We start from the raw sequence: 72,089 nt of genomic DNA, 5'->3' as shown, positions 1-72,089 counted from the left end.
CATCCTTTGATTCTCTATGTCCCCTATCCTCCAGGCCGGCTCGGTCCTCCCCTCCCGCTCCGTGGCTCGACGACTCACTGCGAGCTCACAGAACAGGGCTCCGGGCAGCCGAGCGGAAATGGAGGAAAACTCGCCTCCCTGCGGACCTGGCATCCTTTCACTCCCTCCTCTCTACATTTTCCTCTTCTGTCTCTGCTGCTAAAGCCACTTTCTACCACTCTAAATTCCAAGCATCTGCCTCTAACCCTAGGAAGCTCTTTGCCACCTTCTCCTCCCTCCTGAATCCTCCTCCCCCCCCCCCCCCCTCCTCCCTCTCTGCAGATGACTTCGTCAACCATTTTGAAAAGAAGGTCGACGACATCCGATCCTCGTTTGCTAAGTCAAACGACACCGCTGGTTCTGCTCACACTGCCCTACCCTGTGCTCTGACCTCTTTCTCCCCTCTCTCTCCAGATGAAATCTCGCGTCTTGTGACGGCCGGCCGCCCAACAACCTGCCCGCTTGACCCTATCCCCTCCTCTCTTCTCCAGACCATTTCCGGAGACCTTCTCCCTTACCTCACCTCGCTCATCAACTCATCCCTGACCGCTGGCTAGGTCCCTTCCGTCTTCAAGAGAGCGAGAGTTGCACCCCTTCTGAAAAAACCTACACTCGATCCCTCCGATGTCAACAACTACAGACCAGTATCCCTTCTTTCTTTTCTCTCCAAAACTCTTGAACGTGCCGTCCTTGGCCAGCTCTCCCGCTATCTCTCTCAGAATGACCTTCTTGATCCAAATCAGTCAGGTTTCAAGACTAGTCATTCAACTGAGACTGCTCTTCTCTGTATCACGGAGGCGCTCCGCACTGCTAAAGCTAACTCTCTCTCCTCTGCTCTCATCCTTCTAGACCTATCGGCTGCCTTCGATACTGTGAACCATCAGATCCTCCTCTCCACCCTCTCCGAGTTGGGCATCTCCGGCGCGGCCCACGCTTGGATTGCGTCCTACCTGACAGGTCGCTCCTACCAGGTGGCGTGGCGAGAATCTGTCTCCTCACCACGTGCTCTCACCACTGGTGTCCCCCAGGGCTCTGTTCTAGGCCCTCTCCTATTCTCGCTATACACCAAGTCACTTGGCTCTGTCATAACCTCACATGGTCTCTCCTATCATTGCTATGCAGACGACACACAACTAATCTTCTCCTTTCCCCCTTCTGATGACCAGGTGGCGAATCGCATCTCTGCATGTCTGGCAGACATATCAGTGTGGATGACGGATCACCACCTCAAGCTGAACCTCGGCAAGACGGAGCTGCTCTTCCTCCCGGGGAAGGACTGCCCGTTCCATGATCTCGCCATCACGGTTGACAACTCCATTGTGTCCTCCTCCCAGAGCGCTAAGAACCTTGGCGTGATCCTGGACAACACCCTGTCGTTCTCAACTAACATCAAGGCGGTGGCCCGTTCCTGTAGGTTCATGCTCTACAACATCCGCAGAGTACGACCCTGCCTCACACAGGAAGCGGCGCAGGTCCTAATCCAGGCACTTGTCATCTCCCGTCTGGATTACTGCAACTCGCTGTTGGCTGGGCTCCCTGCCTGTGCCATTAAACCCCTACAACTCATCCAGAACGCCGCAGCCCGTCTGGTGTTCAACCTTCCCAAGTTCTCTCACGTCACCCCGCTCCTCCGCTCTCTCCACTGGCTTCCAGTTGAAGCTCGCATCCGCTACAAGACCATGGTGCTTGCCTACGGAGCTGTGAGGGGAACGGCACCTCAGTACCTCCAGGCTCTGATCAGGCCCTACACCCAAACAAGGGCACTGCGTTCATCCACCTCTGGCCTGCTCGCCTCCCTACCACTGAGGAAGTACAGTTCCCGCTCAGCCCAGTCAAAACTGTTCGCTGCTCTGGCCCCCCAATGGTGGAACAAACTCCCTCACGACGCCAGGACAGCGGAGTCAATCACCACCTTCCGGAGACACCTGAAACCCCACCTCTTTAAGGAATACCTAGGATAGGATAAAGTAATCCTTCTCACCCCCCCCCCCCCCCCCCCCCTTAAAAGATTTAGATGCACTATTGTAAAGTGGCTGTTCCACTGGATGTCATAAGGTGAATGCACCAATTTGTAAGTCGCTCTGGATAAGAGCGTCTGCTAAATGACTTAAATGTAATGTAAATGAGGAGGGAGACAGGAGGAGGTAAAGAGGGAGCGTGGGAGGTGGAGGAGAGCGTTCTGCAGCAGTAGAGCCCCAGCCAGAGCCACAGCGGTGGAGAAACACACAAGAGTGCTCTCTCTGTCTACGACAACCTCCATGCAGTGACTCCCACCGAGGACGTTGCCATGGAAACTACGTGACCTTCCCAGAATCCCAGTGCTTCTCGAGAATCCTGGTGTCGTTCTCAGTGCTGATAGAGGACGGAGGGGTCAGAGGGGAGAGTAGTTCAGAGTTATCCTGTGAGATTTTCCTAACAGGGAGCAGCACCAGCAATGGACCAGACCAGTACCAAGACCAGGAAACAGAACCAGAACTGGACTTTAACCCGGGCCAGGAAGAGCCATGTTCCAACTCCAGCCAAAGATCCAACCACAGCCCCAACTCCCAGCAAACCTCTCCCATCTCCAGCCCTTGGTCCCACCTCTACAGGCTTCTGACATGCAGAGGAGCCTCTCCAGCAGGCTGGTCCTAACCCTATACCCCCTCTGGCTTGCTTTTGGTGTGACATGATTTCTTTGTGTTATTTCAGTGATAAGGATAATCTATTGTAGAGGTTTGGGCTAGGTGTCCCGCTACCGGAATAATTCCGACAACATCCGGTGAAATTGGAGAGCGCCAAATTCAAATGACAAAATCGTTATATTAAACATTCATTAACATACAAGTGTCTTACATCATTTAAAAGCTTAACTTCTTGTTAATCCAATCCAATTTCAAAAAGGCTTTATGGCGAAAGCATACCATGCGATTATCTGAGGACAGCGCTCCACATCAAAATACTTTTTCAACCAGCACTGGCTTCACAAAAATCACAAATAGCGATAAATGAAATCACTTACCTTTGAAGATCTTCCTCTGTTTGCAATCCCAAGGGTCCCAGCTACACAATGAATGTTTGTTTTGTTCGATAAAGTCCTTCTTTATGTCCAAAAAAGTCTGTTTAGTTGGTGGCATTGATTTCAGTAATCCACTCCTTCAACATGCATACAAAGGAATCCAAAAAGCTACCGGTAAACTTCGTCCAAAGAAGTGATTTTTTTTTTTTTTTTTTTACATTTTCCACCTTTATTTAACCAGGTAGGCTAGTTGAGAACAAGTTCTCATTTGCAACTGGGACCTGGCCAAGATAAAGCAAAGCAGTGCGACACAAACAACAACACAGAGTTACACATGGAATAAACAAACATGCAGTCAATAATACAGTAGAAAAAGTCTATATACAGTGTGTGGAAGTGAGGCAATAAATAGGGCATAGCGGCAAAATTATTACAGTATGGCAAATTAAACACTGGGGTGATAGATGTGCAGAAGATGAGTGTGCAAGTAGCGGTACTGGGGTGCAAAGGAGCAAAAATAAATAACAATATGGTGATGAGGTAGTTGGATGGGCTATTTACAGATTGGCTATGTATAGGTGCAGTGATCTGTGAGCTGCTTTGACAGCTGGTGCGTTTTAAGCTAGTGAGGGAGATATGAGTCTCCAGCTTCAGTGATTTTTGCAGTTCGTTCCAGTCATTGGCAGCAGAGAACTGGAAGGAAAGGCGGCCAAAGGAGGAATTGGCTTAGGGGGTGACCAGTGAAATATACCTGCTGGAGCGCGTGCTGCGGGTGGGTGCTGCTATGGTGACCAGTGAGCTGAGATAAGGCAGGGCTTTACCTAGCAGAGACTTATAGATGACCTGGAGCCAGTGGGTTTGGCGACAGATATGAAGGGAGGGCCAGCCAACGAGAGCATACAGATCGCAGTGGTGGGTAGTATATGGGGCTTTGGTGACAAAACGGATGGAACTGTGATAGACTGCATCCAATGTTTCTATTCAATACTCAGGTACTCTAATATGTAAATAAACGATAATATTTCAGACGGAAAGAACGGTGTTCAATAGAAAAGGAAAATAACGAAGAGCGCGCCCTCATTCAAGCAAACTACAACTACTCATTCGTTTTTCAAGAAACAAGCCTGAAACCCTATAGAAAGACTGTTGACATCATAGGTACTGCAATCTGGGAGGAATGTTGATATATAGACCCATAGACTTCAATTTGAATGGCCTGTGACCTAAAAAAAAAAAAGAATTCCGGATGGATTTTCCTCAGGTTTTTGCCTGCCATATCAGTTCTGTTATACTCACAGACATTATTTTAACAGTTTTAGAAACTTTAATGTGTTTTCGATCTAATTCTACCAATCATAGGCTTATCCTAGCCTCTGGGCCTGAGTAACAGGCAGTTTACTTTGGGCACGTCAGTCAGGCAGAAATTCAGTATACTGCCCCCTAGCCCGAAGAAGTTAAGAGTTACCAGCATGTGTCTTGGTCATAGAAAATGTAGTCAGTGGTTCCTTCGCCACATGCATTTGCTTTGGAGTTGTTGAATGTTTTGATATTTCTATATCAACCCATAAATAATCTAGCTACTTTTGAAAATTATTTCACATGAGCCCTATTCTACATGATATGCCTAAATACTAACAACCACATAGGCTAATAAATAATCACATATTTTTATTTTGGATATTGAATTAACCTAGACCTATATCATGCTATTTCAATGAATCCCTTTGGAGCGCAATAACACGTTGTAAAAAATATATGCGTATTTTGCGCATGCCTATAAATTGGGAAATTAAAGGCATCTAGGACCTATGTAAAACTTTGATTGTGTTCGATGAAAATTAAAACCTTTCAAATGTCTTTGCAACATTATCGGCAAGTGATTTGATGCATACCGTGCCAAAGTGATTTAGAGTTGATAAACGGGAGTGATGAGTGTGTTGATATAAAAATTCAGCTTTGACCAACCATCAAAATTGGTAAAATAATTATGCACACCAATATATTAGTAAATAATTCAGAGTATATAAAGTGATCGTGACAGGCAAAAACTATATCAAACATTTTATCATTGCAAGATTTGCCAGTCACATTCACAGTGGATGTCTGAATCGTGCACAGCTAGCGATGCCTCATTGCAAAATATACCCCATCATCAATGAGCTTCATCACCACCTTTCCTTTATGGTACCTCACACCGTTGTGATTACCAGCTGAGAAACTTTTATGAGTTGATTTTACTTCTGGATCCGACTTTATCTGGGCAGTGTCTTAACATCATCCTAAAACCTACTCTTAGCTGGGAGTTTTTTTGTCTTAAAACATGTTTTTAACAGGGTTCCTAGGACCTTTTCTGAGATGCTTTGTGGATACGTGCCCAGGGATCGCCAACTCTGTTCATGGAGAGCTCCCATCCTGTATGTTTTCGATCCAACCCTAATCTAGCTCTAATAATTAGCTGCTTGATAAGCTGAATCAGGGTAGTTCTCCAGGAACAAGGTTGGAGAGCCCTGCGCTCTGCTCTAGACACTAACACATACTGTACCTTACTACTACTGATAAAGACAGACAGTGTGAATCTGACCAGGCATGCCCAAACTGGCAATGCAACTAAAATGAGTATCAGCGGCAGGATAAAGTAAGTATAAAGTGAGGCAGCGATTTTTTCGGGGGGGTTCTTGATTTGGAATTACAGTTGAAGTCGGAAATTTACATACACTTAGGTTGGAGTCATTAAAACAAATGTTTCAACCACTCCACAAATGTCTTGTTAACAAACTATAGTTTTGGCAAGTCGGTTAGGACATCTACTTTGTGCATGACAAAAGTCATTTTTCCAACAATTGTTTACAGACAGATTCTTTCACTTAAAATCCACTGCATCACAATTCCAGTGGGTCAGAAGTTTACATACACTAAGTTGACTGTGCCTTTAAACAGCTTGGAAAATTACAGAAAATTATGTCATGGCTTTAGAAGCTTCTGATAGGCTAATTGACATCATTTGAGTCAATTGGAGGGGTACCTGTGGATGTATTTCAAGGTCTACCTTAAACTCAGTGTCGCTTTGCTTGACATCATGGGAAAATCAAAAGAAATCAGTCAAGACCTCAGAAAAAAATGGTATACCTTCACAAGTCTGGTTCATCCTTGGGAGCAAATTACAAACGCCTGAAGGTACCACGTTCATCTGTACAAACAATAGTAAGCATGTATAAACACCATGGGACCACGCAGCCGTCATACCGCTCTGTCTCCTAGAGATGAACGTACTTTGGTGTGAAAAGGGTAAATCAATCCCAGAACAACAGCAAAGCACCATGTTAAGATGTTGGAGGAAACAGGTACAAAAATATCTATATCCACAGTAAAACGAGTCCTATATCAACATAACCTGAAAGGCCGCTCAGCAAGGAAGAAACCACTGCTCCAAAACTGCCATAAAAAAGACAGACTACGGTTTGCAAATGCACATGGGGACAAAGATCGTACTTTTTGGATAAATGTCCTCTGGTCTGATGAAACAAAAATAGAACTGTTTGGTCATAATGACCATCGTTATGTTTGGAGGAAAAAGGGGGAGGCTTGCAAGCCGAAGAACACCATCCCAACCTTGAAGCACGGGGGTGGCAGCATCATGTTGTGGGGGTGCTTTGCTGCAGGAGGGACTGGTGCACTTCACAAAATAGATGGCGTCATGAGAATGGAAAATTATGTGGATATATTGAAGCAACTTCTCAAGACATCAGTCAGGAAGTTAAAGCTTGGTCACAAATGGGTCTTCCAAAAGGTTAATGACACCAAGCATACTTCCAAAGTTGTGGCAAAATGGCTTAAGGACAACAAAGTCAAGGTATTGGAGTGGCCATCACAAACCCCTGACCTCAATCCCATAGACAATTTGTGGGCAGAACTGAAAAAGCGTGTGCGAGCAAGAAGGCCTACAAACCTGACTTATTTACACCAGCTCTGTCAGGAGGAATGGGCCAAAATTCACCCAACTTTTTGTGGGAAGCTTGTGGAAGGCTACCCAAAACGTTTGACCCAAGTTATACAATTTAATGGCAATGCTACCACTTACTAATTGAGTGTATGTAAACTTCTGACCCACTGGGAATGTGATGAAAGAAATAAAACCTGAAATAAGTAATTCTCTCTACTATTATTCTGACATTTCACATTCTTAAAATGAAGTGGTGATCCTAACTGACCTAAAACAGGGATTTTTTTACTAGGATTAAATGTCAGGAATTGTGAAAAACTGAGTTTCAATGTATTTTGCTAAGATGTATGTAAACTTCCGACTTCAACTGTATATTGAATTCTGCTTATATCATAATATACCACAATAAACATAAAGTTCAAATGCCGAGACTCCGAGATCATTGAGTGCTTTTGACATCTGTAGCCTGTCTCTGTTGTGCTGTATCAGCATATTGGACAGCGCCCTACAGCTAGGCCGTTTTGGTAATGAATATAGGCTGCAAGATAGATAGGGCAATTCACTACAAACTGTGAATGCAGCCATACACACAATGATGAAATATACTGATATATAGCTATACCCAGGGGCTTCATTTGGGTTCTTGCATTGGAATTATATTTACTTCTGCTAATATCACGCTATACCACAAATAACCATGGGAAGTAGGAGTGCTTAGGGTGCTGCAGAACCCTCTGGAAAACCCCCCCAAAAAACATGCTTTTGACCAAGAAGTGTCAGGTTCAATGGCACGAAATCATGCTGTGCTATAATCAGCACCATGGACAGTGCCCTACATGCTAAAGCAAGATGTTCATAAAAAAACAACCAGCTACACTGTTTCAATCAAAATAGTTGCAGCTTCCTTGATGCTCTGTGGAACTTCCTCAGTAATCAAAAGGGTGAAGGAGTAATGGATTACATGTACAAAAAAATAATAAAAACTGGTAACTGTAATTGTAACGGTTTTCTAGATCTTCCTCCTCCTCAGACGAGGAGAGGAGAGAAGGATCGGAGGACCAATACGCAGCGAGGTATGATGCCATAATGAATTTATTAAATTAAAGACAAAACACGAAGAACACTTGAATAACTTACAAAATAACAAAACGAAGTCAACAGACCTGAACAAACGAACTTACATATACCCGAAGAACGCATGAACAAGAACAGACTACATAAAACGAACAAACCGAAAACAGTCCCGTGTGGTGCACAGACACAGACACGGAAGACAATCACCCACAAACAAACAGTGTGAACAGCCAACCTATATATGGTTCTCAATCAGAGGAAAACGTCAAACACCTGTCTCTGATTGAGAACCATATAAGGCTAATTACAAGTGACCTAAACATAGAAACACAAAACATAGAATGCCCACCCCAACTCACGCCCTGACCAACTAAACACATACAAAAATAACATAAAACAGGTCAGGAACGTGACAGAACCCCCCCCTCAAGGTGGGAACTCCGGACGCACCACCAAAAGTCTAGGGGAGGGTCTGGGTGGGCATCTGTCCATGGTGGCGGCTCAGGCTCTGGGCGTGGTTCCCACCCCACCATAGTCACTACCCGCTTTCGTAGCCTCCTCCAAATGGCCACCCTCCAAATTAACCCCACTGGATTAAGGGGCAGCACCGGACTAAGTGGCAGCACCGGACTAAGGGGCAGCACCGGACTAAGGGGCAGCACCAGGATAAGGGGCAGCACCAGGATAAGGGGCAGCTCCGGACTGAGGGACGGCAGCTCCGGACTGAGGGACAGCAGCTCCGGACTGAGGGACAGCGGATCCTGGCTGGCTGGCTCTGGCGGATCCTGGCTGGATGACGGCTCTGGCGGATCCTGGCTGGATGACGGCTCTGGCGGATCCTGGCTGGATGACGGCTCTGGCGGATCCTGGCTGGATGACGGCTCTGGCTGGTCATGGCTGGCGGAAGGCTCTGGCTGCTCCGGTCTGGCGGAAGGCTCTGGCTGCTCCGGTCTGGCGGAAGGCTCTGGCTGATCCGGTCTGGCGGAAGGCTCTGGCTGATCCGGTCTGGCGGAAGGCTCTGGCTGATCCGGTCTGGCGGAAGGCTCTGGCTGATCCGGTCTGGCGGAAGGCTCTGGCTGATCCGGTCTGGCGGAAGGCTCTGGCTGCTCCTGTCTGGCGGAAGGCTCTAGCGGCTCCTGTCTGACTATCGGCTCTGACGGCTCGGGACAGACGGGCGGTTCTAATGGCTCGGGGCAGACGGATGGCTCAGATGGCGCTGGGGAGACGGCTGGCTCAGATGGCGCTGGGGAGACGGATGGCTCAGATGGCGCTGGGGAGACGGATGGCTCAGATGGCGCTGGGGAGACGGATGGCTCAGATGGCGCTGGGGAGACGGATGGCTCAGATGGCGCTGGGGAGACGGATGGCTCAGATGGCGCTGGGGAGACGGATGGCTCTGGCCGGATAAGGCGCACTGTAGACCTGGTGCGTGGTGACGGAACTGGAGGCACCGGGCTAAGGACACGCACCTTCATGCTAGTACGGGGAGCAGGGACAGGGCACACTGGACTCTCAAAGCGTACTATTTGCCTGATGCGTGGTACCGGCACTGGTGGCACCGGGCTGAGGGCACGCACCTCAGGACGAGTACGGGGAGAAGGAACAGTGTGTACAGGGCTCTGGAGACGCACAGGTGGCTTAGTGCGTGGTGCCGGAACTGGAGGCACCGAACTGGATACACGCACCACAGGGATAGTGCGTGGAGGAGGAACAGGGCTCTGGAAACGCACTGGAAGCCTGGTGCGTAGTGTAGGCACTGTTGGTACTAGGCTGGGGCGGGAAGGTGGCTCCGGAAATACCGGACCGTGCAGGCGTACTGGCTCTCTTGAGCATTGAGCCTGCCCAACCTTACCTGGTTGAATGCTCCCCGTCGCCCGACCGGTGCGGGTTATTCCACCTCCCCGCACTGGTCGGGCGACGGGGAGCATTCAACCAGGTAAGGTTGGGCAAGGTTGGGCTATGCAGGCGAACCGGGGACACCATGCGTAAGGCTGGTGCCATGAATGCCGGCCCGAGAAGACGCACTGGAGACCAGACGCGTTGAGCCGGCCTCATGACACCTGGCTCAATGCCCAATCTAGCCCTACCAGTGCGGGGAGGTGGAATAACCCGCACCGGGCTATGCACACATACAGGAGACACCATGCGCTCTACTGCGTAACACGGTGTCTGCCCGTACTCCCGCTCTCCACGGTTAGCCTGGGAAGTGGGCGCAGGTCTCCTACCTGCCCTTGGCCCACTACCTCTTAGCCCCCCCCTCGGGCTTCCTTGCTAGCGTACCTTCATAATTGCGGTTCCTCTCTCCGGTTGCCTCCGCTCTCCTAATCGCCTCCAGCTGTTCCCATGGGAGGCGATCTCTTCCAGCTCGGATCTCCTCCCATGTGTAGCAACCTTTTCCATTTAACACATCCTCCCATGTCCACTGCTCGAAATTACGCTGCTTGGTTCTGGATTGGTGGGTGATTGTCTCCTGTGTCTGTGTCTATGTTGCACCATACGGGACTGTTTCGTTCGTTCGTCGTTTTGTGTAGTCATTTTCCTGTTCGTTCGTTCTGCGTTACATGTAAGTCCTTACGTTCAGGTTTGTCTACATCGTTTTGTTGTTTTGTTTAGTTTTAAGTGAAGTTCGTGTTTTCGTCTTTACTTTAATAAATATAATGTCAAATCACAAGTCTGCATTTTGGTTCGATCCCTGCTCCTCCTCTTCGTATGAAGAGGAGGAGGAACGCCGTTACAGTAATCCGTTGCGTCACCAGCAAAAATATTGCAATCAGATTACAGATACTTTTGAAAAACGTGATGATTACTTTGAGGATTACTTTTAAATTCAGAAAGGATGTTAGCGGAAAAAAATCTTTGACACGTCTCTGTTTCTCAATGTCATTCAATCAGCATTGGAAAAAGGCGTAATTTTAGGTTTGATCCACCTGAACAAGTCTGACCACAAGTCAGAGACCACTATGATGACACACCAAATGTGTTTGATGGATCGCTGGAAAAGAGCAGGAATTACCTTTTGTTGGCTACAGTCCAAGCTATGTCTTCCAATGGTGCGACTGCTGTCGGCATCCAAAGATGATCCAACTTGAATAAACGCTTGGAGGTAAGGATGCCAGCAGTGGTGTAGTCTACGGGGATATGGATATCACGTATTATTACTTAGGGCATTGATGTGAATCACCATGCTGCTCTCTCATTTAGCTGTTTGAGCCTTACAGATTGTGGTTGTTGTGGATGGCTGTTCACAAGTCTAAATGTGTATTTGAACCCAATAATGGTTGAATTCAAGAAGTTTAAGCTGCCTATCAATCACTGTTTTTGAAACCAGTGGACAGCCAGTGAAAAATGCGCTCTTGCAACAGCTGCACACTGGGGATCCAAACCTATGGAATAAAAGTGGGGCTTTTTTTCTTTCAGTAGTACTCAATGCATGACATTCCATGAGCAGCATTTCTTTTTCAACTCGAATCAATGAGGCCAATCAGTCCTCCATGACAGCAAAATCATAAACAACAGAGTAGGGCTGGCTAATAAGTGCTTAGTTTTGGGGTCATGTTCAGGTAAAACAATTTGGCTAATCAAGTCCCCTTGAAGATTAAGGGCGATAACATTTATTGGAATTTACTGGAATTCTGATGGACTTTGGTTTTTAATGTAAATTTAATCATATTATTATGTGTTGTAGAAAGCAATGGGTTAGAAGAAGCCTACATAACCAACCCATAAAGGAAAATGTAACATCCATTGATAGCCAGCTATGTAAACTCTAACATTAATTTATCCTGCAATAGATGTCGTTCAATTGGTAACATACGTTGTTGTCTTCTTCTAATGCCTCTTAAGGGGAAAGTAATCTAAAAGTAACCGAATGTAATCAGATTACGTTACTGAGTTTGGGTAATCCAAAAGTTACATGACTGATTACAATTTTGGACAGGTAACAAGTAACTGTAACAGATTACATTTAGAATGTAGCCTACCCAATCCTGGTAATCGATCATTCCATTCTCCCCAAAATCTTCTTGTAAGATCCCCCTCAAATGCCAGTTGGATTAGTTGAGCTTTCCTCGGGTGTAGCATGCTTCTTGACTAAAGACGTTTGTCAAAGTGGAAAATGAATTATTGCATGTAGCTGTGGACGCCCCAAAAGACAGTCCATGTTTCAGTGCAGTAAGCACGGTCGGCATTGAGGAGAGAGGCCCAGAGAATTGTTGCAAGATATCAAGTGTGGTCCATTTGTCCTCATTGGGGCACGAGCTGACTATTTCAGTCTGCAAAAACTGGACAGCGACACTAAACTCTGCTTCCACCAAAGATTTTTTTGCTTTCGATCCAGCAGTGATTTTCACATCTAGAAAGTCATGGTTCTCTGGGTCAAGAGCACACAAGGCCTCCACCATTTGGCTGTTTCGTTTCCTGAATCATTCTGACATTTCACCAATGACAGCATCCAACGTGCTGAAGAACAGTCTTTTACACTCAGTTTCCTATCCACTGTCCTGCTGGCCTACTGTACTGTCCACCAGGTATTGTTGGAGATTTGTACCTACATAACGTTGCTGTTTGCTTGGAGCTGACGATGCGTCAGTGCCCCTGCGCCCAAATGGCTTCAAACTCGCTGTTGCCACTCAGCTTCTTGATGAACTCCAATGCACTGCAGACCACTTTGACTCCAGCGTAAAGATCTGTTGCTTTTGCCTGGAGTCATTTGTTTGGAGGCTGGAGAAGACTAAGGATTCTGTGCACCATGGTGTCTGTAAACTTAAAGCTGGGGTCCATCACTGCCCTCAGCAGCCCTGTATCCTCCAGTCTTACTTCTGTGTTGTAGGAACGCGTGCATTTTCCCCTGCTTTTTATGGGAACCTCAAAGGAGGCATACCTAACCACCCAATGGCTTTCCATAGCCCCCCTAGACTCATCACGGTGCACCCTGTCCATTGTGCTGACACAGTGCATAGGAGATACAGATTTTTTTTGCATCAACCTGTTACTCAATCATTTTCACATTTTTGCTATTTTTATATAGGGACATACACATTTAACAGAGGGGGCTAAAGTTTGAACTGAGGGAGCCAAGCCCGCTTTAGCTACCTCGTGGAGCCGGACACGAATACAGCACACAGGGACAATGATATCCGACTGTCACATAGACTAATTCACCGAACTTAACCCTAACCTAAATCCTTCATGGATACTCTCAAAGAGGTCTCAGTGGAGGTGTTGCCTCAGGACCTTTCCCTTTTCCCTACCCTTCTACTCTCCTTCTCCTCACTCAAGTCCTCCTAATCCATTCTCTCCTCCTAACACAAACCATTTCTCTCCCAGTCTGGAACAGAGGAACGAGAGGTGTTTGACCTCAGGGCTAACCTAGCTAAGTAGAGGCGATGGTACTTTGTGATCGTGGAGTCGGAGAGGGGTTCCAGCAGACCTCCTCAACGCCGCCCTGCAGAGGGAGATGGTGCAGTTCTTTGACACCTTTAGAGAGCTCAACAACGAGGTCATTGAAAGGAAAACAAATATGCGGCATAGTCCTCATCTGACTCCACTGTGTCTGTTTTTAAAGCCATCATTCAACAGTTTGACCAACAGTCTGTTTAGTTCTGTGGTTATATCTGTGCTCGGAGAGTTCCGCGCCAGAACTTCAATGTCCAGAATTCCTCTAAAGATTCTACAGTCATATAATGAACCAAAAGCTGTAGTCCACTAGTTTGAGTGTCCTTCAGTCCATATAGGCATTCATCTACTGTCACGACTTCCGCCGAAGTCGGGTCCTCTCCTTGTTCGGGCGGTGCTCGGCACTCGGCGTCGCCGGTCTTCTAGCCATCATCGATCCACCTTTCATTTTCCATGTGTTTTGTCTTGTTTTTCCTCACACCTGGTTTCATTTGTTGTGTATTTAACCCTCTGTTCCCCCCATGTCTTTGTCTAGGATTGTTTATTGTAAGTGCTTGTGCATGTGTTGTTTTGTGCGCGATGGGTTTCGTACCCAACTATTCTTGTTATATTTATGCTGTGGGTTTTGGCTATTAAACTGCTCCGGCTATTACCAAGTTCTGCTCTCCTGCGTCTGACTTCCCTGCCACCGATTACACACCCCTTACATCTACTGGCGTGGCTGTCCTTATCTTGAAGAAGAAAAACTCAGGAGAGGAACGATGAGCGAGGACAGAATAGTACTTCATGACCGACATAGCACACACACAACAGAAAAGTACATCATTTCTGCAAAACAGGCTTTCAGAACCAAGACTACTAACAGAATGCAATTGACCTAAAATGAAGTCAAACTCAAGGAAGTGTCTGCGAGGCAGGAATATATGTGCCACCATGCAACTTAAACAGCACTTGTTGTGTTGTTATGTCTCCAGATGCCGAATTTCTATATGCTTTGTGTCAAAGGAATTACCGTACTGATGGAATGGTTTTGAGTAGGAGCCCATGCATTTTGTCATCATTGAGACGTTTGACAGGGGCCTTTACACATATGCCTAGCTATATACAGTTGAAGTCAGAAGTTTACATACACCTTAGCCAAATACATTTAAACTCAGTTTTTCACAATTCCTGACATTAATCCTAGTAAAATTCCCTGTTTTAGGTCAGTTAGGATCACCACTTCATTTTAAGAATGTGAAATGTCAGAATAATAGTAGAGAGAATTATTTCTTTCAGGTTTTATTTCTTTCATCACATTCCCAGTGGGTCAGAAGTTTACATACACCCAATTAGTATTTGGTAGCATTGCCATTAAATTGTTTAACTTGGGTCAAACAATCCGGGTAGCCTTCCACAAGCTTCCCACAAAAAGTTTTGGCCCATTCCTCCTGACAGAGCTGGTGTAAATGAGTCAGGTTTGTAGGCCTCCTTGCTCGCACATGCTTTTTCAGTTCTGCCCACAAATTGTCTATGGGATTGAGGTCAGGGCTTTGTGATGGCCACTCCAATACTTTGACTCTGTTGTCCTTAAGCCATTTTGACACAACTTTGGAAGTATGCTTGGTGTCATTGTCCATTTGGAAGACCCATTTGCGACCAAGTTTTAACTACCTGACTGGTGTCTTGAGATGTTGCTTCAATATATCCACGTAATTTTCCATTCTCATGATGCCATCTATTTTGTGAAATGCACCAGTCCCTCCTGCAGCAAAGCACCCCCGTGCGTCACGGTTGGGCTTGCAAGCCTCCCCCTTTTTCCTCCAAACATAACGATGTTCTATTTTTGTTTCATCAGTCCAGAGAACATTTCTCCAAAAAGTACGATCTTTGTCCCCATGTGCAGTTGCAAACCATAGTCTGGCTTTTTTATGGCGGCTTTGGAGCAGTGGCTTCTTCCTTGCTGAGCGCCCTTTCAGGTTATGTCGATATAGGACTCGTTTTACTGTGGATATAGATATTTTTGTACCTGTTTCCTCCAGCATCTTCACGAGGGCTTTTGCTGTTGCTCTGGGATTTGCACTTTTCGCACCAAAGTACGTTCACCTCTAGGAGACTCCTTCCTGAGCCGTATGATGGCTGCGTGGTCCCATGGTGTTTATACTTGCGTACTATTGTTTGTACAGATGAACGTGGTACCTTCAGGCGTTTGTTAATTGCTCCCAAGGATGAACCAGACTTGTGGGGGTCAACTTTTTTTTTCTGAGGTCTTGGCTGATTTCTTTTGATTTTCCCATGATGTCAAGCAAGTTTGAAGGTAGGCCTTGAAATACATCCACAGGTACACCTCCAATTGACTCAAATGATGTCAATTAGCCAGAAGCTTCTAAAGTCATGACATTATTTTCTGGAATTTTCCAAGCTGTTTGAAGGCACAGTCAACTTAGTGTATGTAAACTTCTGACCCACTGGAATTGTGATACAGTGAATTATAAGTGAAATAGTCTGTCTGTAAACAATTGTTGGAAAAATTACTTGTGTCATGCATAAAGTAGATGTCCTAACCGACTTGCCAAACCTATAGCTTGTTATCAAGAAATTTGTGGTGGTTGAAAAACACGTTTTAATGACTTCAACCTAAGTGTATGTAAACTTCCCACTTCAACTGTATGTTCATTAAAATCAAATCAAATGCAATTTTATTGGTCACATACACATATTTAGCAGATGTCATTGTGGGTGTAGGGAAATGCTTGTGTTCCTAGCTCCAACAGTACAGTTGTACCTAACAATTCACAACAATACACACAAATCTAAAAGTAAAAAAATTTGATTAAGAAATATATAAATATTATTACGAGCAATGTCAGAGTGGCATTGACTAAAATACAGTAGAATACAGTATTTACATATGAGATGAGTAAAGCAGTATGTAAACATTATTAAAGTGACTAGTGTTCCATTATTAAAGTGACCAGTGATTCCATGTCTATGTATATAGGGCAGCAGCCTCTAAGGTGCAGGGTTGAGTAACCCGTGGTAGCCGGCTAGTGAGGGCTATTGAACAGTCTGATGGCCTTGAGATAGAAGCTGTTTTTCAGTCTCTCGGTCCCAGCTTTGATGCACCTGTACTGGATGATAGCGGGGTGAACAGGCCGTGGCTCGGGTGGTTGATGTCCTTGATGATCTTTTTGACCTTCCTGTGACATTGGGTGCTGTATAGGACAGACACATTTTCAGATCTTTAGCATGAATCCTATTACATAGCAGTACATTTATAAGGAAATAAAACTAACTCTGCAACCACAGAGACCCCTGGAGGTCAGATGGAGTAAAGCGCAGTTTTCGCTTTTGGCTGAAAAGGCGTACCCATTTGAAACGGCCTATTTCTCAGCCCCCGAAACTAGAATATGCATGCATATTCAGATTATATATGCAGATTAGGATAGAAAACACTCTGAAGTTTCCAAAACTGTAAAAATTGTGTCTGTGAGTTAAACAGAACTGATATTGCAGGCAAAAACCTGAGGAAAATCCAACCAGGAAGTGGCCCTGTTTTTGAGTCCTCTCTGTTCCCATGCATTTCTATTGCCCATATAAAGGGATATCAATAAGACTTCTTTTTCTATGTCTTCCCTAAGGTGTCAACAGCCTTTAGACATAGTTTCAGGCTTTTATTTTGAAGAATGAGCGTGAAAGGGCACATTGCGTAAGTGGATAGGTGGGGGCTCTCTGAGTGATTTTTGCGCAAAAGTGAAAGGCAGCCATTGTTTCTCTCGGTCCTAGTGAAAAGCCAACTGTCCTGGTTGATATATTATCGAATAGATATTTGAAAAATACCCTGAAGTTGGATCATAAACAACGCTTGACATGTTTCTGTGGACATTATGGATATAATTTGGAATTTTTTCCGGCGTTGTCGCGAACGCTTTTTCCGGTGGATTCCTGGGCATAACACAGCAAACAAGCGGAGGTATTTGGATATAAAAAATATCTTTATGGAACAAAAGGAACATTTGCTGTCTAACTGGGAGTCTCGTGAGTGAAACCATCTGAAGATCATCAAAGGTAAACGATTAATTTGATTGCTTTTCTGATTTTCGTGACCAAGTTACCTGACGCTAAGTGTTCTTATTGTTTTGTCGAGCGATCGATAAATTTACACAAATGCAAGTATTGCTTGCGCTGTAAAGCATAATTTCAAAATCTGAGACGACAGATGGATTAACAAAAGGCTAAACTGTGTTTTGCAATATTGCACTTGTGATTTCATGAAATTATATTTTATTATATAACGTTCGCGCTAGGCTACGCTAGTCAGTGTTTCTGATGACAAATATCCCGGATCCGGGATGGGTGGTTCAGAAAGGTTAATTAAAACCCTTAAAAGTCTAAACCCGGGGGAGAAATATTTGATGAAATATTGAATTTGGCCTTTAATGCTATAGCCCATAGAAACGCATTGTATAACACATTCATAAATGGCAAAACAGACATTCAAAAAATGTATTATAAAGTTTTGACTTGTCTGTCCTATACCTAGGATAGAGATGGGCAACTTTGATGGGAAAATGAGCTGTTTTCAGAAAATGTCATGGAATTCTACATAGGGTGGAGAAATGTTTGCAGTTTTTAATATGACATCTCAGTGAGACTGACTAACTAAATCAACAGGGGCCCCCTGGCCAGTAATTTGACCATGATAAGAAGTTTACATAGCTGGCCTCTAATCTGATTTAGCAATCTAAAAAATTGTAGCTGACTGACTATCAGTAACTGCTATGAACAAAAAACTGCTGATGCAGAACAAAACTAAAAAATTGCACCTTTTACATTCTACATTTCTAACTCGCAACAGTAAATTGAGAACCTGACTGAGTTATACATTAAATTGATCCGAGGATCATCAGGAAATATAATAAAGCTCAGGAATTCCCACCCAAAAATAGACACATTTTTAACCCCAAAAAACTACATCCATACATTTTTTTAACCAGTACCGGGTTACCTTCAGACGAGTCTCGTGACACTCGTGGGAGGTGTAGAACAAATCGGAGAAGAGTATTGTGTCCGTGAGAGTCGCATCTTTCCATAGAGTGTTAGTCTGTAGCCCAAACGGTTCAGTCGCTACAGACAGAAGTTGGCACATCGGTGGCACCTACTTCAGACGAGTCCCGTGGGGCTTATGAACAGAACCGGTAACGGGTTACCTTCAGACGAGTCCCGTGACACTTGTGGGAGTTGTAGAATAAATCGGAGAACACCATCATGTTTGTGAGAACCTCATCTTTCCATAGATTGGTCACATTATTTGGGACGCTACAGACGTTTGTGAGAAGACCGATTTTCGGGGTGTCTCCTGGTCTGAAAAACAGGGCTGTAGCGCTGCCACTTTCCACTGCAGACGTGGAAGGTTGACATCGGCGGATGTGGTGCATTGAGACGCAGCCCATGCAAAACAAGTCCATTAGATTGACGCTAGGGCTTTATAACACTATGCGCTAGGGCTTTATAACACCATATCACTATGCTGCAGTTCATTGATTATTGACTGCCATAACTATTATTAGCTATTTATCCTGCTACTGGTCACTATAACTCCCGTGTACATGTATATATTACTATTAGTATCTATTTATCCTGTTACTGGTCACTATTACTCCTGTTTACATGTATATATTACCATTAGTATCTATTTATCCTGTTACTGGTCACTATTACTCCTGTGTACATGTATATATTACCATTAGTATCTATTTATCCTGTTACTGGTCACTATTACTCCTGTGTACATGTATATATTACCATTAGTATCTATTTATCCTGTTACTGGTCACTATTACTCCTGTTTACATGTATATATTACCATTAGTATCTATTTATCCTGTTAATGGTCACTATTACTCCTGTTTACATGTATATATTACCATTAGTATCTATTTATCCTGTTACTGGTCACTCTTACTCCTGTGTACATGTATATATTACCATTAGTATCTATTTATCCTGCTACTGGTCACTATTACTCCTGTTTACATGTATATATTACCATTAGTATCTATTTATCCTGTTACTGGTCACTATTACTCCTGTTTACATGTATATATTACCATTAGTATCTATTTATCCTGTTACTGGTCACTATTACTCCTGTTTACATGTATATATTACCATTAGTATCTATCTATTTATCCTGTTACTGGTCACTATTACTCCTGTTTACATGTATATATTACCATTAGTATCTATTTAGCCTGCTACTGGTCACTATTACTCCTGTTTACATGTGTATATACTACCATTAGTATCTATTTATCCTGTTACTGGTCACTATTATTCCTGTTTACATGTATATATTACCATTAGTATCTATTTATCCTGTTACTGGTCACTATTACTCCTGTTTACATGTATATATTACCATTAGTATCTATTTATCCTGTTGCTGGTCACTATTACTATACTATATATTACTATATATATGCACTGCAGAGCAATACCATCAACATTCAACAGTTGCCCTGTCCTTCCCATCCCATCTCAACTTGTCCCCCCCACTCCTGCATTTGAACCATTTCATAACAGTGTTGTGCGGCCAACAGACCACAGGGCAATACCATCAACATTCAACAACCATCATCAATATTAACATGATTAATACATGGGATTGATGAACTTGATCAATTAGCATGTTCAATAAGCATGATCATTAACTATGATCAATAAAAAGACTAATCCCACTTTGAGGTCCTTGCACACGCCAAATTGGACCAACAATTCTTCTGCTATTTGTTATCAAAGGTTTAACCAGGTTGCTCTGTGTGGCTAGTGACAGCTCTATGAGGAATTCCTCTAACACATCTGCACCTTTAGGAATGGGACAACTCTCTGTCCAGTGCTACACATAGAACCAAACACTTGTTAGTGGGTTAGTCATATTAGAAGCATGCAGATACAGAAACATGTACAGTCATAGGCTTAGTGTTTTAGTGGTTAGAGTGTGTGTTTTAGAGTGTGTGTTTTAGTGGTTAGAGTGTGTGTTTTAGAGTGTGTGTTTTAGTTTTTAGAGTGTGTGTTTTAGTGTGTGTTAGAGTGTGTGTTTTAGTGGTTAGAGTGTGTGTTTTAGTGGTTAGAGTGTGTGTTTTAGTGGTTAGAGTGTGTTTTAGTGGTTAGAGTGTGTTTTAGAGTGTGTATTTTAGAGTGTGTGTTTTAGTGGTTAGAGTGTGTGTTTTAGTGGTTAAAGTGTGTGTTTTAGTGGTTAGAGTGTGTTTTAGAGTGTGTTTTAGTGATTAGAGTGTGTGTTTTAGTGATTAGAGTGTGTGTTTTAGAGTGTGTGTTTTAGTGGTTAGAGTGTGTTTTAGAGTGTGTGTTTTAGTGGTTTGAGTGAATTTTAGTGGTTAGAGTGTGTGTTTTAGTGGTTAGAGTGTGTGTTTTAGTGGTTAGAGTGTGTTTTAGAGTGTGTATTTTAGAGTGTGTGTTTTAGTGGTTAGAGTGTGTGTGTTTTAGTGGTTAGAGTGTGTGTGTTTTAGTGGTTAGAGTGTGTGTGTTTTAGTGGTTAGAGTGTGTGTTTTAGTGGTTAGAGTGTGTGTTTTAGTGGTTAGAGTGTGTGTTTTAGTGGTTAGAGTGTGTGTTTTAGTGGTTAGAGTGTGTTTTAGAGTGTGTATTTTAGAGTGTGTGTTTTAGTGGTTAGAGTGTGTGGTTCAGTGGTTAGAGTGTGTGGTTCAGTGGTTAGAGTGTATGTTTTAGTGGTTAGAGTGTGTGTTTTAGTGGTTAGAGTGTGTGTTTTAGTGGTTATAGTGTGTGTGTTTTAGTGGTTAGAGTGTGTGTGTTTTAGTGGTTAGAGTGTGTGTGTTTTAGTGGTTAGAGTGTGTGTTTTAGTGGTTAGAGTGTGTGTGTTTTAGTGGTTAGAGTGTGTGTGTTTTAGTGGTTAGAGTGTGTGTGTTTTAGTGGTTAGAGTGTGTGTGTTTTAGTGGTTAGAGTGTGTGTGTTTTAGTGGTTAGAGTGTGTGTGTTTTAGTGGTTAGAGTGTGTGTGTTTTAGTGGTTAGAGTGTGTGTGTTTTAGTGGTTAGAGTGTGTGTGTTTTAGTGGTTAGAGTGTGTGTGTTTTAGTGGTTAGAGTGTGTGTGTTTTAGTGGTTAGAAGTGTGTGTGTTTTAGTGGTTAGAAGTGTGTGTGTTTTAGTGGTTAGAAGTGTGTGTGTTTTAGTGGTTAGAAGTGTGTGTGTTTTAGTGGTTAGAAGTGTGTGTGTTTTAGTGGTTAGAAGTGTGTGTGTTTTAGTGGTTAGAAGTGTGTGTGTTTTAGTGGTTAGAAGTGTGTTTTAGTGGTTAGAGTGTGTGTTTTAGTGGTTAGAGTGTGTGTTTTAGTGGTTAGAGTGTGTGTTTTTTAGTGGTTAGAAGTGTGTGTGTTTTAGTGGTTAGAAGTGTGTGTGTTTTAGTGGTTAGAAGTGTGTGTGTTTTAGTGGTTAGAGTGTGTGTTTTAGTTTGTGTTTTAGTGGTTAGAGTGTGTGTTTTAGTGGTTAGAGTGTGTGTTTTAGTGGTTAGAGTGTGTGTTTTAGTGGTTAGAGTGTGTGTTTTAGTGGTTAGAGTGTGTGTTTTAGTGGTTAGAGTGTGTTTTAGAGTGTGTATTTTAGAGTGTGTGTTTTAGTGGTTAGAGTGTGTGGTTCAGTGGTTAGAGTGTGTGGTTCAGTGGTTAGAGTGTATGTTTTAGTGGTTAGAGTGTGTGTTTTAGTGGTTAGAGTGTGTGTTTTAGTGGTTATAGTGTGTGTGTTTTAGTGGTTAGAGTGTGTGTGTTTTAGTGGTTAGAGTGTGTGTGTTTTAGTGGTTAGAGTGTGTGTTTTAGTGGTTAGAGTGTGTGTGTTTTAGTGGTTAGAGTGTGTGTGTTTTAGTGGTTAGAGTGTGTGTGTTTTAGTGGTTAGAGTGTGTGTGTTTTAGTGGTTAGAGTGTGTGTGTTTTAGTGGTTAGAGTGTGTGTGTTTTAGTGGTTAGAGTGTGTGTGTTTTAGTGGTTAGAGTGTGTGTGTTTTAGTGGTTAGAGTGTGTGTGTTTTAGTGGTTAGAGTGTGTGTGTTTTAGTGGTTAGAGTGTGTGTGTTTTAGTGGTTAGAGTGTGTGTGTTTTAGTGGTTAGAGTGTGTGTGTTTTAGTGGTTAGAGTGTGTGTGTTTTAGTGGTTAGAGTGTGTGTGTTTTAGTGGTTAGAGTGTGTGTGTTTTAGTGGTTAGAGTGTGTGTTTTTTAGTGGTTAGAAGTGTGTGTGTTTTAGTGGTTAGAAGTGTGTGTGTTTTAGTGGTTAGAAGTGTGTGTGTTTTAGTGGTTAGAAGTGTGTGTGTTTTAGTGGTTAGAAGTGTGTGTGTTTTAGTGGTTAGAAGTGTGTGTGTTTTAGTGGTTAGAAGTGTGTGTGTTTTAGTGGTTAGAAGTGTGTGTGTTTTAGTGGTTAGAAGTGTGTTTTAGTGGTTTGAGTGAATTTTAGTGGTTAGAGTGTGTGTTTTAGTGGTTAGAGTGTGTGTTTTAGTGGTTAGAGTGTGTTTTAGAGTGTGTATTTTAGAGTGTGTGTTTTAGTGGTTAGAGTGTGTGTGTTTTAGTGGTTAGAGTGTGTGTGTTTTAGTGGTTAGAGTGTGTGTGTTTTAGTGGTTAGAGTGTGTGTTTTAGTGGTTAGAGTGTGTGTTTTAGTGGTTAGAGTGTGTGTTTTAGTGGTTAGAGTGTGTGTTTTAGTGGTTAGAGTGTGTTTTAGAGTGTGTATTTTAGAGTGTGTGTTTTAGTGGTTAGAGTGTGTGGTTCAGTGGTTAGAGTGTGTGGTTCAGTGGTTAGAGTGTATGTTTTAGTGGTTAGAGTGTGTGTTTTAGTGGTTAGAGTGTGTGTTTTAGTGGTTATAGTGTGTGTGTTTTAGTGGTTAGAGTGTGTGTGTTTTAGTGGTTAGAGTGTGTGTGTTTTAGTGGTTAGAGTGTGTGTTTTAGTGGTTAGAGTGTGTGTGTTTTAGTGGTTAGAGTGTGTGTGTTTTAGTGGTTAGAGTGTGTGTGTTTTAGTGGTTAGAGTGTGTGTGTTTTAGTGGTTAGAGTGTGTGTGTTTTAGTGGTTAGAGTGTGTGTGTTTTAGTGGTTAGAGTGTGTGTGTTTTAGTGGTTAGAGTGTGTGTGTTTTAGTGGTTAGAGTGTGTGTGTTTTAGTGGTTAGAGTGTGTGTGTTTTAGTGGTTAGAGTGTGTGTGTTTTAGTGGTTAGAAGTGTGTGTGTTTTAGTGGTTAGAAGTGTGTGTGTTTTAGTGGTTAGAAGTGTGTGTGTTTTAGTGGTTAGAAGTGTGTGTGTTTTAGTGGTTAGAAGTGTGTGTGTTTTAGTGGTTAGAAGTGTGTGTGTTTTAGTGGTTAGAAGTGTGTGTGTTTTAGTGGTTAGAAGTGTGTTTTAGTGGTTAGAGTGTGTGTTTTAGTGGTTAGAGTGTGTGTTTTAGTGGTTAGAGTGTGTGTTTTTTAGTGGTTAGAAGTGTGTGTGTTTTAGTGGTTAGAAGTGTGTGTGTTTTAGTGGTTAGAAGTGTGTGTGTTTTAGTGGTTAGAGTGTGTGTTTTAGTTTGTGTTTTAGTGGTTAGAGTGTGTGTTTTAGTGGTTAGAGTGTGTGTTTTAGTGGTTAGAGTGTGTGTTTTAGTGGTTAGAGTGTGTGTTTTAGTGGTTAGAGTGTGTGTTTTAGTGGTTAGAGTGTGTTTTAGAGTGTGTATTTTAGAGTGTGTGTTTTAGTGGTTAGAGTGTGTGGTTCAGTGGTTAGAGTGTGTGGTTCAGTGGTTAGAGTGTATGTTTTAGTGGTTAGAGTGTGTGTTTTAGTGGTTAGAGTGTGTGTTTTAGTGGTTATAGTGTGTGTGTTTTAGTGGTTAGAGTGTGTGTGTTTTAGTGGTTAGAGTGTGTGTGTTTTAGTGGTTAGAGTGTGTGTTTTAGTGGTTAGAGTGTGTGTGTTTTAGTGGTTAGAGTGTGTGTGTTTTAGTGGTTAGAGTGTGTGTGTTTTAGTGGTTAGAGTGTGTGTGTTTTAGTGGTTAGAGTGTGTGTGTTTTAGTGGTTAGAGTGTGTGTGTTTTAGTGGTTAGAGTGTGTGTGTTTTAGTGGTTAGAGTGTGTGTGTTTTAGTGGTTAGAGTGTGTGTGTTTTAGTGGTTAGAGTGTGTGTGTTTTAGTGGTTAGAGTGTGTGTGTTTTAGTGGTTAGAGTGTGTGTGTTTTAGTGGTTAGAGTGTGTGTGTTTTAGTGGTTAGAGTGTGTGTGTTTTAGTGGTTAGAGTGTGTGTGTTTTAGTGGTTAGAGTGTGTGTGTTTTAGTGGTTAGAGTGTGTGTTTTTTAGTGGTTAGAAGTGTGTGTGTTTTAGTGGTTAGAAGTGTGTGTGTTTTAGTGGTTAGAAGTGTGTGTGTTTTAGTGGTTAGAAGTGTGTGTGTTTTAGTGGTTAGAAGTGTGTGTGTTTTAGTGGTTAGAAGTGTGTGTGTTTTAGTGGTTAGAAGTGTGTGTGTTTTAGTGGTTAGAAGTGTGTGTGTTTTAGTGGTTAGAAGTGTGTTTTAGTGGTTAGAGTGTGTGTTTTAGTGGTTAGAGTGTGTGTTTTAGTGGTTAGAGTGTGTGTTTTAGTGGTTAGAGTGTGTGTTTTAGTGGTTAGAGTGTGTGTTTTAGTGGTTAGAGTGTGTGTTTTAGTGGTTAGAGTGTGTGTTTTAGTGGTTAGAGTGTGTGTTGTAATGGTTAGTGTGTGTGTTTTAGTGGTTAGAGTGTGTGTTTTAGTGGTTAGAAGTGTGTGTGTTTTAGTGGTTAGAAGTGTGTGTGTTTTAGTGGTTAGAGTGTGTGTTTTAGTTTGTGTTTTAGTGGTTAGAGTGTGTGTTTTAGAGTTTAGAGTGTGTGTTTTAGTGGTTAGAGTGTGTGTTTTAGAGGTTAGAGTGTGTGTTTTAGTGTTTAGAATGTGTGTTTTAGTGGTTAGAGTGTGTGTTTTAGTGTTTAGAGTGTGTGTTTTAGTGGTTAGAGTGTGTGTTTTAGAGTTTAGAGTGTGTGTTTTAGTGGTTCGAGTGTGTGTTTTAGTGGTTAGAGCGAGTGTTTTAGTGTTTAGAGTGTGTGTTTTAGTGGTTAGAGTGTGTGTTTTAGTGGTTCGAGTGTGTGTTTTAGTGGTTAGAGCGTGTGTTTAGAGCGTCTGTTTTAGTGGTTAGAATGTGTGTGTTTTAGTGGTTAGAGTGTGTGTTTAGAGTGTGTGTTTTAGTGGTTAGAGTGTGTGTGTGTTTTAGTGGTTAGAGTGTGTGTGTGTGTTTTAGTGGTTAGAGTGTGTGTGTGTTGTAGTCGTTAGAGTGTGTGTTTTAGTGTTTAGAGTGTGTGTTTAGAGTGTGTGTTTTAGTGGTTAGAGTGTGTGTTTTAGTGGTTAGAGTGTGTGTTTTAGTGGTTAGAGTGTGTGTTTTAGTGGTTAGAGTGTGTGTTTTAGTGGTTAGAGTGTGTGTTTTAGTGGTTAGAGTGTGTGCTTTAGTGTTTAGAGTGTGTTTTATTGTTTAGAGTGTGTGCTTTAGTGTTTAGAGTGTTGGTTTTAGTGGTAAGAGTGTGTTTTAGTCTCTCTCTCTCTCTCTCTCTCTCTCTCTCTCTCTCTGTCTCTCTGTGTGTGTGTGCTCTGTATGTGTGTGTATGTGTCTGTGTGTGTTACACAACAATACTACAGTGTCTGCTCTAACCCAGTTACACAACAACACGACGGTGCCTGCTCTAACCCAGTTACACAACAACACTACAGGGCCTGCTCTAACCCAGTTACACAACAACACTACAGTGCCTGCTCTAACCCAGGTACACAACAACACGACAGTGCCTGCTCTAACCCAGTTACACAACAACACTACAGTGCCTGCTCTAACCCAGTTACACAACAACACTACAGTGCCTGCTCTAACCCAGTTACACAACAACACTACAGTGCCTGCTCTAACCCAGTTACACAACAACACTACAGTGCCTGCTCTAACCCAGTTACACAACACTACAGTGCCTGCTATAACCCAGTTACACAACAACACTACAGTGCCTGCTCTAACCCAGTTACACAACAATACTACAGTGCCTGCTCTAACCCAGTTACACAACAATACTACAGTGTCTGCTCTAACCCAGTTACACAACAATACTACAGTGCCTGCTCTAACCCAGTTACACAACAACACAACAGTGTCTGCTCTAACCCAGTTACACAACAACACTACAGTGCCTGCTCTAACCCAGTTACACAACAACACTACAGTACCTGCTCTAACCCAGTTACACAACAACACTACAGTGCCTGCTCTAACCCAGTTACACAACAACACTACAGTGCCTGCTCTAACCCAGTTACACAACAACACTACAGTGCCTGCTCTAACCCAGTTACACTGGGAAGGCATAGGAGTTGTAGCACTTTAAAACATGTACTAAGACAGCACTACGACAACACTCATAGACAATGACGCAAAGGCTGAGTTTACACAGGCAGCCCAATTCTGATCTTTTTTTTTACTAATCAGATCAGCTCTGAAAAACATCTATAGTGAAAATATCTGATGAGACTGGAAACACATTCAGGCACACAGAGACTACACATACATATGTCATGCAGCCACGATTGCATGTAAAAACACAGCAGCTGTTGGTACGCACACGTGACACATACGCACACACACACATGGCCCTAGAGAACGTGACGATGATGCATAGGTTCACAGTGAGAACTGCCGATGACTCAGATGAAGGAATGAATAGTTCTCTCTCTCTCTCAATTCAATAAAATTCTCTCTCTCTCCACTCTCTAACTACTCTCTCCTCTCTGTCTGTCTCACTCTCTCTCTCTCTCTCTCTCTCCCTACTCCTCTCTCACTACTCCTCTCTCACTACTCCTCTCTCACTACTCCTCTCTCACTACTCCTCTCTCTCTGTCTCTCTCTCCACGCTGCTATTTAGTTCCATTCAATTTCAAGTTTATACAGATTAAATAGGCACACACAGACAGTTTGAATGATGAAGTAATCACCCACCACTTCCTCGCCACCCGGTTTATGACATTGCAAACCATTGGTAATCCGCTATACCTTACCCTACCCGCTGATCACATTTCTGTTCAACCTCACGTACCACTTATCATTTGCCAAGACCTGGGGCCGTGCTCTTTCATTCACTTCTCGCTGGCAATGCAGTACGTGGTAGTAGGAATGGAAAGTGGATGGACGGACTGCAGGCAGAATCATACAACACCTACCTTCTCCGTTCGCTTCTCCTAGGTCCCATGCATGGAAAAGGCAAGAAAACAGCTCCTATCAGGAAAAAAGACAAGTTAAGGAGAACAGTTTTCCAAACTGACACAATAAAAAGTGAAAACTCCTGCACCATCCCTTTATTTAACTAGGCAAGAGAGTTAACTTCTAACGAGTCAGAAACCCGGATCCGGGAGCACCCCCCACCCCCCACCAGTAAAAAAGCTGAATAGCATAGCTAGCATAGTGTCACAAGTAAATAGTAGCATCTAAATATCATTCAATCACAAGTCCAAGATACCAGATGAAAGATCCACTTCTTGTGAATCCAGCAATCATTTCTGATTTTTAAAATGTTTTACAGGGAAGACACAATATGTAAATCTATTAGCTAACCACGTTAGCAAAAGACACCATTTTCTTTGTCCACCATTTTTTCTCTCCACCAGTAGCTATCACCAATTCGGCCAAATAAAGATATTGATAGCCACTAACCAAGAAAAAACCTCATCAGATGACAGTCTGATAACATATTTATTGTATAGGATAGTTTTTGTTAGAAAAATGTGCATATTTCAGGTAGAAATCATAGTTTACAATTGCACCCACCATCACAACTCGACTAGAATAAATACAGAGAGCAACGTGTATTACCAATTTACTCATCATAAAACATTTCTTAAAAATAGACAAAGCATAGCATTGGAAAGACACAGATCTTGTGAATTCAGACAATATTTCAGATGTTCTAAGTGTTTTACAGCGAAAACACAATAAATCGTTATATTAGCATACCACATGTGCAAACGTTACCCGAGCATTGATACAAGCCAAAGAGAGAGATAACGTAATCATCGCCAAAATGTATTAATTTTTTCACTAACCTTCTCAGAATTCTTCCGATGACACCCCTGTAACATCATATTACAACATACATATAGAGTTTGTTCGAAAATGTGCATATTTAGCCACAAAAAAACGTGGTTATAACATGACAATACTAGCAAAACTAGCCTGAAAATGTCGGGCTCCATTTTGGACAGTGATCTGGCGTAATGAATAACTAATCGTAAACTTGACTAAAAAATATAGGGTGGACAGCAATCGAAAGACAAATTAGTTCTTAATGCAATCGCTGAATTACATTTCTAAAAATATCCTTACTGTGCAATACAGGGTTCGCCAAGCGAAGCTATACCAAAAAAAATGGCGGAATATGCGTATAACATTTTTCGACAGAACAACGATTTATCATCATAAATAGTTCTTACTGTGAGCTGTTCTTCCATCAGTATCTTGGGCAATGTATCCTTTCTTGGGTCTACTCTTCTTTTGGTCGAAAGCTGTCCTCTTGTCCGTCGAAATGCCCACTAACGTTCGACCGGGACCCCGAAACGTGCCCGGTGCTTCAATGTGCATCACAAAGCAATGCCTCAAAATCGCACTAAACGGATATAAATTGCTATAAAACGGTTAAAATTAACTACCGTATGATGTTTTTAACACCTATAACGAGTAAAAACATGACCGGCGATATATAAGTGGCTAAACCAACGCTTGGAAAGAGAGAGAGTCTGACGTCCATCTTGCGTGAGGCGCAGCAGGAAAAGAACGGTAGATCCGGTCTTTTCTGTTTTATACTGGCCCTGATTGCGCAATCGACTCCATTCAAATTGTCACCTCTTACTGACATCTAGAGGAAGGCATGGGCAGTGTTTGTATCCTCATAGGATTTACAGGGACTTTAAAACTGACCTGGGACCAGAGGCCAAAATGTCTGAAATCTCACTCCATATCAGGAAAAGTGCTGTAGAATGAGTTCTGTTTCACTCAGAGACATAATTCAAACGGCTATAGAAACTAGAGAGTGTTTTCTATCCAATAATAACTATAATATGCATATTGTACGAGCAAGAATTGAGTATGAGGCAGTTTAATTTGGAGACGATAAATGCTAATGTTGAAACAGCACCCCCTATATTATTAAGAACAAATTCTTATTTTCAATGACCTAGGAACAGTGGTTTAATTGTCTTGTTCAGAGGAAGAACGACAGATTTTTACCTTGTCAGCTCAGGGATTCGATCTTGCAACCTTTACGGTTACTAATCCAATGCTCTAACCACTAGGCTACCTGCCGCCCAATTCATATAGCTAAACCCAGCCTATTTCTTAAAATTATCTTCTTTCAAATCTGATTTTAACCCTAACCACACTGCTTACCTTATGCCTATAACCCTAACCTTACAACAATACCAAAAAGCAAAAACAAAAATATGAATTTTTAGGATACCTATTTTGACTTTGTGGTTGTGGTAATTAGTGACAACTGGGGCGGGGGGAGGGGAGGAGCGTAGAGATCTATTTACATTACTATTCTAAGTATTGACATTCCTAATTATATGGGGTGGAGGGTAGTCTTGGTACAACAAGAGAATGACGTAATCACGAGATCCTGAACGTTTGTGACAAACTCTTGTATTGTCAAAAGAAACATTGTTTCAATTTCATATCACATCTGAAATGTAACTATAACAGCAAGCACCAGTATTCTATGAGAATAGTAGGGGAACACTTAGTAAATGAGGGACACTAAGTATATTGAAAGCAGGTGCTTCCACACTGAGTTAAATAAGCATTATTTTGGCTACCAAAAGATCTCAGTGACTTTGAAACAGGGGTCTCAAAGGAGCATCGGGGGTTTAAAGGGTGTGTGTGTCTCAGTCACCAGATCTCAACCAAATTGAACACCTATGGGAGATTCTGGAGTGGCACCTGAGACAGCGTTTTCCACCACCATCAACAAAACACCAAACTATGGAATTTGTCATGGAAGAACGGTCCCTCCATTAGAGTACCAGACACTTGTAGAATCTATGCCAAGGTGCACTGAAGCTGTTCTGGTGGCTCATGGTGGCCCAACGCCCACTGTATTGTCCCTGTCATACACAGATCAAAATCCCATTAATATACCAGCCTGCTTCTTTATATTATCTGTTGGTATATCTGAAAGGGCAAGGGGGTCAACAACATGGACAAACAAAACCCACCTAAAGACCTAGCCTTTAACCAAAATACAGGTATTGGGTTTGTGTGAATGGTTCTCTATTTTTTAGCAGCTATATTCATGAACACCGCCATTGCTTTAACACCTCCCTAATTTAAACTGCAAACAGCCCCCATTTGCCAGTTACCCACTGATACTGTATGTATAAAAGGGGTATTCCTGCAAATAAGTGGTCAACAAGGGGCTGTTTGAAAGGTCATATAAAGGTGTATTTTTTCTGTTTGAAATGGGTCATATAAACTTGTATTTTTTCTGTTTGAAAGAGGTCATAGAGGCACAGTAAAAGGTCAAGGTGGTCAACAAGGGGCTGTTTGAAAGGGGTCATAGAGGCACAGTAAAAGGTCAAGGTGGTCAACAAGGGGCTGTTTGAAAGGGGTCATAGAGGCACAGTAAAAGGTCACGGTGGTCAACAAGGGGCTGTTTGAAAGGGGTCATAGAGGCACAGTAAAAGGTCAGCACACTTTCCATTTTCACCTAAAGTTTCCTTTATTCATTCATTAATAGAATATCTGGTTGCTATGAAACCTACGGTATAAAATACAATCATAGTTAAAGTGATAAATCAGCATCACTTTCTTTAATTGTCATAAAATAACCTGATAAATTCACCGACTGCAGTACATCTAACATGTTTTACCCTATACAGTACATCTAACATGTTTTACCCTATACAGTACACGTAGTGAAACTGCCAAAACTACAATTCATATTATATTGCTCCTTTTCTTCTGGATATCACTTTTCCAATGAGATGTCAAGGTACTGCCTCATGAAAACAATAGTTAGGTCAACACTGGCAATATGGGAGATGAAATACAATATAAAAGAAAGTGGCCATCATACATGGGATAAATAAGACAATGAAGCGCAGACAATCTTCAGAGAATGTGACAGATGTCCCTCACAAAGCTGCATAACAGAAGATAGAATAAGATTGTGATGATGATGATGACCGCTACACAACGACTCGACACAGAATAAGGATTCATGAAAGGATAGTGAATTAAATTAAGTAGAATTATCATGGTGTCTTGAGAGACTAAACTGTAGCAATATCATCCAGCCCTTTTCAACAGATTGGAGTGTAGATTCAGAGTAATCCCCTCATGAGTAAAAGATTCACTCAGAAGGATTAAAAAGGGCTATAAGGCACAATGAATAGAGGCTGTATCCAGTACATCAAAGCAAAGTGTGTACATCATAACACCATAAGTGTTTGTACATACATTGTACATCAATAGCGCTTTCTGGAATAGTTCCTTACATTGTGCTAGCTATGGAGTACCACAGTATGAGTCATAATACCCATAAAACCTAGCGGTCAAACAAAGAAATGGTTCCAAATGTTTTTCCACCATTCATTTTCCCCATAGGGGATTTTAGAATAAATAAATGAATAAGGGCTGTGTTTCGTGTAGGCTTCCCCTGGTGTGACATTTTGATAACCATGTAAATCTCTCTAGGACAAGGTGACTTTTATCAATATATTAGCCTGTATTCCCCCCCCCCCCCCCAAATGAAATGCTAATTAGCTGCTAATGTGGCTATAAAAAAAAACTACAAATACCACAATGATCTGGACGAGACTGCCGAATCTCTAGTCTTAGCTAAATTTAGTAATGAATAAATTGGCAACATTTCTTTAAATTGACAATTCTGTGAACTGTCTTGTGCAATTATTTTTTTTATTGATATAATACCTGTTAGTTGAGATGACATGCAGGAGCTTGCAGGGATTTGTAGTATACTTTAATGCTAATTAGCATTTTCGAATCTGAGAGTAAATAGAGCCGAATATATTGATAAAAGTCACCTTCCCCGAGAGAGATTTACATGATTATTAAAACATCACACCAGGGTAAGCCTACATGAAACACAGCCCTTATTTGTCCCCTATGGGAAAAATGAACGGTGGAAAAACGATTGGAACCATTTCCCTGTTTGACCACTATGTTTTATGGATATTATAAGACCTCCACTGTGGGGCTCGATAGGCTATTCTGTATAAAGGAATGCTATGGAATAGACTACACTTCCCAAGATACAAAGTGAAGATAATAGACTGCCACAGGACAGAGAGCCCAATACACATGAAGAGAATATTATCATAAACATTCACAATGCACTTTTTCACATATTGCACAGTTATAAGCACTTCAATCTACCAAGTCAATGCATTATTCCTACATTTGGTGTTTTTGGCTCAACTGTTTGTGGACAAGGCACCAATTGGGTACAAGGCACAGTGCATACAGTAGTGTATAGTCTCTTGCTTTGGAAACATTATTGGTGATAATGCTGCTGATTGGACAGATGGTCAAACACTCGTGAGATTTACACACACACACACACACACACACACACACACACACACACACACACACACACAATTGCACTTTGATGTGTACGCCTCCACTCAGTCTCTCTCTTGAACAGAGGCAAAGCAGTGTTATGGTCTCTACTGCCTCCTGTCTGTCTGTCTGCTATTACTCCACAGTGACAGACTTGGCCAGGTTCCTGGGACAGTCCACCTGCAACCAGAGAGAGACAGCCATTAAATCAGATCAATACTGATGAGTAAAGGAGACAAGACTACGTACACATACAGCATAGGTATATGGCAGTGGAGGCTCCTCATAAAAATAAAAATAGTGAAACATTCAAAAAAGTTGATTTTGAGATAAAACTATACTAAATATATTCATGACTTTTGCAATGAAGGTCTAAAGTAGCCTCAACAGCACTCTGTAGGGTAACACCATGGTGTAGCCGGAGGTCATCTACAGTAGCCTCAACAGCGCTCTGTAGGGTAACACCATGGTGTAGCCGGAGGTCATCTACAGTAGCCTCAACAGCACTCTGTAGGGTAACACCATGGTGTAGCCGGAGGTCATCTACAGTAGCCTCAACAGCACTCTGTAGGGTAACACCATGGTGTAGCCGGAGGTCATCTACAGTAGCCTCAACAGCACTCTGTAGGGTAACACCATGGTGTAGCCGGAGGTCATCTACAGTAGCCTCAACAGCACTCTGTAGGGTAACACCATGGTGTAGCCGGAGGTCATCTACAGTAGCCTCAACAGCACTCTGTAGGGTAACACCATGGTGTAGCCGGAGGTCATCTACAGTAGCCTCAACAGCACTCTGTAGGGTAACACCATGGTGTAGCCGGAGGTCATCTACAGTAGCCTCAACAGCACTCTGTAGGGTAACACCATGGTGTAGCCGGAGGTCATCTACAGTAGTTTCCGGCCTCCTCTGGGTACATTAACTTCAATACAGCTAGCTAGCATTGCCGTGCATAACTTGTTGTCAGTAGTTCACTCAAAGAGAGGGAAAGACAATAGTTGAACAGTTTGAGATAGAGAGTGAGCTAGCTATATTCCATATTTTCTTTCACTTTCACTTAGCTACCAAATGCAGCTAGCTAGTTTAGCATACTCAAACATATGTTAGCTAGCTGGCTATGGCTATCCAACATTGCATTTCTTCCAAGTCAAGGTAAGCTTTTGGTTTTATTCATTTATTGCCACCAGGGCCCGCCAGTGTATCTGCTAAACTGCTTGCTGTTGACTGTACACTGTACTGCATGATTGTAGCGGGTTTACTAACATTTTAGTTCTAGTAGCTATGTTGTCTATGACATTAGCTAACATTAGCTAATAGCTAATAATGATGTAGGCTGTGTATAGCGGTTTGCGGTTATGATATGAAGGTTTGGCTTGGAAAGGTTTTGGCTTGGAAAGGTTTTGGCTTGGAAAGGTTTTGGCTTGGAAAGGTTTTGGCTTGGAAAGGTTTTGGCTTGGAAAGGTTTTGGCTTGGAAAGGTTTTGGCTTGGAAAGTCTGTTGAAAAACGTTTCTTAAACGGAAGCATATGGAACAACACGGGGTTAAACATACCTGAATTTGTCCAATAGAAACTCTTGTTTCTGTTGGACTAATGATTACACCCTAGATCAGCTAGATGTAGGCAAAATTGTGCAAGGCGGTATTGAATGTGTCTGTCACCTGGATTATTAAAATTTCTCTCGACCTGCGCGCCTACATTGTAAACTTTCCTTCATAGGCTAGGTTGTAGCAACCTCATGATAGGTACAGGAAAATTTTTTGTATCATGTAGCAGCCTAAACCTATCAATGTTACATTGAGCTGGGTGACTGGAATATAAATGACAGTCATCCAATATGCTGTAATAGAAAAAAAGAATGGTCCTCCCTCATCTTAAACGGCCCCGACCGCCACTGGTGTATGGCTAGTTGATTTGGTGTGTACTTGTAACCGTTGATTTTGATGCTTTTAGTAATGAAATTGAAATAAAACATATTGAATACTAGGTAATTAAAGTCCATAAGGAAAGAGCAGGTGGTGGTAGACTCACGTCGTATCCCCGCAGCACGGCCAGGTGGAAGGACAGGAGCTGCAGAGGGATGACACTGAGGATGCCCTGGAGACAGTCCACTGTGTGAGGCAGCTCAATGGTCTTATACGCATTTTCAGACATCTCCTGGTCGTCCTGGCAACACAGGATAATCGGTCGCCCCTGAACGGGAAGGAGAGAAAGACAGAGCGGTTTACAGAAGTATATCGATCAATTCATTGGAATTCATTATTCAAAGCTTTTGATAATGAGGCTGTGTGTGTGTTATTAGTATTTGCCTGTGTACTGCGCGTGAGTCAGTTAAGTCATGGGTGTGCATACGAGGTGGGTATTTAGTTGTGTCTACGTGCATTTGAATATGTGATGTGAGTGAGGAATGTGACGTACCGATCTGGCTGTGACCTGCTGCAGAGCGTTCTGACACTTGGTGTAGCAGGCATCTTTCATGATGATCATGATGACCGGCATGTGCTTGTCAATCAGAGCCAGAGGACCGTGCTTCAGCTCCCCAGCCAGGATGCCCTCTGAATGCATGTACGTGATTTCCTTGATTTTCTGTACGGGAAGAATCAATCAGTGACATAACTTAACTTCTTGAGAATACAGGGGGTGCTATTTTCCCATTAGCATAATTTGCTCTACAGATTAAACTGCCTCTTATTCAATTATTGCTCTTACTATATGCATATAAATAATACCATTGGAAAGAAAACAATCTCTAGTTTCTAAAACCGTTTCAATTTTGTCTCTGAGTGATACACAAGTCATTTGACAGCACTTTCCCTGACCAAGAAGTAGAATGCAAGAAGTCTATGCTCGCTTCAACGCTCTGCCTATATATGGTCATGACCCCTATGACCAGAAACACACTTCATTCGCCTTCCTCTGGGTGTCAAGAGGACGTCAGAGGAGAAATTCTTTGTTTATCTGGTACTGACGTGAAATAAGACCTATTTCTTTGGCGTGACCGACAACTTCCGGTTTTCTGATTCGCACGAGTTGGAGCTGCGATTGTGTACTGTTTTGCTGGCGTTATGGATGAAAACTATCTCCGTGTCGAATTTTGTTTGATACATGTGACCATATCATCGTAATGTATGTTTTTTCAATATAGTTTAATCAGATTATTTGAATTTTTTCGGGAGTTTTGTGGTGTTCCGTTGTCTGATTTTATTTACGTTTGAGAGATCCGTGCCACTCGACCAGTACCTGTGCTAAATGGAGTGGGAAAGGAACAATTCTGAACGGAACCAACGACTCATCTTGACAAAGGACACTTTGATCAACATTCTGATGAAAGATCAGCCATAGTAAGACCCAATTTACGATGTTATATCATATCTGTTGTGCATGTGAACTGGCCGTGGGCGCCTAGCCGAATCTGCCTGGTATAGCTATGCTAATTTAGCGCTACATTTTGTTTTCGTTATAAAACATTTAATAAATCTGAAATATTGTTTGGATTCACCAGATGTTGGGCTTTCAATATCTGTACGCTGTGTATTTTTCTGAAATGTGTTAAGATGAGTAATTAGTTATATGACGTTGGTCTCTGTAATTGTTCTGGCTGGGTAAGCACTATTTCAGATTGCAGCTGCAATGTAGAACTGTGATTTATACCTGAAAAATGCACATTTTTCCAAAAAAAAACTATGCTATACCATAAATATGTTATCAGCCTGTCATCTTATGAAGTTGTTTCTTGGTTAGTGGCTATATATATTTTTATTTAGTCGAATTAGTGATAGCTACTGACGCAGGAAAAAACTGTTGGGAGTAAAAAAATCGTGTCCTTTGCTAACGTGGTTAGCTAATAGATTTACATATTGTGTCTTCCCTGTAAAACATTTTAAAAATCTGAAATGGTGGCTTTATTCACAAGACCTGTATCTTTCATCTGGTGTCTTGGACTTGTGATTTAATGATATTTAGATGCTACAAGTTACTTGTGACGCTATGCTAGCTATGCTACTCAGTGGGGGGGGGGGGGGGGGTGCTACCGGATCAGGGTTGGTGACTCGTGAGAAGATAATCAATAGTCTATAATTCATATAGATAAACAGGCATGTGAATATAGAGTGAGATGTTTAATGATATATAAAGGAGTGAAAAATAGGAGTAAAAGCAAAACATTCCCCCTAGAAACTGATTTAACGTCAGTTTGGCAAGTTTCCTATAATGGTTCAGGGTCAGGATTTGGGGTGGTTAAGCTGATTGTAGATCTGTCCTTACCAGTGCCCCCTCCAGACAGGTGGCGTAGTTGAAGCCTCGTCCCATGACCAGCAGAGACTTCTGCTGATATAGCTCATCTGCTATGGACTTGATCTTATTATCCAGAGTCAGAACCTTCTTGATCATGTCTGAGAGAGGGAGAAGAGAGAGAGAGACAGAGAGGGCGAGGGAGAGAGAAAGGAGGAGGGAGAGAGGGAGAAGAGAGAGAGAGACAGAGAGGGCGAGGGAGAGAGAAAGGAGGAGGGAGAGAGGGAGAAGAGAGAGAGAGACAGAGAGGGCGAGGGAGAGAGAAAGGAGGAGGGAGAGAGGGAGAAGAGAGGGAGACAGAGAGTGCGAGGGAGAGACAGAGATTGCGAGGGAGAAAGAAAGGAGGAGGGAGAGAGGGTTTGGTTCACTCTCATTCATCCATTTTGTAACACCTGGCAGTAATCTATTGATCATAGTGTGTGATGGTCATAGACGCAGTTTTGTTTCACTGAGCTGGTTTATAGTGTTAATGTGTCATTCTACATGGCTTTAATATAGGAACTCACCTGGGAGAATCCTGAGTCCATTGATGATCTCCAGCCTCCTCGGCTGCAGGGAGATCCTGTCCTCACTCATCATCAGACCAAACATGATGAGAGCCACAAACTGGCTGGTGTAGGCCTTGGTGCTGGCCACCCCGATCTCTGGACCGGCGTTGATGTGCACCCCGCAGTCTGTGTCTCTGGAGATGGAGGAGCCCACTGTGTTGGTGACCCCCACGGTCAGAGCTCCTCTATCCTTACAGTACCTCAGAGCCATCAGAGTGTCTGCTGTCTCACCTGAGGGGGGAAAGAGGGAGATAACAAGGCGTGTCATCATTCATACCAGCAAAACACAGTAGAATTCTCCCTTACTCAACAGATTACCCACAGTACACATACCAGCCTTTTCCCTATTAGAACATCCAGTCTCCACCAGAGAGTTCTCTCTATTAGAACATCCAGTCTCCAGCAGAGAGACTTCTCTCTATTAGAACATCCAGTCTCCAGCAGAGAGACTTCTCTCTATTAGAATATCCAGTCTCCACCAGAGAGTTTTCTCTATTAGAACATCCAGTCTCCAGCAGAGAGAGAAAGAGAGTTCTCTCTATTAGAACGTCCAGTCTCCACCAGAGAGAGAGAGAGTTCTCTCTATTAGAACATCCAGTCTCAACCAGAGAGACTTCTCTCCATTAGAACATCTAGTCTCCACCAGAGAGAGAGTTCTCTCTATTAGAACGTCATGTCTCCACCAGAGAGTTCTCTCTATTAGAACATCTAGTCTCCACCAGAGAGAGAGAGAGTTCTCTCTAGTAGAACGTCCAGTCTCCACCAGAGAGAGAGAGAGTTCTCTCTATTACAACATCCGGTCTCCAGCAGAGAGAGAGAGAGTTTTCTCTATTAGAACATCCAGTCTCCACCAGAGAGAGAGAGAGTTCTCTCTATTAGAACATCCGGTCTCCAGCAGAGAGAGAGAGAGTTCTCTCTATTAGAACATCCAGTCTCCACCAGAGAGAGAGAGAGTTCTCTCTATTAGAACATCCAGTCCCCACCAGAGAGAGAGTTCTCTCTATTAGAACATCCAGTCTCCAGCAGAGAGAGAGAGAGTTTTCTCTATTAGAACATCCAGTCTCCACCAGAGAGACTTCTCTCTATTAGAACGTCCAGTCTCCACCAGAGAGAGAGGGCGTTCTCTCTATTAGAACATCCAGTCTCCACCAGAGAGAGAGAGAGTTCTCTCTATTAGAACGTCCAGTCTCCACCAGAGAGAGAGAGAGTTATCTCTATTAGAACGTCCAGTCTCCAGCAGAGAGAGAGAGAGTTCTCTCTATTAGAACGTCCAGTCTCCAGCAGAGAGAGAGAGTTCTCTCTATTAGAACGTCCAGTCTCCACCAGAGAGAGATAGTTCTCTCTATTAGAACATCCAGTCTCCAGCAGAGAGACTTCTCTCTATTAGAACATGCAGTCTCCACCAGAGAGTTCTCTCTATTAGAACATCCAGTCTCCACCAGAGAGAGCTCTCTCTATTAGAACATCCAGTCTCCAGTAGAGAGAGTTCTCTCTATTAGAACATCTAGTCTCCAGCAGAGAAAGAGTTTTCTCTATTAGAACATCCAGTCTCCAGCAGAGAGAGATAGTTCTCTGTATTAGAACATCCGGTCTCCACCAGAAAGAGAGTTTTCTCTATTAGAACATCCAGTCTCCAGCAGAGAGAGATAGTTATCTCTATTAGAACATCCAGTCTCCAGCAGAGAGAGAGAGAGTTCTCTGTATTAGAACATCCAGTTTCCACCAGAGTTCTCTCTATTAGAACATCTAGTCTCCAGCAGAGAGTGAGTTCTCTCTAGTAGAACATCCAGTCTCCACCAGAGAGTTTTCTCTATTAGAACATGCAGTCTCCACAGAGAGTTCTCTCTATTAGAACATCCAGTCTCCACCAGAGAGAGAGTTCTCTGTATTAGAACATCCAGTTTCCACCAGAGTTCTCTCTATTAGAACATCTAGTCTCCAGCAGAGAGAGAGAGAGAGTTCTCTCTAGTAGAACATCCAGTCTCCACCAGAGAGAGAGAGTTCTCTGTATTAGAACATCCAGTCTCCAGCAGAGAGACTTCTCTCTATTAGAACATCCAGTCTCCACCAGAGAGAGTTCTTTCTATTAGAACATCCAGTCTCCAGCAGAGAGACTTCTCTCTATTAGAACATCCAGTCTCCACCAGAGACTTCTCTCTATTAGAATATCCAGTCTCCAGCAGAGAGACTTCTCTCTATTAGAACATCCAGTCTCCACCAGAGAGAGAGACCTCTCTCTATTTGAACATCCAGTCTCCACCAGAGAGAGTTCTCTCTATTAGAACATCCAGTCTCCACCAGAGAGAGAGAGTTCTCTCTATTAGAACATCCAGTCTCCAGCAGAGAGAGAGTTCTCTCTATTAGAACATCCAGTCTCCAGCAGAGAGAGAGAGAGTTTTCTCTATTAGAACATCCAGTCTCCAGCAGAGAGAGAGTTTTCTCTATTAGAACATCCAGTCTCCAGCAGAGAGAGAGAGTTTTCTCTATTAGAACATCCAGTCTCCAGCAGAGAGAGAGAGTTCTCTCTATTAGAACATCCAGTCTCCAGCAGAGAGAGAGTTTTCTCTATTAGAACATCCAGTCTCCACCAGAGAGACTTCTCTCTATTAGAACATCCAGTCTCCAGCAGAGAGAGAGAGAGTTCTCTCTATTAGAACATCCAGTCTCCACCAGAGAGTTCTCTCTATTAGAACACCCAGTCTCCAGCAGAGAGAGAGAGAGTTCTCTCTATTAGAACATCCAGTCTCCACCAGAGAGAGAGTTTTATGAAACACCAGCAAAACAAAAATGTGTAGCAGATTAATCGCTCTGAGGAATTACCTGATTGGCTGATGTAGAAGCAGACGTCGTCTCTAAAGACGGGTGTGTTGCGGTCCAGGAAGTCACTAGCCAGTTCCACCATGACAGGAAGCTCTGTCAGCTCCTCCAGAATCTGTCTTGTCTGGAGAGAGAGAAAGAGAGACACAGAGAAAGAGAGAGAGAGAGAGACTCATCCTTATCATAATTACAATGGCCATCATCTTTTCTTTCTCCTCCTCTTCCTCAATCACACTTCTGGTTGGTTCACTTACAGCCACGGCAGCGTGGAAGCTGGTTCCACAGCCAATCATGATGAGGCGTCTGCAGCGTTTGATCTCCTTCAGGTGGTCCTTCAGCCCTCCCAGGATAACTGAGAACAAGACAGGACAGGAGAGGGGAGATCATCAGCATTCACATTCAGTCCAAGGAGGTAAAAGGGGTAACTATGAGCCTCTTTACATCACACTATGTTGACGACACAAAGTAAGTTCAGGAGAGAAACAAGCATATCAAAGTTCCAGAGTGGGATCTCTGCTACTTTTAGAGTTATGGTCCAATTTGGAAGTATTACCAACAGAGTGAATGTGAAAATGGATTCAAAATGATCGCCCTCTGCTGGTGATTTTCAGGATGTGCCATGATACAAGTGAAAGGGGGACTGTGATTGGTTACATTGACAACGATGTTTGTCTATATAAAATGTACCATAACTTTAACACAAGAAGAGATCCCACTCTGGAACGTTGATATGCCTGTAGAGTATATTATATTCAACAACATAGTGAAAAAATTTGCCAAATCAGAAATTGATATATTTTCAATATTCATGTTTCACTGAGCTGGTTTATAGTGTTAATGTGTCATTCTATATGGCACTCTACTCAACAAATTGGATGCAGTCTATCACAGTGCCATCCGTTTTGTCACCAAAGCCCCATATACTACCCACCACTGCGACCTGTATGATCTCGTTGGCTGGCCCTCGCCATATAATCGTCGCCAAACCCACTGGCTCCAGGTCATCTACAAGTCTCTGCTAGGTAAAGCACCGCCTTATCTCAGCTCACTGGTCACCATAGCAGCACCCACCGGTAGCAGGCGCTCCAGCAGGCATATCTCACTGGTCACTCCCAAAGCCAATTCTTCCTTTGGCCGCCTCTCCTTCCAGTTCTCTGCTGCCAATGACTGGAACGAACTGCAAAAATCTCTGAAGCTGGAGACTCTTACCTCCCTCACTAGCTTTAAGCACCAGCTGTCAGAGCAGCTCACAGATCACTACACCTGTACATAGCTCATCTGTAAATAGCCCATCCAAACTACCTCATCCCCATACTGTATTTATTTATTTATTCATCTTGCTCCTTTGCACCCCAGTATCTCAACTTGCACATTCATCTTCTGCACATCCTACCATTCCAGTGTTTAATTGCTATATTGTAATTACTTCGCCACCATGGCCTATTTGTTGCCTTACCTCTCTTATCCTACCTCATTTGCACATGCTGCATATAGATTTTTCTACTGTATTATTGACTGCATGTTTGTTTATTCCATGTGTAACTCTGTGTTGTTGTTTGTGTTGCACTGCTTTGCTTGATCTTGGCCAGGTTGCAGTTGCAAATGAGAACTTGTTCTCAACTAGCCTACCTGGTTAAATAAAGGTGAAATAAATAAATAAATAAAAAAAATAACTTTTTTTTTCTATATTCATAAATGAATGTAAAAAAATTCTAATAATTTGAAAATCTAAATACTAATCATATTACAGAGCAACCAGTAAAGCCTCATATGACATACATGTTTTCTTTGTGGCACCTACAGATGAAAAACTATGGAGTCTTAAAAGGAGGCCTGTAATAAATATGCTAACGTTGATTAATTATTACTCAATTATGCTTTAAAATACAAACGTCAAATAATCCTTCCTCCAAAGGACCCTTCTATGGATTACAATTCGTGAAAATTCCCCCCCAAAATCTTAGTTTTCTTTTTGACTGGGTTTCCTGAGGAATCACGCTATACATCCATGTAGTAACTGTTAATAACCTATGCTTGCCTCCGTGAGCTGCTGTGCTAATATTGATTGAGCATATGGCACAGTACCATCCACATCCCGGGAACAACGGAGTGACATCAATCAGAATATGACATCACAATGGTAAGCTACCTTTGTTGGTGTGAAAACAGATCCGCCCCCTCATGGTGTTGAAGACAGACTCTGGCTGCTCAAAGATCTCCTTTTGCATAAATGCCTCAAAGTTACCTGCACAGAAAGAGAGAGAGATGAGGGACACGGAGCATGATGACTGTGTTTCAATCTCACAGCACACTGGTGTAGGTACTCCCTAACATCAACAGGGGGAGATCTTGCTCTACTGTTCTTAGAGCTAGTGACTGCAGTAAAGTATCGTTGGCCATGGGCCTGTCTCTCTGTAAATCAGACTACATTTCTCAGGTATGACACAAGACTCTATCTTTGACCTCTGTGTGAATAGGAAGGTGTATTGGTATTGACCACTCCAGGTATATGATCTCTGTGTGAATAGGAAGGTGTATTGGTATTGACCACTCCAGGTATATGATCTCTGTGTGAATAGGAAGGTGTATTGGTATTGACCGCTCCAGGTATATGATCTCTGTGTGAATAGGAAGGTGTATTTGTCAGGTTTTGGCCAGGACTGTTCAGGTTTTGGTCACTAGATGTCCCCATTGCACCTTTTTTGTACCTTTTGTTTTTTCCTTGCTCTTATTATTGTTTGCACCTGTGTGTCGTTCCCTTGTTAGTATTTAAACCCTGTGTGTTCCTCAGTTCTTTGCTCAGTGTTTGTATGTTAGCACCCAGCCCCAGCCTTGTTGTGAACATATATTTCTCTTATTGGATTTTCCAGAGGTTCTCTGGTTTAGTGCTTGTGTATTTTTGAGTAGTCTTTTGAGGTTTGTTTTTCCCTGCTGTTTTTCCCACTTTGTGGAGTTTCTTTGTATTTTGGAGGATATCCATTTTGTGCCTCTTGGCTTTATTTTTGGACGTGGTGGATTTATATTCTTTGCCTGAAGATCTTGTCCTTTTATTAAACCACCATCTCTAGTACTGCTGAGTCTGCCTCATCTTCTGGGTTCTGCCGACTATTAGTGACTGTTTCTCTCACCGGGTCCTGACAGTATTGGTATTGACCACTCCAGGTATATGATCTCTGTGTGAATAGGAAGGTGTATTGGTATTGACCGCTCCAGGTATATGATCTCTGTGTGAATAGGAAGGTGTATTTGTCAGGTTTTGGCCAGGACTGTTCAGGTTTTGGTCACTAGATGTCCCCATTGCACCTTTTTTGTACCTTTTGTTTTTTCCTTGCTCTTATTATTGTTTGCACCTGTGTGTCGTTCCCTTGTTAGTATTTAAACCCTGTGTGTTCCTCAGTTCTTTGCTCAGTGTTTGTATGTTAGCACCCAGCCCCAGCCTTGTTGTGAACATATATTTCTCTTATTGGATTTTCCAGAGGTTCTCTGGTTTAGTGCTTGTGTATTTTTGAGTAGTCTTTTGAGGTTTGTTTTTCCCTGCTGTTTTTCCCACTTTGTGGAGTTTCTTTGTATTTTGGAGGATATCCATTTTGTGCCTCTTGGCTTTATTTTTGGACGTGGTGGATTTATATTCTTTGCCTGAAGATCTTGTCCTTTTATTAAACCACCATCTCTAGTACTGCTGAGTCTGCCTCATCTTCTGGGTTCTGCCGACTATTAGTGACTGTTTCTCTCACCGGGTCCTGACAGTATTGGTATTGACCACTCCAGGTATATGATCTCTGTGTGAATAGGAAGGTGTAATGGTATTGACCACTCCAGGTATATGACCTCTGTGTGAATAGGAAGGTGTATTGGTATTGACCACTCCAGGTATATGATCTCTGTGTGAATAGGAAGGTGTAATGGTATTGACCGCTCCAGGTATATGATCTCTGTGTGAATAGGAAGGTGTATTGGTATTGACCACTCCAGGTATATGATCTCTGTGTGAATGGGAAGGTGTATTGGTATTGACCACTTCAGGTATTTGTTCTCTGTGTGAATGGGAAAGTCTATTGGTATTGACCACTCCAGGTATTTGTTACCCTTAGGCACACAGATCTAGAATGAGGCTTCGCCTACCTTCTTCAAATCCTAACCTGGCACAAAACAGATCTTACATTAGGTAGGTCCTGGGACACTATATCCTACTCCTAGTAAACTCCTAGGTTGCCACGGCGATGAGCCCTATGATTAAACTCTGACCTTTCATGATCTCCTGTAGTTCCATCTGGAGGGTCTGGATTGCCCGGACTGAATCCTCCCCTGCCAGGCTGTTCAGCCTATGGAGGGACAACTTGCCCCCGACCACTGCTGCAATGTCATCATCCTCCAGGTAGATCACCTTGTTGGTGTGCTCTATGATGGCACTGGGCAGGGACAGGTGGGAGCATGAGACAAGCACACAAGCATGCACGCACACACACACACACAAACACACACACCTAGGGTTTCAGCTCACCTGGCGTCGGAGGCAAAGTAGTACTCCACAGCCTTGTCGTCTCCAGCTGAATTCACAGCAGTGGAGTTGTTTGGCTTGTCTGGCCGGTTGTGGCTGTTCTTATCCTGGACCCCCTCCTTGAACAGACCTACAGGAGAGAGGGCAGGGGTCACGGTTCAGACTGGGTCAGGGTAGTCAACACTTCCTGCTTTACTTGAACTTTTCACCTAGACTGTTTAAGTCATTTGTAATTAACTAGTGACTGCTTGTGACATGCTTATAACTGCTTATACTGTATGTCATGATCATGATGGTGGCTACTGGTTTGTTTGGTGTGTTAACGGACATATTCAATCAATCCCTATCCCAGTCTGTTGTGCCCACATGCTTCAAGAGGGCCACCGTTGTTCCTGTTCCCAAGAAAGCTAAGGTAACTGAGCTAAACGACTACCGCCCCGTAGCACTCACTTCCGTCATCATGAAGTGCTTTGAGAGACTAGTCAAGGACCATATCACCTCCACCCTACCTGACACCCTAGACCCACTCCAATTCGCCTACCGCCCCAATAGGTTCACAGACAACGCAATCGCAATCACACTGCACACTGCCCTAACCCATCTGGACAAGAGGAATACCTATGTAAGAATCCTGTTCATTGACTACAGCTCAGCATTTAACACCATAGTACACTCCAAACTCGTAAATAAGATTGAGACCCTGGGTCTCGACCCCGCCCTGTGCAACTGGGTCCTGGACTTTCTGACGGGCCGCCCCCCAGGTGGTGAGGGTAGGAAACAACATCTCCACCCCGCTGATCCTCAACACTGGGACCCCACAGGGGTGCGTTCTCGGCCCTCTCCTGTACTCCCTGTTCACCCATGACTGCTTGGCCATGCACGCCTCCAACTCAATCATCAAGTTTGCAGACGACACAACAGTAGTGGGCTTGATTACCAACAATGACAAGACGGCCTACAGGGACGAGGTGAGGGCCCTCGGAGTGTGGTGTCAGGAAAATAACCTCACACTCAACATCAACAAAACAAAGGAGATGATCGTGGACTTCAGGAAACAGCAGAGGGAGCGCCCCCTATCCACATCGACGGGACAGTAGTGGAGGTGGAAAGTTTTAAGTTCCTCGGCGTACACATCAACGACAAACTGAAATGGTCCACCCACACAGACAGTGTGGTGAAGAAGGCGCAACAGCGCCTCTTCAACCTCAGGAGGCTGAAGAAATTTGTCTTGTCACCGAAAACACTCAAACTTTTACAGATGCACAATCGAGAGCATCCTGTTGGGCTGTATCACCACCTGGTACGGCAACTGCTCCGCCCACAACCGCAAGGCTCTCCAGAGGGTAGTGAGGTCTGCACAACGCATCACCAGGGGCAAACTACCTGCCCTCCAGGACACCTACACCACCCGATGTTACAGGAAAGCCATAAAGATCATCAAGGACAACAACCACCCGAGCCACTGCCTGTTCACCCCGCTACCATCCAGAAGGCGAGGTGAGTACAGGTGTATCAAAGTTGGGACCGAGAGACTGGAAAACAGCTTCTATCTCAAGGCCATCAGACTGTTAAACAGCCATCAATAACATTGAGTGGCTGCTGCCTACATACTGACTCAAATCTCTAGCCACTTTAAGAATTCATAATTGTATGTAATAAATGTATCACTAGTCACTTTAAACAATGCCACTTTATATAATGATTACATATCCTACATTACTCATCTCATATATATATACTGCTCTATACCATCTACTGCATCTTGCCTATGCTGCACTGCCGTCGCTCATCCATGTATTTATATGTACATATTCTTCTTAATCATTCCTTTACACTTGTGTGTATGAGGTAGTTGTTGTGAAATTGTTAGGTTACTTGTTAGATAACTTGTTAGGTATTACTGAACTGTCGGAACTAGAAGCACAAGCATTTCGCTCCACTCGCATTAACATCTGCTAACCATGTGTATGTGACCAATACAATTTGATTTGTTTTGATTTGATACTTAGCCTTCAAGGTGGGGGGTTCAAGTAAAGTGCTGTAAACTAAAGATTGCGAGTGTGAACAGTGAACAATGACAAACAGAGAGGGATTTAATCAACAACCCAATGATTTAAACCAAAACAAGACAGGTGGGATTAGAGTTCATGATCGTGATTGACCGACAGAGGAGAGGAGTCAAGGGTCCTTTGACCATCAAAAAACAAGCTAGTCATATGTTTACATTGGTTCACCTCAGAAGATTCTGGAATCAATAACCAGCTGGATATGGAGGTTCAATTTGCAATCTGTATTGATTTGTCCATGGTATTTATGAGGTGACTCACACACAGTGACCTTTGTCCTTTGTCACAGTTACAGTTACAGGAGTATTAGTCCCTAATAGCGATAAGTGACATCTTCTTGTTTCCTTGTTTCTTTCCTTCATCTGCACTCGACAGGCGAAAAGACATTTCCATCCACTATGTTGCTTTCACCTATCTTGTGTTTTTAAATGAGAGGAGATGAGGGAAAGGAGCAGAGAGGAGGAAGCCACTTTATAGCATTGAGATGCAACCCAGTATCCTCCTACTCTTCCTGGTTCCTTTCTCATTGGGCCTCAGACTTTGAACTCCAGCAGGATACATCACTATTAAAGTGGAGCTTAGCTAAGTTAACAGATAGCAGGGTGAAGACAGTCGACACATCTACGGGGTGTTCTCTAGATAGCTGACACACACAGAGAGAACAGAACTGTTATTAACTGGCCAATGAGTATGTAAAGGAGCAGATTTATTATAACACACATGTCAAGATAAATCTTTGAAATCTATCATTTGGAGAGGGCTGTCCTACTCCTCGTTTCTAGGTAATAGTTACTGGATGAGGATTCAGCACCCTATTCATCAGAAGAAAGGGAGTTTTAGAGTCAGAATGTCATATTGCAATGTTCTGTTATTAACCTGACACTACTGTCCACTGAGTGTGATCATGATGTTAACCTATAATAACCCATAGAGGTTCCACACAGTATTGGCAGAATTTCCACAAGAAGCAAGAGTCTCATTTCTCATAACCATCATTTTTGTGATTTGGCATCATTTTTGCACAAGTAGACAATCATTTAACAGTGGAATCATTGGAGACGTGTCTGATTAAAGGGATTCTGATTGTTGTTAGTCATGCAAACTCTTATGAGGCGGTTCAATCCAATCAGAGGTCAGAACCCACAACACCCACGTGTTTATTTGGTAGTTAGCGCACCTACGGGCTCAGCAGCCCTCTGTCGCTCTGTAAACACTGGGGTGACTGCACAGTCCCTCAGGACAGAGTAGTACGGTGCTACGGATAGGACAGGGTTAGTCTTAGATGATTACATGTTATCACACACAGGAGGGTTATCATTAGTCTGGACCAGACAGTAAGTACTGCTACTGTTATGGTTAGAACTGATACAGATACTGCTCACAGTAAGTACTGCTACTGTTATGGTTAGAATAGATACAGATACTGCTCACAGTAAGTACAGCTACTGTTATGGTTAGAATAGATACAGATACTGCTCACAGTAAGTACAGCTACTGTTATGGTTAGGACAGATACAGATACTGCTCACAGTAAGTACAGCTACTGTTATGGTTAGAACAGATACAGATACTGCTCACAGTAAGTACAGCTACTGTTATGGTTAGAACAGATACAGATACTGCTCACAGTAAGTACAGCTACTGTTATGGTTAGAACAGATACAGATACTGCTCACAGTAAGTACAGCTACTGTTATGGTTAGAACAGATACAGATACTGCTCACAGTAAGTACAGCTACTGTTATGGTTAGGACAGATACAGATACTGCTCACAGTAAGTACTGCTACTGTTATGGTTAGAATAGATACAGATACTGCTCACAGTAAGTACTGCTACTGTTATGGTTAGAACAGATACAGATACTGCTCACAGTAAGTACAGCTACTGTTATGGTTAGGACACAGTTACTTAATTGATTGATTAAGTTGGTTAGTTTGTTATGCAAGGGTGTACTCCTACTGACCCGAATTATGACTTGAGATACAGACATATAACCTCATCTATATCAATGCATGATGTATGCATCAGTTCCAGTTACGCACTCGTGTCTCAAGTTAGAGATCTGTTCATGAATATTACGTAACAGAACGTGTTCAGATGCGTTAACTAACACAGTCAGGTTTCTGTGAGGACAGTGGACAGACAGAGGTTGGAGAACACTGTGAAGTGAGAACATCAGCTGGAGAAGAGGCTTGGGAGAGAGGAACAGAGCTCACCACTGTTGTACTGGATCGGGATGTGCTCTGCGGAAAGCTCATGCTTGCTCCGCACACCAATGAGAAGAGGACTTCCTCTCCTGAAGGAGAGAGAGAGAAAGGGGGGATGATAGCGGGATGGGGATGAAGGGGAAAGCGAGAAGAGAGAGTGGGAAAGACAGAGGGGGTAGAAGGGGAGAAATGGTTAGATTTCTATCTTGTGAGAGAACACAAACGCGCACACAGTGTAATGTCTTAAAACATTTCTTGTGAGTGTAACATTTCCCTCAGCAGGGGAACATGAGCTGGGATTGGTCTCCACACCTCAGCTGAACTCTTTCTCCCAAGTGTTGCTGTTGAATGACTCATTGTTCAATACACTATAATGAAGTACCTGGAGCACTCCGCGCTCTCTCTCCTTTTTCTCCTCTATGTGTCTCTGTCATACTATCTCTTACTTTTACTCTCTGCCCGTCTGTCCCCTAATTCACCTCTCCCCCTCCCCCTCTTTCCCTCTCTGTCTCTCTCTTGTTTTCTAGCAGGTCCTGCTCCTTGTCCTCCCTCTCCCCTACAGGTGGTTGAGTCAGTTCCTGCTCATGTTTCTAGCTCATCAGCCATGCATTCTGTCTCCAGTACTCCATGTGTGCTTCTCTGATTGGCTGATGCAGGTGTGTGTGTGTGTGTGTGTGTGTGTGTGTGTGTGTGTGTGTGTGTGTGTGTGTGTGTGTGTGTGTGTTTGTGCATAACAGGTGAGGAGAGAAGGCGTGGCAAATCTAACCTGTATATAAATCAAGTAGAACCTATGACAGAGTACACTGTACACCAAGCAACTGATAAAAGTACTTAACACGCTATCATAAATATTTGCATCTCAATTACACCTATGTATGTAGCATTGTCCTGTTTGACAGCTTACACCTGGCTGGGGTAATTCCCACCTGAGGCTCAAAGAAAACAGCAACGTTTCTCAATTACACTCTTTTCTTTCCCTCTGTTTCCTGTATCCTTCTCTTCTCTGTCAGCCCTGTACGTGGGGCTGGGAGCAGGGAGCAGGGAGCAGGGATTAGGGAGCAGGGAGCAGGGAGCAGGGATTAGGGAGCAGGGAGCAGGGAGCAGGGAACAGGGAACAGGGAACAGGGAGCAAGGAGCTGTACACTTGACATCAAGCTGAAAGGCAGTATGCTGTGCTGTTTTTTTTCCAGATTCAGAGTGTTTAATAGTCAAATGTACAGGGTTGCAGGTGTGACTGCAGGGTACAGTGTTTAATAGTCACATGTACAGGGTTGCAGGTGTGATGGCAGGGTACAGAGAGAGAGAAAGAGAGAGAGAGATGTAGAGACAGTGATTCTCAGGCAAGCCTTGCTGGAGGGCTGATAGTTTTGCCAAAAAGAGAGGGAGCAGGGGCTAGCATCACTGCTTAATCACTTCCATCCCTCCATTTCTCCCTCTACCCTGGGAGCCAGCCCTAACAATGCAAGACATTAACTGTCAGCTCAGTCCCTGGCTCTCAAGACAAGACTAAGCTAAAAACAGCAGGTAACTATCAGAGAGAAAATGAGAGCAAGAGACAGAGGGTAGGGAGAGAGAGAGAGTTATAGTATTCAGTGAAACCCACTGTATCCAGGTGGAGCAACAACAGGTGGACTAACTGAACCCTGGCAACAGCACCACGTTCAACCAATCATCCTCTTTACTGTGGACTATAAACCATAGGTCAACAGCCCTCGCCCTCTTTCCCTCAGTCTACCAACGAGGAAACAGAGAGAAATAATTGAAGAAATCAAGACGTCAGAGGTGATTGAGTGTAATAGGTGCTGGCCAGGGTTTTCTCCCTGAGAAGCAAGAGGAAACAGAGCAGAGCCTAATGAGTCACAGAGAGGAGAGGAGAGCCAGGCAAGAGGCCAGCAGACAGCTTTAGAGAGGCCCAGCAAGGAGTGACTGAACCTGAACCACACTCCTCTCCTTCTCCCCCTCTGTCTGAATCTCAGAGTCACACTGCTTCTCTATACAGTAACACACACACAAGTATGCATGAGGCACACAAAATAACATTTACAACAGTCATTTAGCAGACACTCTTATCCAGAACAATTTACAGGACGCTCTCAACCGATACGCAACACACACACACACACACACACACACACACACACACACACACACACACACACACACACACACACACACACACACACACACACACACACACACACACACACACACACACACACACACACACACACACACACACACACACACACACACACACACACACACACACACACACACAGAGGGATCCACCTCACACTTTCACCCCTTTCCTGTAAATCCTGACTGTTTCAGCTTCCAGTCATCAAACGTGACCCATGGAATAGACGGAATAGACGTAGGCAGAGACACAATCTGAAGACCAATATATGGCTATAATATAATCAGGTTTTATTGCTTTATTGTGGCAATAGACGATGAGTCAATGCCAATGGGTCTTGATAATTTTTTTGATCATGTTTCCATAGTGTGGAGGACTCACAGACAAGACGGAGAGAGACGTGTGAGGAAGTGGACATGGATACTGACCTGGTGGCTACAGCCTCTCCGGGGAAATAATGGCTTTTGAACACCAGGGCGAAGGCCCCCTCCTAAAACAGGATGACAAAGAGGAGAGAATATGTTAGTGTTCATGATGATGAAGATGATGACGAAGAGGAAAAGAAGGATGAAGATGAGAAGGAATTGTAAAAATGCTAAATACATGGGAGGAAAATGTAGACATCAGTTTCAGTCGAACAGACAAACAGTGAGCTGAAAAAGCAACATTGAAATTCCCTGTCTCTTTTTGGATAGACTTCTTAACCTGTATTCCCCCTCGTGGGGAGTAGTAGTGGGGATGTGAGAGAGGGATGAGGGGGATGTTTAGGGAAGCTAAGGGGAATTATTGCATAAAACCAGTGGGGGGGAAGATAGAGGGGAGAGGAAAGGAAGGAGGGGAAGAGGGAGATGGGGGAGAGGAGGGGAAGGAGATGGAGAAGAGAGGGGAGAGGAAGGGAAGGAAAGGGAGGAGAGGGGAGAGGAAGGGAAGGAGATGGGAAAAGGAGATGGAGGAGAGAGTGGAGAGGAGGGGAAGGAGAGGGAGAAGGAGGAGAGAGTGGAGAGGAGGGAATGAGGAGGAGGAGAGGGGAGAGGGGAGAGGAGGGGGGAGTGAGTGGAGAGGACTGGGAAGAGGGGAGAGATTGAGAAGAGGGAGGAAGGAGGGGAAGATGTAGATGGGGGAGAGGAGGAGAAGGAGAAGAGAGGAATGGAAGGAAAGGGAGAAGGAGGAGAGAGGGGAGAGGAGGGGAAGGAGAGGGAGAAGGAGGAGAGAGGGGAGAGGAGGGAAGGAGGGGGGAGAAGGAGATGGATGAGAGAGGAAGGGAAGGAGAGGGAGATGGAATAGAGAGGAGGGGAAGGAGGAGAAGGAGAGAGGAGAGGGGAGAGGGGAGAGGAGGGGGGGTGAGTGGAGAGGATGGGGAAGAGGTGAGAGATTGAGAAGAGGGAGGAAGGAGGGGAAGATGGAGATGGGGGAGAGGAGGGGAAGGAGAAGGAGATGGAGAAGAGAGGGGAGAGGAGAGGAAGGGAAGGAAAGGGAGGAGAGGGGAGAGGAAGGGAAGGAGATGGGAAAAGGAGATGGAGGAGAGAGTGGAGAGGAGGGGAAGGAGAGGGAGAAGGAGGAGAGAGGGGAGAGGAAGGGAAGGAGAGGGAGATAGAATAGAGAGGAGGGGAAGGAGGAGGAGGAAGGAGGAGAGGGGAGAGGAGGGGGGAGTGAGTGGCGAGGACGGGGAAGAGGGGAGAGATTGAGAAGTGGGAGGGAGGAGGTGGAGAGAGAAGGAAGAGGGAGAGGAGAAGAAAGAGAGGGGAGGCAGTGGTCTTTAGACTGTTAAGGGTTGGCTCTGGTCTGGTTTCTATTAGCCCAAACACTGTGAAGCTGTAAGATACTCTTGATCCTCTGTGATCTTCTCAGAGCTTTTACAGAGAGCCAGGGAGAGGGGAGATGGGCCTGGGTTGAGCTAGAGAGAGGGGAGGTGGGGCTGGGTTGAGCCAGGGAGAAGGGTGGTGGGCCTGGGATGAGCCAGGGAGAGGGGAGATGGGGCTGGGATGAGCCAGGGAGAGGGGAGGTGGACCTGGGATGAGCCAGGGAGAGGGGAGATGGGGCTGGGATGAGCCAGGGAGAGGGGAGATGGGGCTGGGATGAGCCAGGGAGAGGGGAGGTGGGGCTGGGTTGAGCCAGGGAGAGGGGAGATGGGCCTGGGTTGAGCTAGGGAGCGGGGAGATGGGGCTGGGATGAGCCAGGGAGAGGGGAGGTGGGGCTGGGTTGAGCCAGGGAGCGGGGAGATGGGCCTGGGATGAGCCAGGGAGAGGGGAGATGGGCCTGGGTTGAGCTAGGGAGCGGGGAGATGGGGCTGGGATGAGCCAGGGAGAGGGGAGGTGGACCTGGGATGAGCCAGGGAGAGGGGAGGTGGACCTGGGATGAGCCAGGGAGAGGGGAGATGGGGCTGGGATGAGCCAGGGAGAGGGGAGATGGGGCTGGGATGAGCCAGGGAGAGGGGAGGTGGGGCTGGGTTGAGCCAGGGAGAGGGGAGATGGGCCTGGGTTGAGCTAGGGAGCGGGGAGATGGGGCTGGGATGAGCCAGGGAGAGGGGAGGTGGGGCTGGGTTGAGCCAGGGAGAGGGGAGATGGGCCTGGGATGAGCCAGGGAGAGGGGAGATGGGCCTGGGTTGAGCTAGGGAGAGGGGAGGTGGGGCTGGGATGAGCCAGGGAGAGGGGAGATGGGCCTGGGTTGAGCTAGGGAGCGGGGAGATGGGCCTGGGTTGAGCTAGGGAGAGGGGAGGTGGGGCTGGGATGAGCCAGGGAGAGGGGAGATGGGCCTGGGTTGAGCTAGGGAGCGGGGAGATGGGGTTGAGATGGGATGGTCTCCAATAAGACAAAACGCAACAACATTAAACACAAAAGAGTGTGTTAAGAACTGAGCGAGAGAGAGAGAAAATGACAGAAAATGACTGGACAATCTAGTAAGTGAAAAAGTGATTAAGTAAGTTAGTCTGTCTCGCTCCTGGTCCCCAGATACAGATGTGATGTCACTAAAGATGTTGTTAGGGCGGTTGCCATGATGACTGTTTTGGCAATGATGTAACACTATTAATGGGACGGAAAGTGAGGTAACGTCATACTGTGCTCAATGGAGATAGATGGGAGGGGGGGGCAGATTTTAGGCCAGATTGGACTCAATGACCCCCTCTTTGACAAAGAGCTACGGGACAGAGATAGGGTATGATGACATCATCGAGAGGAACTGGGAGATATTGTTGCTCTGTTGTTGTTATAAACATACCTATTTTACAATGCTGTTTAAGAACTGGCATTCATCATAGCGCCAGATGGAATCTGAGGGGGTTTTTGTTATTTTGTCAAGCAATTCATTTTTGTTTAATAGCAGTAGCAGTAGTAATAATAATAGTAATAGTAGTAGTGATAGTAGTAGTAGTAGCAGTAGTAATAGTAGTAGTAGTAGTAGTAGCAGTAGTAATAGTAACAGTAGTAGTGATAGTAGTAGTAGTAGTAATAATAGTAATAGTAGAAGTCAATGTAGTAATAGTAGTAGTAGTAGCAGCAGCAGCGGGAGCAGCAGTAGTAGTAGTAGTAGAAGTAGTAGTAGTAGTAGTAGTAGTAGCACCATTGGCAGCAGTAGTTGTAGTAATAATAGTAATATTAGAAGTCAATGTAGTAATAGTAGTAGTAGTAATAATAGTAGTAGTAGCAGCAGCAGCGGGAGCAGCAGTAGTAGTAGTAATAGTAGTAGTAGCACCATTGGCAGCAGTAGTTGTAGTAATAATAGTAGTAGTAGAAGTAGTAGTAATAAATGTAGCAGTAGTAGTAGTAGTAGTAGTAATAATTGTAGCAGTAGTAGTAGTAGCAGTAGTAGCAGCAGTAGTAGTAGCAGCAGTAGCAGCAGTAGTAGCAGAGTAATAATAGTAATAGTAGTAGTAATAGTAGTAGCAGTAGCAGTAACAGTAGTAGCAGCAATAGTAGTAGTAGTAGGGTAGCAGCAATAGTAGTAGTAGTAGAGTAGCAGTAGTAGTAGTAGTACATTACTTAGTAGCACCATAGTAATAACATATTAGCACAGTGTTGAGGTGTCCCAGTACTCACCAGCTGTTGAATGACCCTCTCCACCAGAGTAGAGAAGGACAAGTCGTCTCTCTCACGGTTGTCGTAAACATATTTTATCAGTTTAGGGATGACCTCTGTGTCCGTCTCAGACTCAAACTCGTAGCCCTTGGAGTTCTTAAAGAGGGTGGGGATCAGAATGAATGTTACAAGCTTACTGAAGCAGCACTCCCAGATGTACCTTTAGCTAGACTAACAACTCCTCTAGACTAACAACTCCTCTAGACTAACAACTCCTCTAGACTAACAACTCCTCTAGACTAACAACTCCTCTAGACTAACAACTCCTCTAGACTAACAACTCCTCTAGACTAACAACTCCTCTAGACTAACAGCTCCTCTAGACTAACAGCTCCTCTAGACTAACAGCTCCTCTAGACTAACAACTCCTCTAGACTAACAGCTCCTCTAGACTAACAGCTCCTCTAGCATAACAACTCCTCTAGCATAACAACTCCTCTAGCATAACAACTCCTCTAGCATAACAACTCCTCTAGCATAACAACTCCTCCCTCTAGACTAACAACTCCTCCCTCTAGACTAACAACTCCTCCCTCTAGACTAACAACTCCTCCCTCTAGACTAACAACTCCTCCCTCTAGACTAACAACTCCTCCCTCTAGACTAACAACTCCTCCCTCTAGACTAACAACTCCTCCCTCTAGACTAACAACTCCTCCCTCTAGACTAACAACTCCTCCCTCTAGACTAACAACCCCTCCCTCTAGACTAACAACCCCTCCCTCTAGACTAACAACCCCTCCCTCTAGACTAACAACCCCTCCCTCTAGACTAACAACCCCTCCCTCTAGACTAACAACCCCTCCCTCTAGACTAACAACCCCTCCCTCTAGACTAACAACCCCTCCCTCTAGACTAACAACTCCTCCCTCTAGATTAACAACTCCTCCCTCTAGATTAACAACTCCTCCCTCTAGATTAACAACTCCTCCCTCTAGATTAACAACTCCTCCCTCTAGATTAACAACTCCTCCCTCTAGACTAACAACTCCTCCCTCTAGACTAACAACTCCTCCCTCTAGACTAACAACTCCTCCCTCTAGACTAACAACTCCTCCCTCTAGACTAACAACCCCTCCCTCTAGACTAACAACTCCTCCCTCTAGACTAACAACTCCTCCCTCTAGACTAACAACTCCTCCCTCTAGACTAACAACTCCTCCCTCTAGACTAACAACTCCTCCCTCTAGACTAACAACTCCTCCCTCTAGACTAACAACTCCTCCCTCCCGACTAACAACTCCTCCCTCTAGACTAACAACTCCTCCCTCCCGACTAACAACTCCTCCCTCCCGACTAACAACTCCTCCCGACTAACAACTCCTCCCGACTAACAACTCCTCCCGACTAACAACTCCTCCAGACTAACAACTCCTCTAGACTAACAACTCCTCTAGACTAACAACTCCTCTAGACTAACAACTCCTCTAGACTAACAACTCCTCTAGACTAACAACTCCTCTAGACTAACAACTCCTCTAGCATAACAACTCCTCTAGACTAACAACTCCTCTAGACTAACAACTCCTCTAGACTAACAACTCCTCTAGACTAACAACTCCTCTAGACTAACAACTCCTCTAGACTAACAACTCCTCTAGACTAACAACTCCTCTAGACTAACAACTCCTCTAGACTAACAACTCCTCTAGCATAACAACTCCTCTAGCATAACAACTCCTCTAGCATAACAACTCCTCTAGACTAACAACTCCTCTAGACTAACAACTCCTCTAGACTAACAACTCCTCTAGACTAACAACTCCTCTAGACTAACAACTCCTCTAGACTAACAACTCCTCTAGACTAACAACTCCTCTAGACTAACAACTCCTCTAGACTAACAACTCCTCTAGACTAACAACTCCTCTAGACTAACAACTCCTCTAGACTAACAACTCCTCTAGACTAACAGCTCCTCTAGCATAACAACTCCTCTAGACTAACAACTCCTCTAGACTAACAGCTCCTCTAGCATAACAACTCCTCTAGACTAACAACTCCTCTAGACTAACAGCTCCTCTAGACTAACAACTCCTCTGTTGGAAAACCCACCAGTATTGCAGTTCTTGACCCAAACCGGTGCACCGGGCACCGTCTACCATACCCTGCTCAAAGGCATGTAAATCGTTTGTCCTACCCATTCACCCTCTGAATGACACACATACACAATACATGTCTCAATTGTCTCAAGGCTTAAAAAGTATTCTTTAACCTGTTTCCTCCCCTTCATCTACACTGATGGAAGTGAATTTAACAAGTGACATCAATAAGGGATCATAGCTTTCACCCGGATTCACTTGGTCAGTCTATGTCATTGAAAGAGTTGTTTTGCATACTCAGTGTATTTTAGTATTTATTGAGACTTCACCTGCCACAAGAAACCAGTGAGACAGGACACAGTGACAAAATAAAGTAGTACATACCTTATCGACTTATAGTCATAGCATTTCAACTGCTTATGATACATGAATTGCTAATAATTACTGATAACATTGGTAATAGCTGAGATATGGTCAAATGGGGGAAAAGACCGGAGTAAAGAACATCAGAGTACATTCTTGCGAAGGGTGTGGTTCACAATTTGGCTTCTCCCTTTGTGGTTTACAGCATGTATAGTACAGTCATGGCTAGGGCAGAAACAGCGCTATTTTCCCAGCAACTTTCACTGGTGTATGTTTATTGTAAGTGTCATCAATAAGGGATCCTAACTTTCACCTGGATTCACCTGGTCAGTCTATATCATGGAAAGAGTTCTTCATGTTTTTTATACTCAGTGTAGTTGCAATGGGATAGGTATGAACATTATATGCCACAATAATAAGGAGTGGCAACTAGTAATACCAGTAGCGGTAGCTATAAGTAACTATTCAGGACGGCCTGCTTGTGTGGCACTTGAAAGAGGAGTGGATTAAAATGGAGGCGGGAGAGAGAGCTAGCCTGCTACAGCTGTAATCGGCAATCAAAATAAATGTTCTATCACAGCGAGCATATTAATTTTGGAGAGCCCAAGTGATTCTGAGTTCGGACATATAAAGTTCATATTGAAAACTATTTCTTCGATACATACTTTCCGATTTTACGAACTCCCTTCCTTATTTAAATCACTTGCGCTGCTCACGCTGTGAAGTCCACAATGTAGAGGGGAGCTGAACAAACGCTGTAGGATTTCTACATAGCATATGTACGACTTCTGCCTAAAGTAAACATTGCCCATTGCCACTTTGTCAATGCCATTTCAATTCACTTGCATTTGTGTGGAATAGTGCAACAGTCAAAAAGCCCTACACAAAGGACCCAGGCCTAAGATCGTCAAAGGCAAAGATTCGCATGACAGAAGGCGTGAAACCCTATAACACTTCTGATCATATCTCGGACCATAACCAAGGGTTTGACCCAAAACAGCCTTTATACTGAAATAGAGTGAAACTACAGAAATACATACTGGGGAGTGGAGGGGTAGGGTAGGACTTACCAGGTACTTCTTTAACTCTTTGTAGTTGGTGATGATACCATTGTGGATGACAACAAACTCTGGGGAAAAGAGAGAGAGAAAATACATTAAAGATACTGTACAAAATATGTGTAATATGATAATGTGTGCCTCAGGAAGGACATGGCTATGGCCAACTGAAGTAGAACCTGTCTGTCTGTCCTCTGTCTTCTGTCTGTCTGGCCGTCCTCTGTCTGTCTGGCCGGCCTCTGTCTGTCTGGCCGGCCTCTGTCTGTCTGGCCGGCCTCTGTCTGTCTGCCTGGCCTCTGTCTGTCTGCCTGGCCTCTGTCTGCCTGGCCTCTGTCTGCCTGGCCTCTGTCTGCCTGGCCTCTGTCTGCCTGGCCTCTGTCTGCCTGGCCTCTGTCTGTCTGTCTGCCTGGATTTCTGCATTGATTACTCATAAAATGTGGTATGATCTTCATCTAAGTCGCAATAATAGACAAACACAATCTGACTAAACTAATAACACACAAACAGATTTTTATTGAAGACATTGAGTAATCCTTCTCAGTGCAGGATGGAAAAAGTAAGTGAACCTCCAAAAGGTATTTGGGGTCAGGTGTTTCAATTAAGGATATGAGATATGAGGTGTGGGTTGCACAGGTGCCCTGCCCTTTAAATAAAGCCACACAAAACCTGGTTACTAACAAATCTGTTCTTCTCCAGAATGATTGGTTAGTGTGAACCATGCCTCGATCCCAAACTTTCAAAGGACCTTAGAAGACGCATTATAGAGATGCACGAAGCTGGAAAAGGTTACATTAGCATTGCTAAAGACCTTGGTGTTCATCAATCCACAGTAAGACAACATGTCTACAAATGGAGAAGATTCATGACTGTTGCTACTCTCCCTAGGAGTGGGTGTCCTGCGAAGATCACTCCAAGAGCACAAAGGCCCATCCTGAAAGAGGTGAGAAAGAACCCAAGAGTAACAGCAAAGACTTCCAGAAAACTCTACAAACAACAATAGTCTGTGTTGATGTGTCCACTATCAGAAAAACACTGAACAACAATGGTGTTCATGGATGGACACCACGAAGGAAACCGTCTCAACTTTGCCCAAGACCACCTGGATGTTCCATACTGCTTCTGGGAAAATGTGCTGTGAACAGATGAGACAAAAGTTGAACTTTTTGGGAAAAATGCACAACGCTATGTGTGGAGGAAAAAGGGCACTGCACACCAACACCAAAAACTCATCCCATTTGTGAAGTATGGTGAAGGGAGCATCATGGTTTGTGGCTGCTTTGCTTCCTCAGGGCCTGGACACCTTGCAATCATTGAGAGAACAATGAATTCAAAAGTGTATCAAGACATTTTACAGGAGAATGTCAGGGCAGCAGTCCATGACCTCAAGCTTAAGAGAGGTTGGGTGATGCAACAAGACAATAACACAAAGCACACAAGTAAATCAACTAAAGAATTACTGAAAGGAAGAAAATGTGTGTTTTGGAATGGCCAAGTCAGAGTCCTGACCTTAACCCAATTGAGATGCTGTGGCATGACCTGAAGAGGGCTGTGCAATCAAGACAACCCAGAAATATTGATGAACTGAAACAGATTTGTAGGGAGGAATGGTTCAAAATTCCTCCTCGACGTTGTGCAAGTCTTATAAGCAGCTACAGGAAATGTTTGGTGGAGGTTGTTGCTGCTAAAGGAGGATCTACAAGTTACTAAATTCAAGGGTTCACTTACTTTTTCCAGCCTGCATTATGAATGATTACTCAATGTCTTCAATAAAAATGTGAAAAGTACATCTGTTTGTGTGTTATTAGTTTAGTCAGATTGTGTTTGTCTATTATTGTGACTTAGATGAAGATCAGACCACATTTTATGAGTAATCAATGCAGAAATCCAGGCAATTCCAAAAGGTTCACAAACGTATTCTTGCAACTGTATGTATGGCATGTGTGCGTATGTGTGTGTGTGTGTGCGTATGTGTGTGCAGTGTGTGTTACCGTTGTTCTTGTCGGAGCGCTGGGGATGGCTGTTGAGGGCACTGGGTTCACCGTGTGTGGCCCAGCGTGTGTGAGCAATGCCAAAGTGTGTGTCCAACTCCACCTCCAGATCCATGCAGCCTTTCTCTGCTCACAAGACACATCAAGATCAATGCCATGAGCATGTCATTTTACATGTATGGCAATGACTGAACAGTAACATGAAAGGGAGAAACATTGCATCGGTCAATTAAGGTGCATTATAAAGCACTGTGATAAAGGGTGAAGCTGACAGGACTACGGAAGTGTAATTCAACCTTTTAGCATTACCTAGTGTAGCAGGTGTAAAAGAAAGGCCTGAAACTAGATCCCCTACATACTGGTCTTGACGAGAAGAAAAAAAACTGTCGGGGGAGGTTCTCTTCAGCACTGTTCAACCAATCCAGTAAATGTGGAGGAGGAGTTAAGATGGAGTGTCGCCAGAGACAGTATAGTACGTAGGTTTAGAAACTCTGTTGTGTCGCCTTGTTAACGTCGAAAAACGGAAGTCGCGTCACACGCTCTCTTTTCATTTCCCCTGAAAACCGGAACATCCGGTTGTTGGGGACTCAGCAGAGGCTACCCTTACCGTAACCCTACACTGTCGCCTCTTTCATTAGAGAGGTATTAGTTATGGCAAAGAAGATGGGAAGTAAACTGGAAGGGTCCTGAGGTAGAAGGACAGAGGAGTTACCAAGAAGAGAGAGAGCTACAGACTATAGAATACTTTATAAACACATAATAGTGACGCTGGACAACAGGAATGTGATGGATGTAGGTAGTCATGAGACCTACTGTAGAGCTCTTCATCCAGGGCCTTCACCTTGCCTTTCTTCTTGATGAGAACAATGTTGCTGTTGTCTTCTGTCGTTGTCTTCTTGTCGCCGTCCACAGCGATGCCTGAAACCAGAGAAACAAGGCAAATCTATACCAATACCAACCTTAAACCAATCATCATCAATGCAGGCTATATTAGCTGGCTAATAGGCTGCAGGGCCAGTCAATGAATCAGGTCAACTTTAACTGAGACAATAGTCATGACAATGTGAAAGCTTGTTTGAAAGACTCCAAATCCTAATCCATTTAAAACCCTTTAATGTGATTGAATGATCTTCCCTGAAATCATTAGGGGAAGAGTTAAGTTGTTAATTTAGGGCAAAGAGCTGATTACTGTAGAACCCCTGTGAATATTAACCAGCTGATTACTGTGGAACCCCTGTGAATGTTAACCAGCTCACATAGAATGACAGGTAATGACTGTGTGTGTGTGTGTAGCATACGGTGAGGCTTAGAACAGAACTAAAGGCTACAGATTCTCTCCTCACGAGGGCTGTCTACTACTACCTTCTCTGTTATAAGTTCAACTCAGACTTATCTGAGCGTTGCTGACCGATGCCCTGTCCCAAATCAACCCCTAGCTGTAGCTATGAACAGATAGTGGAAGTAATAAGGTATTAGAGCTAGATGGAGTGTCCACACCAGTTTCAGACGGAGCATGTAATGTCCACACCCCAACTCATCTTACCTGTCCTACCTGTGTGTCAACTTAGCCCTGATTCCTGGACCTAGATCTACAATGCACTCATCAGGATGATCTATAACTGACAGCAACTGGCAGCTTTCAGCTGCCTTGTAAGTGATTAGATACCATACCTTCAGTATGACCACACAGAGCATGTACAAATACTGTCTAACCAGCCCGAAGCACACAGGGCAGAAATCAGTAGTCCTTAGGGTTTAATGATGTAATAGTGCTTTACCATGAGTTGAGTTGTGCTATAAGCCTTAAACTGTCTGTACAGTTACACAGTAAGGCTGGATACATTAATAGTGTGTGTGTGTGTGTGTGTGTGTGTGTGTGTGTGTGTGTGTGTGTGTGTGTGTGTGTGTGTGTGTGTGTGTGTGTGTGTGTGTGTGTGTGTGTGTGTGTGTGTGTGTGTGTGTTTTCAGGGTGATACCCAAGCCGACAAGGTGAAAGATCTGTCGATGTGCCCTTGAACAAGGCACTTAACCCCAATTTGCTTTAGGGGTGCTGTACTACTATGACTGACCGTGTAAAAAAACATATTTCACTGCAAAAATGTAACTGCGAAAATAAAACATATTTATTTACCTGCTGAATCATAGCCTCTGTACTCCAGCCTCCGCAGTCCCTTCACCAGCGTCTCAAATATCTCCTTTCTGGTGCGAGGCACACAGTAATTCAGGTAGGCAAAGATCCCTACAATGAAGCCAAGTGTGTGAGAGAGAGAGAGAGAGAGAGAGAGAGAGAGAGAGAGAGAGAGAGACAGAGAGAGAGAGAGAGACCAAGAGACAGAGACAGAGAGAGACAGAGAAAGATAGCAAGTGATACAGAGACATAGAAACAGAGGCATAGAGACAGAGACATAGAGACATGAAGATAGAGACAGAGACAGAGAGACATAGAGACAGAGACAGAGACATACAGACATAGAGACAGAGATAGAGACAGAGTCAAAAAATAGAGACAGAGATAGAGACATAGAGATAGAGACATACAAACATAGATATATAGATAGAGACATAGAGATAGAGACATACAGACATAGATATATAGAAAGAAACAGAGACATAGAGAAAGAGACATAGAGATAGAGACATAGAGATAGAGACATAGAGATAGAGACATACAAACATAGATATATAGATAGAGACATAGAGATAGAGACATACAGACATAGATATATAGAAAGAAACAGAGACATAGAGAAAGAGACAGAGATAGAGACATATAGACAGAGACATATAGATAGAGACATAGAGACAGATATAGAGACAGACACATAGAGATAGTGACATAGAGTAATAGAGACATAGATATAGAGATAGAGAGATAGAAACAAAGAGACATAAAGATAGAGACAGAGATATAGAGACAGAGACAGAGACAGAGACATAGAGACATAAAGATAGAGACAGAGACATAAAGATAGAGACAAAGAGATAGAGACATAAAGATAGAGACATAGAGACATAAAGATAGAGATATAGAGACAGAGACATAGAGATAGTGACATAGAGACAGACAGAGAGATAGAAACAAAGAGACATAGATATAGAGACAAAGAGACATAAAGATAGAGACATAGAGACATAGAGATAGAAACATAGAGACATAAAGATAGAGACATAGAGACAGAGACATCGAGATAGAGGCATAGAGACATAAATCAGCTCTCTGGTCTTTTCACTGCTTTTTTACCCTCCCTTTCCTTCTTCAATCTTCATATTCAACTTGAGCCTTTTTATCAGTTATTTTACTGAAATGAGCAGTGTAGGTATAATGTAGATTCAGTACTGGGTTGTTGAGTTAGGGAAAGGGCTGCCATTTCCCATAGTCGTGTTACAATTCGTCCTATATTCTGTTAGCAAAGGGTGTAAATCCTATTCTGTTGCTATGGTGCAGCAAACAGTTGATGAGATGAGTCTTGTACTATACATGTTTTACAGTGTATTCATTCAAATATAGAATAAAACTCAGCAAAGTAGCGTAAGAAGTTGAGAGCGGAGACAGATAGTGTCACTCAGTAACCCAACAGTTGTTTGTTGTATTTCATAATCCTCTCTTCCTGTGTTTGGAGAAATCCTCCTCTATAATATACTGTAAACATGGAAGCAGTAGCCTATGCAGATGGGTTACTGACATGGCCAACTGGGACAGATAAGTGAAATTAAATCATACATTTTTTTTTTTTAAGTGTATATCAATGAATTAGTCTCTATCCAACTGGGGAAATAATGGTAGCATTTACAGAATATTTGCTGCTGTCTGAATATTTTATTAATTATTTGTTATATTTATATTATATACAGTGGGGAGAACAAGTATTTGATACACTGCCGATTTTGCAGGTTTTCCTACTTACAAAGCATGTAGAGGTCTGTAATTTTTATCATAGGTACACTTCAACTGTGAGAGACGGAATCTAAAACAAAAATCCAGAAAATCACATTGTATGATTTTTAAGTAATTCATTTGCATTTTATTGCATGACATAAGTATTTGATCACCTACCAACCAGTAAGAATTCCGGCTCTCACAGACCTGTTAGTTTTTCTTTAAGAAGCCCTCCTGTTCTCCACTCATTACCTGTATTAACTGCACCTGTTTGAACTCGTTACCTGTATAAAAGACACCTGTCCACACACTCAATCAAACAGACTCCAACCTCTCCACAATGGCCAAGACCAGAGAGCTGTGTAAGGACATCAGGGATAACATTGTAGACCTGCACAAGGCTGGGATGGGCTACAGGACAATAGGCAAGCAGCTTGGTGAGAAGGCAACAACTGTTGGCGCAATTATTAGAAAATAGAAGAAAATAGAAGAAGTTCAAGATGATGGTCAATCACCCTCGGTCTGGGGCTCCATGCAAGATCTCACCTCGTGGGGCATCAATGATCATGAGGAAGGTGAGGGATCAGGCCAGAACTACACGGCAGGACCTGGTCAATGACCTGAAGAGAGCTGGGACCACAGTCTCAAAGAAAACCATTAGTAACACACTACGCCGTCATGGATTAAAATCCTGCAGCGCACACAAGGTCCCCCTGCTCAAGCAGGCGCATGTCCAGGCCCGTCTGAAGTTTGCCAATGACCATCTGGATGATCCAGAGGAGGAATGGGAGAAGGTCATGTGGTCTGATGATTCAAAAATAGAGCTTTTTGGTCTAAACTCCACTCGCCGTGTTTGGAGGAAGAAGAAGGATGAGTACAACCCCAAGAACACCATCCCAACCGTGAAGCATGGAGGTGGAAACATCATTCTTTGGGGATGCTTTTCTGCAAAGGGGACAGGACAACTGCACCGTATTGAGGGGAGGATGGATGGGGCCATGTATTGCGAGATCTTAGCCAACAACCTCCTTCCCTCAGTAAGAGCATTGATGATGGGTCGTGGCTGGGTCTTCCAGCATGACAACGACCCGAAACACACAGCCAGGGCAACTAAGGAGTGGCTCCGTAAGAAGTATCTCAAGGTCCTGGAGTGGCCTAGCCAGTCTCCAGACCTGAACCCAATAGAAAATCTTTGGAGGGAGCTGAAAGTCCGTATTGCCCAGCGACAGCCCCGAAACCTGAAGGATCTGGAGAAGGTCTGTATGGAGGAGTGGGCCAAAATCCCTGCTGCAGTGTGTGCAAACCTGGTCAAGAACTACAGGAAACGTATGATCTCTGTAATTGCAAACAAAGGATTCTGTACCAAATATTAAGTTCTGCTTTTCTGATGTATCAAATACTTATGTCATGCAATAAAATGCGAATTAATTACTTAAAAATCATACAATGTGATTTTCGGGATTTTTGTTTTAGATTCCGTCTCTCACAGTTGAAGTGTACCTATGATAAAAATTACAGACCTCTACATGCTTTGTAAGTAGGAAAATCGGCAAAATCGGCAGTGTATCAAATACTTGTTCTCCCCACTGTATATATATATATATATATATATATATATATATATATATATATATATATATATTTTAAACTGCATTGTTGATTAAGGGCTTGTAAGTAAGCATTTCACTGTAAGGTCTACTACGCCTGTTGTATTCGGTGCATGCGATAAATACAATTTGATTTTGATTTGATTTAAAGGGCCTGTCTCAATTAGCAAACCTGCATTACAGTGTACTACAGTGGTTCCCAACCAGGGGTACTAGGAACTGAAAAGGGATGGGAACCACTGGTGCACTATATTGCCGGGGTTCTGATAAAAACATAACACGCTTTATGCTCTGGAGAGCACCTCAAAGGGGATCCGTGATGTGTGCAATCAAAGTTCCCAGTCTGCGTGCTGTGCGATGGAGGGAGGTTGGTTTAAGGTGGCCATTGAGCGGAGCACATTGTGCGCAATGTTCGCCTCAACCAGGTACACGCTTAGACAAAAGGGTTCCAAAAGGGTTCTTCTGCTGTCCCCATAGGAGAACCCTTTCTGGTTCCAGGTAGAACCATTTTTGGTTTCAGGTGGAACGTAGAACCCTCACCTTCTGTGGAAAGGGTTCTCCATGTAACCCAAAATAGTTCTACCTGGAACAAAACAGGGAAAATTATTCAAAGGGTACTACTATGGGGACAGCCGAAAAAACCTTTTAGGTTCTAGATGGCATCTTTTTTTCTAAGAGTTGCTGAGAAAAGCAAACTGGCCGACCTTCTCACCTCGGGGCAAAATAGTTACTATTAAACTAAAAGTATTTAATAGTATTTATAAACTTGTTCATTCGAGCCCTGAATGGTGATTGGCTGACAGCCGTGGTATATCAGACAATATATCACGGGTATGACAAAACATGTATTTCTACTGCTCTAATTACGTTGGTAACCAGTTTATAATAGCAATAAGGCACATCGGGGTTTGTGAAATATGGCCAATATACCACCGCTAAGGGCTGTGTCCAGGCACTCCGTGTTGCGTCGTGCTTAAGAAAGGCCCTCAACCGTGGTATATTGGCCATATACCACACCCCCTCATGCATTATTGCTTAAACAATCCTACATTTTCATGATAATACATAATCATATTTCAGCAACAGAAATGTGCGTAGGCCTAGAATCCAACGACTCGGGTGATACCTACATCTTTAAGCATAGGCTACGTTTTGTTTTACCAAAACTTGGACATTTGAGGATTTTGCTCCATGGGCTGATAATATCACATTGATGTGTATCATCATAACCTGCTCACAATACAATGCTGAGCTGTCATTGACAGGCCTACCCCAAGGAGGTACATTGACACATAGCAGCTCAACGTCCCATTCAGGATGCATGGAAGAAGTATGTTAATCTACGGCGGGAGGATCAGAGTCACACCAATATATTGTACTGGGGACCGCAGCTGAACTCTATTACATTGAATCGAGGTTTATATTTAGATATAAAAAATACCTGTACTGACATGTAAATTGCCTACAAGGATGGCACCTCATTCAGCATTCAGTGACGCACATACACAAACTGTCTGAACGGACTGGTTTAAAATAGCCTACAATAACAACATACATAATCATTTTGTCAGATTCCAATAATAGTAATAGCCTAGGCTAAACTAACCTACCGTCATGTTTTTGCATAATGCGTAATCTGTCTCCTGATTAGGCAATCCAGATTGCCAGTTCCATGATGCACAGTAAAAGATGTAGCTCTATCTGACCTTACCACACATGGTTCTGATTGTCTTGTCCAAATGGATACTGTTCAAGGCGATGGCCGGTTCGTGGTAGTTTACGCCGTTACTACTGTCAGTAGTTCCCGAATAGAATCCAAATGAAACTGTGTAAAACTTCTCACTCCCAGCATTTATTTAAAGCCAGTTTCCGCGAGCGAGGGCTCCACCCCCCGACCTCGTCTCCAAGGCAACTAGGGTAACCACCCTTTCACTGTAACGTACACCAACTTTATACTGCAATGTGGACTACTTCCTAGAACTCAAGTTTTACTGTAAACCTGTCCTTACATATTCCAGAGACTTCACATCATACTATAATTGAGACATCATGTGCACTGAACTGAACTAATACCTGACACTTTGCATAATCAAAAAGAGACCAAGGCATTCTTTAACAAACTTCCATGGAGGTAAAGCTTCCTGGAAGCACATTTTCTATCATCAGTGATGGTTATGAAGAACCTGGGAATGTAACTTGTGATGAGTTATAAAAGGAATTTTATGTGGAAAGTCTTTAAACATCCTCATCATCATCCTCATCATCTTCCTCTTCCCCCTTATCATCACCATCTTCCTCCTTCCCCTCATCATCATCCTCATCATCAATATTATTAGATGTTCTTGCATATAGGCTGGTCTAGTTCTTGTGGTCGTTTTGTTTGGCGACTCTAGCAGTCTGGACTTACCACCTGGCAGTCAAACCTGGGTTGTACACCTCAAGACCATGCTATTCCACAGAGCTAAAGCCTAGGCTCGGGTCAAGATCACTCATCATGCGAGCATAGTTCACTGAAGCACCTCCGCTCCACTTGCACCCAGAGCTACAGATAGTAAGAGCAACCAGGTCAAGCATGTCAATGTTTCCTGCCAATGGAGTCTATAGTTCAGTCCAGTCTTTATCATACTATTACTGTGAGTGGGGCAGTGATATCGTCCCAATCCCTGTAATTTTACAATCGTGACATAGCGGTTTATAACTTTGTAGGGTTGGCCAAGGGAGGACCTTGAGAGTAATTACTCACAATCATTTAGCAACAAATAAAGGGCGATAGAAGGAAACATCCACCAAGGGATTGCCCACCTTAAATTAATGGCAGTGAATACTGAGGGATTTTAAGGCACGGGTTGATTGTGCACACAGTAACTAAGCTTTATTGCACATATTAAATGTATATGGTTGTATAACATAGGAACTGTAGTGATAAACCTTCTATATAAACTCTTGTTAATGTAACAGTATAGCTTCCGTCCCTCTCCTCGCCCCTACCTGGGCTTGAACCAGGGACCCTCTGCACACATCAACAACTGCCTCCCACGAAGCGTCGTTACCCATCGCTCCACAAAAGCCACGGCCCTTGCAGAGCAAGGGGAACAACTACTTCAAGGACTCAGAGCGAGTGAAGTCACCGATTGAAACGCTATTAGCGCGCACCCCGCCAACTAGCTAGCCATTTCACATCGGTTACATTAAGGTGATGCAAAGTGATGTTTGTCCACAGTGTTGTTTGATTGACAGTTTCTTAAGAGGGTAGAGGGTAGAGACAGTCAGAACAGAGAGACAGAGGGGAGAATACACGCAAATAAAATGGTTCTGTATAGTGCCAAATTAGGGTTCTTTGGCTTGTAACCATAGCGGTGCTATATATAACCTCTTTTTAAGGTTAAATAAAGAACCATGCTCATAAGGTTCTAAATGGAACCTGTATGGTGCTATAAAGAACCCTTTCCAAAGATTATTTAAGATTACTCAGTACAACTTGATTCATTCTCAGTAGAAGTTGTGTTAACCTCAGTAGAAGTTGACTCATTCTCAGTAAGAGTTGAGTCATTCTCGGTAGGAGTTGAGTCATTCTCGGTAGGAGTTGAGTCAGTCTGATAAAGACTTGACTATAGACTCCATTGGCAGGGCAAATTTGCTTAGTTGGTATAGTTGCTCTGATTATCTGTCGCTCTGCGTACAAGTGGAACGGAGGTGGTTCAGTGAGCTATGCCTGCATAATGAGTGATCTCGTCTGAGACCTGGAGACGCGAGCCTAGGCTTTAGATATGTGTACTGACATGGTCTTGAGGTGTGTTGACAACACAGGTTTGACTGCCAAACAAAACTGCCACAAGAACTAGACTAGCCTATATGCAACGACATTGAATAATATTGATGATGAGGATGGTGAGGGGAAGGAGGAAGATGATGATGATGAGGAGGGGGAGGAGGAAGATGATGAGGGGGAGGAGGAGGAAGATGATGATGAGGGGAAGGAGGAAGCTGCTGATGATGATGAGGATGATGATGATGAGGATGATGGTGATGAGGATGTTTAAAGACTTTCCATTTAAAATTCCTTTCACAACTCATCACAAGTTACACTCACTGTGATTCCAGGAAATTTTACCTCCATGGAAGTGTGTTAATTATGGTTTTGGCTCTTTTTGATTACGCAATGTGTCAGGTATTAGTTCAGTTCAGTGCACATGATGACTCAATTCCAGTATGACGGAAAGTCTCTGGATTGTGTGTCAACTCTTACTGAGACTAAGAGTGTGCTAATATTAACACTGTACAGATAAACAGCACAAAAAATAAAGATAGAGAAAAATGAGAGTTTTATTTTTTGTAACCTTGATTTTACCAGGCAGGTCCATTAATAAAAAAAATTGTATTGACAATGACAGAGACAGTGGGCAGAAAGTGTAAGAACGAGAGAGACAGAGAGAGAGAGAGAGAGAGAGAGAGAGAGAGAGAGAGAGAGAGAGAGAAACAGAGAGAGAAATGCAGGAAAGAGAGAAACAGAGAGAACGAGAGGAGAGTGAGATCTGCAGTAGTATGGTTCTGTCTGACCACATCATCCCCTCTGACTCTGTTTGAGGAATTTGTGCGAGTCCGGCCAAGTCACACCCCTTTCTGCGCTATGTCCGACCCAGGCCATAACCCTAACCCAGCCAGACGATAGCCTCTCACACTACAGGAATCAGGCCTCATTTTACAGGTGGCCTACCCTGTCATAAAAATAAAACTTAATGCCATCTCAGGAAGGCCCAGAAATGTTCCAGTGAGAGAGAGATCTGAGCAGATGAGGGTATCTGTCTTCAGTGCTGTAATGTACAGTACGAGAGCCCCATCCTTCAGTCAATGGAAAGTAATCCTCATCCACAGAGACCTCCTCACAAAACATTATCACACTCCACCAAGTTCAGCTGATTATGTATTCACAGTTATACAAGAGCTAGAGTCTATCAGGTGATGGGCATGTTTTGTGGATAAGGATTTCATATATGCAGGCACGTGCTTGCAGTGAGTGCGTTCTGTGTAAGGGTATACAGTTGAAGTCAGAAGTTTACATACACCTTAGCCAAATACATTTAAACTCAGTTCTTCACAATTCCGGACATTTAATCCAAGTACAAATTCCCTGTTTTAGGTCAGGTAGGATTACCACTTTATATTAGGAATGTGAAATGTCAGAATAATAGTAGAGAGAATGATTTATTTCAGCTTTTATTTCTTTCATCACATTCCCAATGGGTCAGAAGTTTACATACACTCGATAAGTATTTGGTAGCATTGCCTTTAAATTGTTTATCTTGGGTCAAATGTTGCGGGTAGCCTTCCACAAGCTTCCTACATTAAGTTGGGTGAATTTTGGCCCATTTCTCCTGACAGAGCTGGTGTAACGGAGTCAGGTTTGTAGGCCTCCTTGTTCGCACATGCTTTTTCAGTTCTGCCCACACATTTTCTATGGGATTAAGGTCAGGGATTTGTGATGGCCACTCCAATACCT

At 43.4% G+C, this 72,089-nt stretch overlaps 1 protein-coding gene across 2 annotated transcripts; it reads right to left on the bottom strand.

Moving 5' to 3' along the window:
- Window positions 1-31,139: 31,139 nt before the first annotated feature.
- On the bottom strand, window positions 31,140-68,466 carry LOC139581447 (glutamine--fructose-6-phosphate aminotransferase [isomerizing] 2-like). Of its 2 annotated transcripts, XM_071411216.1 has the most exons (19): window positions 68,304-68,466; window positions 63,240-63,347; window positions 61,922-62,026; window positions 61,109-61,234; window positions 59,133-59,191; window positions 55,619-55,753; window positions 52,013-52,074; window positions 49,457-49,536; window positions 48,416-48,493; window positions 45,176-45,302; window positions 44,920-45,083; window positions 42,824-42,919; window positions 40,929-41,026; window positions 40,678-40,798; window positions 37,816-38,088; window positions 37,283-37,410; window positions 35,438-35,605; window positions 35,051-35,212; window positions 31,140-33,203 (listed from the first exon to the last, which is right to left on the bottom strand). In XM_071411216.1, the coding sequence occupies exons 1-19, from the start codon at window positions 68,308-68,310 to the stop codon at window positions 33,159-33,161; spliced, it is 2,142 nt and encodes a 713-aa protein (XP_071267317.1). In that variant the 5' UTR covers window positions 68,311-68,466; the 3' UTR covers window positions 31,140-33,158. The 2 variants fall into 2 exon arrangements, with proteins under 2 accessions (XP_071267317.1, XP_071267318.1); XM_071411217.1 differs by lacking the exon at window positions 48,416-48,493 and having other exon boundaries at window positions 68,304-68,465.
- Between the last annotated feature and the right edge of the window lie 3,623 nt (window positions 68,467-72,089).

The sequence above is a fragment of the Salvelinus alpinus genome, chromosome 7 (genome assembly GCF_045679555.1).
Source record: "Salvelinus alpinus chromosome 7, SLU_Salpinus.1, whole genome shotgun sequence".
Taxonomy (NCBI): Eukaryota; Metazoa; Chordata; class Actinopteri; order Salmoniformes; family Salmonidae; genus Salvelinus; species Salvelinus alpinus.
This window is presented reverse-complemented; position numbering and strand designations above follow the sequence as displayed.

Coding starts and splice junctions, on each gene's coding strand:
- LOC139581447 (XM_071411216.1), bottom strand. Junction 45,084..45,175: donor TACTTTGCCTCCGACGCCAG/GTGAGCTGAAAC, acceptor GTCCCTGCCCAG/TGCCATCATAGAGCACACCA. Junction 35,213..35,437: donor AGCAGGTCACAGCCAGATCG/GTACGTCACATT, acceptor CTTCCCGTTCAG/GGGCGACCGATTATCCTGTG.